This window comes from Eleutherodactylus coqui, chromosome 11 (genome assembly GCF_035609145.1).
Source record: "Eleutherodactylus coqui strain aEleCoq1 chromosome 11, aEleCoq1.hap1, whole genome shotgun sequence".
In the NCBI taxonomy this organism is placed as follows: domain Eukaryota; kingdom Metazoa; phylum Chordata; class Amphibia; order Anura; family Eleutherodactylidae; genus Eleutherodactylus; species Eleutherodactylus coqui.
In genome coordinates, this window is record NC_089847.1 from 89,667,884 (window position 1) to 89,739,972 (window position 72,089).

At 44.1% G+C, this 72,089-nt stretch overlaps 1 protein-coding gene across 5 annotated transcripts; it reads right to left on the reverse strand.

Annotated features, from left to right (window-relative positions):
- Positions 1-7,310: 7,310 nt before the first annotated feature.
- On the reverse strand, positions 7,311-48,227 carry CDHR5 (cadherin related family member 5). 5 transcript variants are annotated; one of them, XM_066584056.1, is made up of 12 exons: positions 48,082-48,227; positions 44,813-44,905; positions 39,942-40,052; positions 39,078-39,248; positions 36,419-36,509; positions 34,594-34,691; positions 32,368-32,574; positions 31,600-31,716; positions 28,612-28,678; positions 21,550-21,906; positions 8,665-8,834; positions 7,311-8,108 (listed from the first exon to the last, which is right to left on the reverse strand). In XM_066584056.1, the coding sequence occupies exons 2-12, from the start codon at positions 44,813-44,815 to the stop codon at positions 7,629-7,631; spliced, it is 1,872 nt and encodes a 623-aa protein (XP_066440153.1). In that variant the 5' UTR covers positions 44,816-44,905; positions 48,082-48,227; the 3' UTR covers positions 7,311-7,628. The 5 variants fall into 5 exon arrangements, with proteins under 5 accessions (XP_066440153.1, XP_066440152.1, XP_066440150.1 ...); XM_066584055.1 differs by having other exon boundaries at positions 21,490-21,906; XM_066584053.1 differs by having other exon boundaries at positions 21,130-21,906.
- Between the last annotated feature and the right edge of the window lie 23,862 nt (positions 48,228-72,089).

A 72,089-nucleotide genomic window follows, 5' to 3' on the forward strand; every position in this document is an offset into this window, starting at 1 on the left:
AAAACAAAAAAAATGGGGAAAAAAGTCAGTGAAAAAGATATTTAAAAATCGCCCTATATGTCATGGAAAAAAAACTGCAGCAAAAATAATTTTGGTGGCTGAAGGAAAAAAAATAGGGCAGTTAAACCTCCACATGGGTAAAATCCCTAAAAAGTGTCTGGTCCTCAAGGTGCAAAACAGCTTGGTCCTTAAAAAAACAAAACCAAAAAAAAAAACAGATCTAACTGACGACTGGAGGGCTACTCCCTCTAGCCTTTCCATATAAGCCACGAAAGTCTAATTGCAAGTTTTGTACTGATACAGGTTTGTACTGCATGTTACCTCCCACAGCTTTGCGTGTTTGAATCCCCAGGCAGAGAGAGAGAGAGAGAGAGGCTGCTTATTTCCTCTGGCCTTTCAGCACACCCACTAGAGTTGGCCATTGATCAACTGGTAGGTGAGTTTGCTCCCTGCTGCTTCACAGAATGATAGGTGTCTGGGTGAATTATACCTCTCATCCACTACAACTCCTAACAACCTGTCACTCCCCCCCCCCCCCCCCATATTTCTGCTCAGGAAAATCGGCTTGAGCACTTACCAAGTCACCAAGAAATTGCAAGGTTGGAGTTCCAGGAACCACCTCAAGACACGTCTGTTCTTTTTTTTTATTTTGGAACATCCATTTTAAAGGGGCACATGGTCCTTTACCAGCTTCCTCAAGAACCCATTTAATAGCCAAACACTATTTTACAACAATTGTGTAATTTTCCTTTTTGCCAGCTCACTCAAAGGGACTTCTATAGCTGAGAACTTGGAAAAAATGCTAGTAATAACCTGTAATTCCCAAGAAGGTTTTTACTTGGCTCTTGGTAGCAGGACAGGGCCATTTTTGGATTGCTTGAATTTTCTAATCTTGAGGCTGCACAACATAGTAACATAGTATGCAAGGCTGAAAAAGACAAATGGCCACCCAGTTCAGCCTGTTTCAACCTCCCCCCGCCCTCAACGCCCCGCCTTGTTGATCCAGAGGAAGGCAAAAAAAAAAAGCCCAATGAGGCAGAAGCCAATTTACCCCATTTGGGGGGAAAAATTCTTTCCCGATTCCATAATGGCAGTCAGAATAATCCCTGAATCAATATTTGAAAGTTTCTATCTGACTCCAAGACCTGGATTAACGACCCCTCTGATAATTTAATTCTATAAGTCTATATTCTGCAATGTCGTAGTGCTCCACAAAGATGTCTAGTCCCCTCTTAAGCTCCTCCATTGATCCAGCCATCACCATGTCTTCAGGCAGAAAGTTCCACAGTCTCACTGCTCTTACAGTAAAGAACCCCCTTCTCTGTTGGTGATGAAGCCTACTTTCTTCTAGACATATCAGATGTTGTCTTGTTACCGTCACAGTCCTTGGTATAAACAGATCATGGGAGAGATCCTTGTATTGTGCCCTAATGTATTTATACATAGTTATTTGGTCGCCCCTTAACCATCTTTTTTCCAGAGTAAATAATCCTAATTTTGATAGCCTCTCTGGGTATTCCAGTCCTCCCATTCTGTTTATTAATTTAGTCGCCCTTCTGTTTTACCAACTCAAAAGGCAACAAGATCAGATAAGGATTTAAAGAAGGACAGATCGGTTGATTCCTCCCTGCTGTAAATCCCACTGAAGGCCACTTCAGACATTCTTATCTGGTGCTGCTTATACCATAGAACAATAGCTTGGATCCAGCATACACAGAAACTGACACTTTTGCAACACCCCAGAGGGGTGACCCTGGGCACCTGGCTAACGTGCAGAGCTGGGAGGGATAAGTGCTGTCTCGTCACGGTGGCACTTACCAGGCTCTGGTCCCGTAGGGATGATACACTGCCAAGGCCAGAGCAGGATCGCAGGCCAGCTTCGACACTCCTTTGGCAGGGAGTGTCAATAAAAGGGAGGAGGGGTGTTGTAGTATAGATCACTCGTGACGCCACTGTTCCCACACACCGTTATTCTATATGGCGGAGTAATAAACACAGAGACTCGTGTGCAGTATCTCGGGTCCCTAGGAACGGTTAGGGCCTGGTATAACTTTAATTTGCAATAAACTTTGTATAGCAGGTAATACAGGTACAATTCACCTTCAGTAAAAACAGGCTAAAGCTCACAGGCGGGGAGGATACACAGGATAAATACAGCCCTACAGTCCCTTTATTTATATGTTACCAGTCCTGGATTGGGAGCAGTCCGGAGGAGGCTCAATAAAGTGCCTGTGTGCGGTGAGCCTAATGCTGGATGGCCGCACAGGAAAAGCCTGTGGTGCGAACGGGTACCTGTTTTCAGAAAACTGGGGGTTGCTTGCTCTCTCTGATGCTGGGACTCCTTCACATCCACACTCCAAACGCTATGGGATATAGTTCCTCCTCTTCCATCTTCACCTACATGGAAGCTGAAGGTGCTTCCATGTGGCTCTCTGTTAGCACTCTTTTGGGTCCCTGAACAAGATAGCACTCACAGATTGAAGATAGAACTCCTTTTCCCGCTCTCAGACACTCCTATTTATACCTTCACTTATACCACATGACACAATAGAATAGATACATTCAGCAGACAGAGCTGACAGGCAATGATTTTAGTATAGTTAACCCTTCAGACGCTGCAGCTGTGCAACACACATACAGAAAATGACATGACCGCTTTGTGCAGTGCATCCACATGAGACAATACATGTATGACATTTATGGAGAAGACCAGGATGGTCTTCTGGGCCACTACACTTTCAGCACACTGAAGTAAACACAGTTGTCGGACAATGTTGGAGTGCATTGACAGGTTCTATCAAGAAATAGAAACTCGCTACAAAGACATGGAAAGTATATCAGCTCTGTCTGCAGTTCTCGAGCCCAAGAATCTGATTACAACTTCAGAGGACGAACTTCCACAGTTGATACAAAACTTACTTGTGAACTTTCTGAAGATGGTATTGTTAGAGAGATTCCACGAATAGGAAGACATCTTAAATCTGCCAAAGTTTCAAAAGAAGATTCTTTGGAATGCTCTTTTTTAAGATTATGGCCTCAGGCCGACAGCCATGTTGGACTCCGCCAGCGGAATATCGCAGTGTAGTCCGACACGGCGCCCCCCACAGACTCCATACTCACCTTTCCGGATCGGCTGTGCGAGTCCTGTCCGTCGAGCCGGCGCGCATGTGCAGTTCAGCACATGACGCGACGGCAGTGGGCAGTGATGTGTAATCATGCGATACTTCTGCTGTGCTCACAATGGAAGCAGGCCACGCATTTTTCCACGGCAATTAGAACATGCCGCAATTTCTTTCACGCTGTGGAATTCTGTGGTAGAGTTCAAGAGCTATCTTAAGTCAAGTTCGACTCTCTGGCTTAGCCATCTTGTCAAGTGAAAACAAGGTTATGCCACTGTATGTGTTACAGACAGAAAGCAGAATCTGCAGATCTCTGTGCACAGTGTTTAGAACACAGCATAACAGCTGATACTCCTCCAAAGAGCTCTGAGAGATGGGTGAATAAGATATACACCCTGCATAGGGGGAAAATGGGGAATATGCAGGATACAAGTCATATAATGGTCTGGAATAAGGCTATTCCTAATATACACTGTGCTACAGAGACTGGTAGGCCTGTTTTAGCATCCATTTTATATCAGCCCATTCAGGCCTGGCACCGACAGTCAAATTAAAGAAAAATCTGTTAATAAAGGTTCTTGGACGTATGAAGGTCCCAGCCCAATATGAATTATATTTTCAGAATCGGACGGGCCAGCTAAACAAAACGCACGTAAAAACATTGAGGTCTGCAGCTAAAAACACCCTGAATGGAGTATATGCGTACCCGGGGATAATTTACACGCAATGCTTAGTATCACTGAATAGATAAAATTATACCGGAAATATGCCAGGCACAAATTCCCGATTAGAGTATCTTCTGCGAAGATATGGGAAAAATAGGGAATTATGATTTTTCTACAAGAGATGTATTGCCCCACCCCTCCTGAATGACATCAGAGGGAGCAGGGAAATGTGTGCTCTGAGGAATCCTTTATAATTCGGGGCTCCACAGACCCATGTTCTCAGACTTCAGAGATACGCCCCAGCATAAGGCTGTTCCCATTGCTTCATTGACTGTGCACGAATCAGAATCTTGGGCCGAACATCCCAAATCTGGTATCTTTCGTTTATCTTTCTCCTTGTTTTATTTTAAAATACTGTCTTGTTGTGTGTACCTGTATACCCTTAGCCTGGGTTCACACAGGGTGGATTTACTGCGGTTTTGCCACGGATTGCCGTTGCATATCCGCACTGTGGCAAAACCGCTGCGTTTGCAGTACAATGCAGCACAAAAGCTGTTCTCACAGGGCGGATTTTTTCCGCACAGCCGCAGTGCGGAAATGCAACTGCGGCGCGGTTTTAAAAGAAGCAGCATGTCCATTCTTCTGTCTTTTCGGCAGCGCTTTTCTTGTCCATAGACCTCTATGGACGCAGCTAAATCCGCACCAAAATACGCTGCAAAATGTAAAAAAGCGCTGCGGAAAAAAACGCTTGCGGATTTTTCCGCATGAAAATCCGCAAGCCAAAATTAACCTTTGAAGCGGTTTTGCCGCAGAACCAGTTCTTCTGCAGCAAAACCACAACGGAAAAAACGCAGGAAAAACCGCAGCAAATCCGCCCTGTGTGAACCCAGCCTTATACTCACGTGTAACAACCTTTTTGTATATTCTTTGTTTATATATGTATATATTGGCACTGCTAATCTTTTTCTAGAATAAATCTGCAACTTATTAGTTAAGCCTTGTCCGGTTTAATACAAATTATAACTCTGAAGATTGTGTTCATAATTCATAGTCTGGGTCCCAGCTTACCTCTAAAAGCTAGTGGTCGTAGCAGCCAGTATGTGCGTGGCATTGTAAAGCGCTGGAGTGTGTCAGGCCGGATGAGGTGGTCATTTGAGCTTTCGCTTCGCATACGTTCAGAAGCCTGGGAAAGCTGGGTACAAATCAGCCTGTATTCTATAGACTCCAATCTTGCCATCCCGCTAGAGGGATCGATCAAGGCTCTGCCGTGATCAGTGTTTGCAGCGGCGAGAGCTCTCGGAATAGTCTATTCGTGGATGAGAACGGGATGTCGGGTCTCCCCTCTCTCCCATCCATGATCTACACATTAGGCAACTTATTCTGAAATGTTAGATTCACTTTAACTAATTTCTACGTCAAAGCCTGACATATCACTAATGGCTTTGTGTTGTACAGGAAGCAGAGAGCAAGTTTTGAAAAGTCTCTGCATTTTATAGATTTTAATGGACACAATTTATTGTGAGGAAATTCAGGAAAATGTGTAATTCATCCTAGAGCATCCAGATATATCTCAGATAATAACTTTAGTCCTGAGATCTCCTGGCTTTTCTTGCACTGCTTCAAAATTATGACTGACAGGTCATCAATAGATGATCGGCGGGGACCCATCACTCAGATCTCTGCCAATCAGCTGGTTCCCGATGCCGCTGTTGCTATGGTCAGCAGAAGAAGCAGAAAATGCTGGCCATAGCACTAAGGCCCAGGTTGGTATTGCAGAAACAACTCCTGTAGAATTCAACGGGAAGAGCGCTGCAATACCAACCCAGCCCACTGCGCTATGGTCAGTGCTTTCTGCTACACAAATGGCTAGGGAAAGACTCTGCAAAAATACTGCACATGAGGACCTAAGAGCACTGTGAAAGTTGTATTTTTCACTTTAAGTTACAAAAGTTGAATCCAAAATTCTGATTAAGCTAATGTATTGGCCCATCTAGCAGCACCCATTGGGTTAAATATTCATGGGTGTGTTATAGTTGTCTCTGTTTAAAGTATACCTAGAATATGACAGAATGATTAGTATATAAAACTTCTATCTTACTAAAAGTTTTTAGAGTATGCACTGTAACGTTTGAACATTTGCTTGAGAAGATCATCCAAGAAACAAATAATTTGGGAAGACTTGGAAAGAATACTCAATAAACTAAAAAATGCAGGGATTATCCAGTGACCCTTTTTTCAAAACCTGTAAAGCCGGAAACATAAGAGAAGGCATACTGACTTCTCCCCACCTACTCTTATACCTCCTGTGCCTGGATTCCCACCGGTCATCATGTCTGGGTGCAGAGTGATGACATCCTAGAACCAAGACCTCTCACCATTGCAGCTAATCACTGGCTGAACTGAGACAGTTGATTGGCTGCAGCAATTACATGGCCCTGATGTTGGTGACGTCATTGTCGGCTCACTGTATCCGAAAGTAAAGACCAGTTGGGGATCAAGCATTGGAGGAACAGGAGGATTGGGGAAGTGGGGAAGGTAAGAATGTCTTCTTTTATGTTGGTACTGCAGACTGAGCAGGTTTTGAAAAAAATGGTCCTCAAGTAACCCCCTTAAGAACCATGGCCGACTGTTTTGGGGGCAGAATTCTGTGCTCTATATCCAAAAGGAATACTGCATGAATTTTCCCTTTGGTGATCCCTAAATCCCTGTATCACTTACTGCTCTGCACTAGATATAAAACATAGTAGTAATTATTAAGAAATTATAGTACTAGTGTTTCTGGTGATACGTCACACTCACAGCAGCTTGATTACCACACAAGACAAACACAACTTGGCTCCTTCCACAGCCATTACATTACCACAGGTCCTTCAGGCCACTGGATCTCTGTGGTGGAGGTAGGTCAGTGTGTTCTGTCCGGACTGCTGAGTTGTGTAGGAAATTATAGTACCAGTGTTTCTAGTGGTGCAATGTGCCACACAGCTCTGCTACAGAGTACATGCACACACACAGCTTTACTACACCCCACCCATCACACGCACAGCTTGGCTCCTCCCACAGCAGTGACATGACCAGAGGTCCTTCAGCCCACCAGATCTCGGTGGTGGAGGTAGTTCAGTGTGTTCTGTCAGGACTGCTGAGTTGTGTCTGACATAATAGCAGTTAGTGTTATTTTTGTCCTCCCCTTTTCAAGAACCCTTACTGTGTTGTTCTTCTGTGGGTCAGACACTGTGTTTTATATATGCTGTAGGACCTTCAATGATGTCACTAAGGGGAGGAGCAATGACATCACCAGGGGTGGAGCATAAGAATCACACACACACATACATACATACTCACAGACAAGTGGTCTTTAGTAGTTTGATAGTTTTGCCTGAAGTATTCCTTAATGACACATCATTTCACTCTTCATTTCTGATACATCAGCACATTAAATAGAAAAAGGTAGCAAATTCATATTTGGGTATCGATAAAGCAGGATTTGGAGTAGATTGCTAAAATAAAGCTATTGAAAAGCCTGAAAATGTTGAAGATTTATTTTAAAAAATATATAGAAATGATTTAACTGAATATTTTGATTCTATTTCTTGTTGTTCATGGTGATCTAGACTAATTAAGGTACCTCTGCCAACTCTAGTAGTACAGTGGAAATGTATATTCTCATAATCCTATCCTATGTAGGTCAGTATGACAATAGAAAGGTATGGATGCTTGCGAGTAAAACTTGTAATTATCACCACTACTAGTCAGAATTGTTAGTCTTTGCAATACACAACATGTAGTTTGACAACACTATTATATTTCCATGTTTGTCACATTAATGTACAATGGTTGAATTCTACTTTTAGAGTATGCTGAAATTATTTGGGTTATTATTCGTAATGTTGAATGTTGGATCAAGTTCATAATCATTATCATCATCGTCTTCATCATCCTCATCGTCTCCTTCTTGATTACCGATTTCTTCTTCAGTATCATCATCATTCGCTTCCTCCATTTGTGCTCCTTCGATCACCATTACTTCTGGGGCAGCATCCTGCCTAAACCATACTGACTTGTAACCTCCATCTTCCTTCAAGTCTTTAGTTAATATGGACTTCACCTTCTTGTCTTCGGAATCAAGTTCCTTATCTGCTTCCTCCGATGGGGCATTAGTTGAAAGGCCTGTTGTTACTGCTGCAGCTTTAAGTAGGTTATTTTCAGAGGACACTTGGATAATGTCACCATAGGGGTCAGATTCCAGATTTGAAGACAATTCTCTATTGACATTATCATCATCATATATGAGTTGTTCAGATCCCGATCCATCAGATCCTCCAAAATTCTACAATAGAAGAAAGAATATGTTAAACAGAGCATGTAATTTTTAATATAAAAGGCCCAATAATTTATTTGTCTTGGATAAAATGGACTTTATTATTTTTTGCCATTGACCGTCTCAAATCAATTTAGAGTCAATGTCCACATTTTAACGCTAGAGCTCTAAATCCTCTGCATAGACATGGAGTTAAATGATAAAATTCCGCTTGCTTGCAGCCATCACTAGTCGTAGATTAAGGTCTTAAAAGATACTGTTTAAAAAAATTGAATTCAGCAATACAATGCTATGAAGTAAGCACTTACCCAACCACCACCATCCTTCCTCGGTTGGGATGGCTCCAATTAGCCTAAATTTAAAGGGAACTTAACACGTTCTATGTACATTCCTATCTATGGACAGCATGTTAGAGAGCAGCTGAATATATTACTACATAGTTATATATAGATCACCTACTACATAATGGATCAAAGTAGAAAAAGCATAAAAACTGTATAAAGTTGGTATCACTTTAGGAAAAAATTGTCATGCGATTTATACTATATAAAAAATAGTTACTTACATTTCCTGGCCCTTTTTTCAGTATGCTCTGTATTGTGGTTCCATATTGCTTATAAATCAGGAAAGCCAAGCCAACCAAAGTTAGAACAAGAATAGCTCCCAGGGTGGCACCAACTGCGGCCATATCAGTTGCAGTAAAATACTGATTTTGTCGTTCTTCTTCAGGACCTGCTTTAAAAAAACATAGGAACATAAGCATGGCAAACCTTATGTAGGTTGATGGCACAATTTCAGAATACATACTTATATGCGGGGGCAAGAGCAAATTTACCATTGCTCTTTTTCGTCTTGTCCTCACTGCCTTCAATATGTGATATAAATGTCTTCATGACTTTATTGGTATGTCAATCTGACTACAGTGATACAAATTTATAGTGTTGTTATGCTTTTTCTCCACAATAGAAACACTTTTTGTTTTTAGAAAACAATTTGTTTCTGTATAACTGCATTCAAAGATCCGTAACATTTATATGCTTCAGTCAAGTAGTATGAAGGCTCGCTTTTTGCAAGATGACTTGTAGTTTTCGTTGGTACCATTTTGGGGTGCATACGCTTCTTGAACATTTCTCTGCTCCATTTGTTTGTGACCCAAGATGAACAATTCTAGTATATACATATATATATATATATATATATATATATATATATATACACACACTATTGTGTTCAGTGTGCAATATCATATGGCTCATTGTACCAATGATGTGTACGTCTAGAAAAAATTGTTTTCCATAAATAAAGGACTTTCAAGGAAAAAAAGTGATTCTGTCTGTTTTTAACAATATTTTTTCCATTTTTCTAAAACTGTTCTTGTACTTTTTTTTGCTTTTTAGTTTAGCCCCACTAAGAAACTTAAATGTCCAATCTCCTGATCATTGTTAATACACTTCAGACCTGGAAGCAATTGTTAGGCCTCTGATTGCCATAGCAATTCATTGGCATCCCATGATCAAGGGAGCCCTGTGCTTTGGTCTGACTACTTAGATGCCGCTGTCAGGATTGATCAGGATAAGGCCTGGCTCACACGGGCGGATTTGATTTGCGGAACCTACGCAGGGGCACCTGCGTGAGAGATCCGCAAATCAAGCCACCCATAGGAATACATGGGCACCCGCATAGCAGCTTTTTAGCATGCAGATGTGATTTCTTTTCCTGGAGTGTGGGTCGCACACGCGCGGGAAAAAATCACAGCATGCTCTATTAAAAAAAAAGTTTATTTTATGAGAAATTGACCATTATTACGATGACTACCCAGGAAGTGTTCTGTCTTCTTCTGTTTTTATAGGTCTTGTTTAAAAAAGTAGAGCTATAAGACATACACTTGTGTTTGGAAATCTGCATGTTAATTACATTATCTCTTGGCCTGATGAGTTGTAAGGCACCACATGGTTGCAGCTGACTTCACATGGTTGTGTGCCTCTAAACCAATCAGGACAGGGAGTGCAATCATTTATGCCATGTATAGTACAGGTATCTTCCTATGTAGCCAATGGGTCCCATTAGGCACTAGAACCCAGGTTTTACTGCTATATCTGCAGACCCTACAGCTACTCCCCTGCTATGAGTACCTTGTACATGGTCATTAGGAAACAGTGACATATTTCCTTTAACTGCAGTCAAGCAGAACTTTTCAACTCTCAAACTATAAGTAAGCAAAATCTAAACTTCTGCTTTCAGGGGAAGAAAAATAATCTTTAGAATACTTCGACCTATAGAGTGATACCTTTGTTAGCCAACAGATGGATTCCACTGGTGACTATAGTATTCCCACAATACCAGTACTGCAGAAACAGCTAATGTAGATCAGGCTTTAAGTGAAATTACTATGCAAACATGAGCAGAGATCTGAGCTTACTGGACCTCTGTCACCTACTATCAATCGGACTTCTGAATTCACATGTATAAATCGGCTAAGCAGCCATGCTTACTGGGATAGGGAGAGGGAATAAGCTCCAAACTGGGTATGTTGCAATCCAATATGCCCATTCAAGAACAGGAAATGTCAAGGACAGATGGCCATCCCCAGTACACACTGGTAGGAACCACCAACATGTATCTAGTACATATGATAAAGTTTAGGAGAAGGAGTAAAATTGTGAAGAATTGTACTAAGCGTTATTTGAGGCTCGAACAGTATGCCATCTACTGTATGGTATGACTCTTGAAAGGGGTGTTTGAGATTAGAAAAAAGGGTCTGCGATGGTGCCACTCTCTTCCTTGGGCTGTTGAAAGTATTGCAACTCACTTTCCCATTCAAGTAGGTTGCAATACCAGACAAAGTTCATAGACGAAAGTGGTGCTGTCTGTGCAAGAAAAGCCAACCCTTTTTTCTAATCTCAGAAAAGCTTGTTGAGTATTTTAGTATCCATATACAAATAAATCCTTAAATAGCACTTTAAAGGCAAATGGACACAGAGGAAATGCTGCACCAGCCATGTGGATGATATATGAAAAGAACTCCGCTACATGCAGTAGAATATTGCCTCATTCGTATTTTTGCTCTGGATATGCTGTAGATCTTTCTGATGCACCTACCCTATAACTAAAGGGACATACACGATTAATATATAGAGAGATATGAAAGCAAAACACATAAAGACACATTAGGACAACAATTAAGCACCACTACTGGGACTGCCACCATTCCATTAGTGTAGATCCTATACAGTATTTGGTGTGTTTGAGTCGAAGTCCTCCTGTAGAATGCTGGTACCGTTAGCATTTAGTATCTTGGAAATCCCTTTTTAGAGAGATTGATACTTCATCATTCATATTGCTGAACATGGAAGATGAGTTCCAAAATGGTTCATCATGGATGAAGCAATTTAATGCCTTGTGTATATGAAAGTAGTGCAAATAAAACATTACTTCTACCGCCAGGTAGATGACCGCTTTCATTCCTATTGTAATTTAGAATGAATTAGGTAAAAAAGTTAACAACAATTCATTTGTTATAAATTTGTATATGGTATTTGATTTTTACTTATTGCATTTATTTAAATATATACATTAATTATTTTATATGTCATCTGTGGTTTTGCAAACTCTGTTTCAAGCTGTTTTCATTATGTCTATTTAGGCTTCTTCTTATGTATTATTCTCAGTTAACAAAGTCTGAGAGGGGGCGCATTATTGGAATGTGAGAAGCTGGATGGTTATATTGATGAATTGCCCTCCACTTGGCCCATTCTGATCAGACTGTTAGGAGGTGCTGGAACCAGTGGATGGCTGTGGGCACACAAGGCGATCGGGCTCAGGATGCCCTCGACACACCACCAGTAGAGAGGATTGTCTGATTGTACAACATGCATGTTCAGCTCCATTTTTTTTGTAGTCCGTCATCCAGAGACAGGCGGCACCATCGTTACACCCCTGTGTCTGTCAGAACAATTTCCCGGCTCTTGACTGAAGGAGATTTTGTCTCACGGCACCCATTACATGTACTGCCCTTGACACCGACCATTGCCTCCGTTTGCAGTGGTGTCGTGAACGACAAAACTGGACTGCTAAGGATTGTAACCGTCTTCTTGTCTAATTGTCTTCAGTGAGAAATCCAGGTTTAGTTTGGGCGCTGACGATGGCTATATTCATATCTGGAGACCTAGAGGTGAGCGCCTCAATCCTGCCTTTGCTGTGGAGAGGCACACTGCCCCCTACTGCTGCTGGGATACTCTGGAGGGACATCATAGATGACAATCAGATAGCCCTAGTGGTGGTAGGAGGGAAAATGACACTCAGCAATATGTTCAGGACATCCTGCAGCCACATGTCTTGACTCTCATGGTGGATTTCAAGATGGTGTTACAGGAATGCCTCCACAATATTACCACACCTCTTTGGTCTGTCCAGGCACCAGATTTATCATCAATAGAACATGTATGGGACCACCTGGGACGTCAACTTAGACAGCCTATGAATTTGCATGATCTAGAGGCTCAGTGACAGCAAATGTGGACCAATATATTGCAGGATAGCATGCAGAACCTGTATGTCTCTATGCCTTCCCATATCACATCTTGTATCCAAGCAAGAGGTGGTACAACAGGATACTAGAGCCTCCATTCCCACCCATATCACATCTTGTATCCCAGCTAGAGGCAGTATAACAGGATACTAGAGCCTCCATGCCCACCTGTATCACATCTTATATCCAAGCTAGAGGTGGTACAAAAGGATACTAGAGCCTCCATATCCGCCTGTATCACATCTTTTATACAAGCTAGAGGTGGTAAAACAGGATACTACAGCCTCCATGCCCACCCATATCACATCTTGTATCCAAGCTAGACGCAGTACAACAGGAAACTAGAGCCTCCATGCCCGACCATATCACATCTTGTATCCAACCTAGAGGCAACCCAACAAGGTACTAGATCCTCCATGCCCGCCTGTATCACATCTTATATCCAAGCTAGAGGTGGTACAAAAGGATACTAGAGCCTCCATGCCCGCCCATATCACATCTTTTATACAAGCTAGAGGTGGTACAACAGGATACTACAGTCTCCATGCCCACCCATATCACATCTTGTATCTAAGTTAGAGGTAATGCATCAGGATACTAGAGTTTCCATGCCTGTCCATATCACATCTTGTATCCAACCTAGAGGCAACCCAACAGGGTACTAGAGCCCCCATGCACGCCCGTATCACATCTTATATCCAAACTAGAGGGGGTACAAAAGGATACTACAGCCTCCATGCCCACCCATATCACATCTTGTATCCAAGCTAGAGGTGGTACAACAGGATACTACAGCCTCCATGCCCACCCATATCACATTTTGTATCCAAGCTAGAGTCAGTACAACAGGATACTAGAGCTTCCATGCCCGCCCATATCACATCTTGTATCCAAGCTAGAGGCAACTCAACAGGATCCTAGAGCCTCCATGCCCGCTTGTATGACATCTTGTAACCAAGCTAGAAGTGGTACAACAGGATACTACAGCCTCCATGCCCACCCATATCACATCTTGTATCCAAGCCAGAAGAGGTACAACAGGATACTACAGCCTCCATGCCCACCCATATCACATCTTGTATTCAAGCTAGGGGTAGTACAACAGGATACTACAACCTCCATGCCCGCCCATATCACATCTCGTATCCAAGCTAGAGGCAGTACAACAAGGTAATAAAGCCTCCATGCTCGCCCATATCACATCTTGTATCCAAGCTAGAGGTGGTACAAAAGGATACTTGAGCCTCCATGTCTGCCTGTATCACATCTTTTATACAAGCTAGAGGAGGTACAAAAGGATACTAGAGCCTCCATGCCCGCCTGTATCACATCTTTTTTACAAGCTAGAGGCGGCCCAACAGGGTACTAGAGCCTCCATGCCTGCCTGTATCACCTCTTGTATCCAAGCTAGAGGTGGTACAACAGGATACTACAGCCTCTATGCTCACCCATATCACATCTTGTATCCAAGCTAGAGTCAGTACAACAGGATACTAGAGCTTCCATGCCCGCCCATATCACATCTTGTATCCAACCTAGAGGCAAACCAACAGGATCCTAGAGCCTCCATGCCCGCCTGTATGACATCTTGTATCCAAGCTAGAAGTGGTACAACAGGATACTACAGCCTCCATGCCCACCCATATCACATCTTGTATCCAAGCTAGAGGTGGTACAACAGGATACTACAGCCTCCATGCCCACCCACATCACATCTTGTATCCCAGCTAGCGGCAGTACAACAGGATACTACAAGCTCCATGCCCACCCGTATCACATCTTGTATCCAAGCTAGAGGTGGTACAACAGGATACTACAACCTCCATGCCCACCCATATTACATCTTGTATCCAACCTAGAGGTCGTACAATAGGATACTACAGCCTCCATGCCCACCCATACCACATCTTGTATCCCAGCTAGAGGCAGTACAACAGGATAATAGAGCCTCCATGCCCGCCCATATTACATCTTATATCCAAGCTAGAGGTGGTGCAAAAGGATAGTTGAGCCTCCATGTCTGCCTGTATCACATCTTTTTTACAAGCTAGAGGTGGCCCAACAGGGTCCTAGAGCCTCCATGCCTGCCTGTATCACATCTTGTATCCAAGCTAGAGGTGGAACTACAGAATACTACAGCCTCCATGCCCACCCATATCACATCTTGTATCCAAGCTAGAGGCAGTACAACAGGATACTAGAGCTTCTATGCCCACCCATATCACATCTTCTATCCAACCTAGAGGCAACCTGACAGGGTACTAGAGCCTCCATGGCCACCCGTATCACATCTTACATCCAAGCTAGAGGTGGTACAAAAGGATACTTGAGCCTCCATGTCTGCCTGTATCACATCTTTTATACAAGCTAGAGGAGGTACAAAAGGATACTAGAGCCTCCATGCCCGCCTGTATCACATCTTTTTTACAAGCTAGAGGCGGCCCAACAGGGTACTAGAGCCTCCATGCCTGCCTGTATCACCTCTTGTATCCAAGCTAGAGGTGGTACAACAGGATACTACAGCCTCTATGCTCACCCATATCACATCTTGTATCCAAGCTAGAGTCAGTACAACAGGATACTAGAGCTTCCATGCCCGCCCATATCACATCTTGTATCCAACCTAGAGGCAAACCAACAGGATCCTAGAGCCTCCATGCCCGCCTGTATGACATCTTGTATCCAAGCTAGAAGTGGTACAACAGGATACTACAGCCTCCATGCCCACCCATATCACATCTTGTATCCAAGCTAGAGGTGGTACAACAGGATACTACAGCCTCCATGCCCACCCACATCACATCTTGTATCCCAGCTAGCGGCAGTACAACAGGATACTACAAGCTCCATGCCCACCCGTATCACATCTTGTATCCAAGCTAGAGGTGGTACAACAGGATACTACAACCTCCATGCCCACCCATATTACATCTTGTATCCAACCTAGAGGTCGTACAATAGGATACTACAGCCTCCATGCCCACCCATACCACATCTTGTATCCCAGCTAGAGGCAGTACAACAGGATAATAGAGCCTCCATGCCCGCCCATATTACATCTTATATCCAAGCTAGAGGTGGTGCAAAAGGATAGTTGAGCCTCCATGTCTGCCTGTATCACATCTTTTTTACAAGCTAGAGGTGGCCCAACAGGGTCCTAGAGCCTCCATGCCTGCCTGTATCACATCTTGTATCCAAGCTAGAGGTGGAACTACAGAATACTACAGCCTCCATGCCCACCCATATCACATCTTGTATCCAAGCTAGAGGCAGTACAACAGGATACTAGAGCTTCTATGCCCACCCATATCACATCTTCTATCCAACCTAGAGGCAACCTGACAGGGTACTAGAGCCTCCATGGCCACCCGTATCACATCTTACATCCAAGCTAGAGGTGGTATAGACGGATACTAGAGTTTCCATGCCCACCTGTATTAAATCTTTTGTACAAGCTAGAGGCGGAAGAACATGGTACTAGAGCCTCCATGCCTGCCAATATCACATCTTGTATCCAAGCTAGAGGCGGTACAACAGAGTACTAGACCCTCCATGCCACTGTATCACATCTTGTATATAAGCTAGAGACAGTACAACAGGGTACTACAGCCTTCATGCCCACCTGCATCACATCTTGTATCCAAGCTAGAAGCAATACATCAGCCTCTATGCCCACCCGTATCACATCTTGTATCCAAGCTAGAGGTGGTACAACAGGATACTACAGCCTCCATACTCACCCATATCACATCTTGTATCTAAGCTAGAGGCAGTACAACAGGATACTAGAGATTCCATGCTCGACCATATCACATCTTGTATCCAACCTAGAGGCAACCCAAGAGGGTACTAGAGCCTCCATGCCTGCTTTAATCACATGTTATATCCAAGCTAGAGGCGGCCCAACAGGGTACTAGAGCCTCAATGCTTGCCTGTATCACATCTTGTATCCAACCTAGAGGTCGTACAATAGGATACTACAGCCTCCATGCCCACCCATACCACATCTTGTATCCCAGCTAGAGGCAGTACAACAGGATAATAGAGCCTCCATGCCCGCCCATATTACATCTTATATCCAAGCTAGAGGTGGTGCAAAAGGATAGTTGAGCCTCCATGTCTGCCTGTATCACATCTTTTTTACAAGCTAGAGGTGGCCCAACAGGGTACTAGAGCCTCCATGCCTGCCTGTATCACCTCTTGTATCCAAGCTAGAGGTGGTACAACAGGATACTACAGCCTCCATGCTCACCCATATCACATCTTCTATCAAAGCTATAGGCGGTACAGCAAGATACTAGATCTTCCATGCCCGCCCATATCACATCTTCTATCCCACCTAGAGGCAACCCAACAGGGTACTAGAGCCTCCATGCCCAGCCGTATCACATCGTATATCCAAGCTGGAGGTGGTACAAAAGGATACTAGAGCCTCCATGCCCGCTTGTATCACATCTTTTATACAAGCTAGAGGTGGTACAACATGGTACTAGAGCCCCCATACCTGCCAGTATCACATCTTGTATCCAAGCTAGAGGCGGTACAACAGAGTACTAGAACCTCCATGCCTGCCTGTATCACATCTTGTATCCAAGCTAGAGGCGGTACAACAGAGTACTAGAGCCTCCATGCCACTGTATCACGTTTTGTACATAAGCTAGAGGCAGTACAACAGCCTTCATGCCCGCCCATGTCACATCTTGTATCCAAGCTAGAAGCGGTACAACAGCCTCTATGCCCGCCCGTATCACATCTTGTATACAAGGTAGAGGTGGTACAACAGGGTACTAGAGCCTCCATGCACGCGTGTGTCACATCTTGTATCCAAGCTAGAGGCGGTACAACAGGGTACTACAGCCTCCATGCCCATCCGTATCACATCTTGTATCCAAGCTAGAGGCAGTACAACAAAGTATTAGAGCCTCCATGCCTGCCCATATCATATGATTTAAGGGAAGAAAATCCTTCCCAACTCCAAGTTTGGCCATCAGATATTGATTTATACATGTTAATTCAGAGGTCTGGGGAGATAGCTGTCAGATTGACAGTAGCACAGAGGTCCAGCCAATACACATCTTTACTCATGTCTGCATAGTAATTCCACTCAATGGCTGATCTACATTACCTGTGCCTGCAGTACTGGTTTGGTGGGAATACTGTAGTCACCAGTGGGATTCTTCTCTTGGCTAAAAAAAATTATATATTCGGAGGAGGGGGTAAAACATATCAAAGCTCATCCGTCCGTGTATGCAGAGCTGATTTACGTTATAGCAAAGTTAGAATTTAAAATTACAGATTACTAAACTAAACGTGAGAAAATTTTAATGGTAGCCTCCGCACATACACTGAGGTAAAAAAGCGCTGGAGCGTTGGTGAGGGTCACTGTGAAGCACATTGATTAAATTTAAACAGTGCAATATATAAAAAGAGTATCTATATATACATAAAAACGAAAGCCCTCACTGACTCACTCACTGACTGACTTGCCACTAATTCTCTCACTTCCCGATGTTGTAGAAACATAAAATTTGGCACAATCATAGATTATCTCCAAAATAGGAAAAGTAAAGGAGTCCCAACTCTATTATTTAATTCTAGCGCAAAAGAACTAGCGTCCAAATTTTACGTACGTAATCTAATTCTCTCACTTCCCGATGTCATAGAAACTTGAAATTTGGCACGAGCATTGATTGTGTCCAAAATAGGAAAAGTAAAGAGGTCCCAACTCGATTATTCAATTTGAAGTGCAAAAGAATTAGCGTCCAAATTGTACGTACGGAATCTAATTCTCTCACTTCCTGATGTCATTTTATATAAAGGAAACGTCGCATGGTTACCTCCCGTGGTGTTTCCTGGGTAACACAAACAACCATGCAAAATGGTGAACATATTTTTTTCCTCGGTATCTCTAAAGTAACCATGACTTCATAAGATTTTCCGTGTGAACACCAGATAAACACCAGTACCAAATTAACTCGGGCAAAGCCGGGTATATCAGCTAGTCAGTATATAACAACATATCTATATAACAAGGTTTATAACACAACAAGCTTAGTTGCAGCAGCTCAGCTCAAGTTTTGTGACTCAGGCAAAGGGTCGGTGATCTAGGCTTGTGATTGCCAGACTTGGAGTCAGGGAGGATTTTTTCCCTTGAATGAGGAAAATTGGCTTCTACACATATAAGTTCTTCTTTCTCTGCTTGTCAGCTGCTCTTTTTCTCTATACTTAGTTATTGCACTGCCTACAATTGTTCAGAATCTTTGCATTTCCCATTCATACTTTACAACCTTCCATGCACTCCCCATCTTAACCCAATTTGGGATTCTGGTGAGCTGCCCTGAAGAGATTTTTCATTTTTACTTTATAACTTTCATAGAATGTCAAGGAGGCTTTTAGAATAAAGGGAGACCTGCCAGAGGGGTGTCAAGTCTCCTGGGTGTCGCATCCTAATATTCCTAATTCCTACAGTCTTCTTTACCTCTGAGTACCGCTATAGACTGTGTTCGGATGCTGAAGCCTAGGAGTGAAGAGGACTGCAGAAACAAGAAAAGTTCAATATCTGCAAAGTATGGTCTGTACCGCGTTTCCCCCAAAATAAGACACTGTCTTATATTAATTTTTGCCTCAAAACAGGCACAGTGTCTTTTTTTTTAGGGGGTGTGGTATTCAGTATTCTTGAATTTTTGTCACCATCAGAAGCGAGGGGTTGTGACATTATGCAGGAGTTTGACATGTAGTCACGCCCCCTGTTTCTGATTGGTTGGGGGGGGGTGTGGCCTTAGGAGGAGAAGCGTCGGCGGCATCACGAGAGGCTGGGGCCGGAGCAGAAGGAATAGTGGCAGCAGCAGGAGGAGACGCAGCGTCAGCGGGCCGAGAACAGGCTGCGGCCTCGGCACGAGAACAGGGAGTAGAGGCGTTGGCACCAGGAGACGGAGCGCTGGCGGCAGGAGCAGAGCCGCTGGCAGCGGACGCTACAGGAAACAGCAGCAGCGTAGAACAGGGAGTGGCTGCAGCAGCACGAGAGCAGGACACGGAGCGCCGGGGACAGGAACAGAGGCGCTGGCAGCGAACTCTGGAGGGAGAGGTCAGCATCTGCAATTAATTTAGCATTTCAATTTACAGAGGCTGGTTAGGGTGAGGGCTTATTTTCCTGTGGGGCTGACATATAATGTAAGTCTTACAGGACAATGAACCCTCACCCTAACCCTCCAGGCCAGGTAAACATCCATGCTGACGCTGCTGCTAACAGCCTTCAGAAATCTGCCAATTGGGAGCTAGGGGTGTGACAGGGACGTTCCTCCTGTCAAACCCCTAGCTTCCAGTGGCGTCAACATACAAGAATACTGTGATATTCATTGAATGGCTGTGATTGGTTAATCCAGCACCAGCTTTCATTGGCGGAAGCGGCGCTCAAATAACCAAACAGAGCATTAGCTTGCTGGAAGTGGAGTATTCAAGGCCCGCTACCAGGAAGAACTGCTCTGTAGGCGTGAAGGAGGACATGGCAGCCTGCAGCAGCACCGCAGGCAATCGCGAGGGACCCGAACGCTGGTTACTAGGTGAGTATTATTATTTTTTTTCTACATGGAGCCTATCGGGGTAGGTCTTATTATCGAGGAAACACGATATTGGTTTAGAGGCTTTGTCTGTGGTCTATATTTGTTTAATCTGATGCTGTTTATTTAGAAAGTCTTGGCTGCGGTCTTTATTTTAGAGGGTTTGGTTTGGGATCTTTGTTAGTTTAGGTGGCCTGTATTTATTTTTAGGGAGTTTGGTCAGGTGTCTGTATTTATTTTAGGATTCTGGTTTGGGGTCCTCATTCATTTTGTCTGGTCTACCTGTGTGTTTAAGAGATTTGGTGCCTATATTTGTTTAGGGATCTACTTTAGAGTCTTTAGGGGGTCTATCTTGCCTTCTGTCACTTCTCAAAAGTTGGAAAATATACTTTCATGTCTCATAGAGACATGGTGATTGGCTACAACGTTAAGGCTTGAAGAACATGGGAAGCTTACTGAGGACCCTCTGCTAGTCCATTAGAAGTAGTGCACACTCAATAGCTAATTCTGAATATTGAACAGGAACAATAGATACTTTTAATGTGGTGTGTGACGTATTTTTTGCAGTGCTTGTGCTAATAGACTAATGTGTAATGGTGTTTGTGTGAAGGCAAGGTGTTGTGGTCGTTATTTTGGATCTAGATTTTCAATTGCATTGCCTGTTCCAGGCATTGTACTTGTAATGGTGCCTGTGCCACTTGTTGTATGGTACATAGAAATGGTTGTAGTAATTCCAGTAGTCTGAGTCGAAGGAGTTTAGTTGTGGTGGTACCTGTGCCAATAGTGGTACTTCTTGTTGTCTGAGTAGAAGGAGTTGTAATGGTACCTGTCACAGTTGTGGTGCTTGTTGTTGTCTGAGTAGAAGGAGTTGTAGTTGTTGTGGTACCTGTCCCAGGTTTGGTGCTTGTTGTTGTCCGAGTTGAGGGGGCTGTCGTTGTTGTGGTACCTGTCCCAGCAGTGGTGCTTGTTGTCGTCCTAGTAGAAGGAGTTGTAGTTGTCGTGGTACCTGTCCCAGCAGTGGTGCTTGTTGTCGTCCTAGTAGAAGGAGTTGTAGTTGTCGTGGTACCAGTCCCAGCAGTGGTGCTTGTTGTCGTCCTAGTAGAAGGAGTTGTAGTTGTTGTGGTACCTGTCCCAGCAGTGGTGCTTCTTGTCGTCCTAGTAGAAGGAGTTGTAGTTGTCGTGGTACCTGTCCCAGCAGTGGTGCTTGTTGTCGTCCTAGTAGAAGGAGTTGTAGTTGTCGTGGTACCTGTCCCAGCAGTGGTGCTTGTTGTCGTCCTAGTAGAAGGAGTTGTAGTTGTAGTGGTACCTGTCCCAGCAGTGGTGCTTGTTGTTGTCCCAGTAGAAGGAGTTGTAGTTGTCGTGGTACCTGTCCCAGGAGTTGTAGTTGTTGTGGTGCCTGTCCCAGGAGTTGTAGTTGTTGTGGTACCTGTCCCAGCAGTGGTGCTTGTTGTTGTCCGAGTTGAGGGAGTTGTAGTTGTAGTAGTACCTGTCCCAGCAGTGGTGCTTGTTGTTGTCCGAGTTGAGGGAGTTGTAGTTGTTGTAGTACCTGTCCCAGCAGTGGTGCTTGTTGTTGTTCGAGTTGAGGGAGTTGTAGTTGTTGTGGTACCTGTCCCAGCAGTGGTACTCGTTGTTGTCCCAGTAGAAGGAGTTGTAGTTGTTGTGGTACCGGTTGAAGGTGTATTTCTTGTTGTTGTCGTTCTTGTGGTGGTAGTAATGATGAGTGCTGTACAAAACAGATATTCCATAATTATCATCAGATTGTCATCATAATCATTGTACGTTACTGTGGTGCAATTCCCACTTAAAGGTAAACTGTCACCTCAGAACAGCACCATATATTAAGTTATGGTGCTGTTCCAGGAGATGATGGGGAGCCGAATGATATCATTTTTATATTCACCCTCTCCCATACAAATCCCATACAAGTGCGCGCACATCACTCAGAGAAGAGTCATATCATTGTGCGATACTCGATCCTCACCAGCGGACATCACGGGAACTGAGGAGCGGGTAAGTATAAAAATTACATCAATCTGCTCCCTGTCACCTCCAGTAACAGCATCAAAAATTGGTTAATGGCGCTGTTCCAAGGGGACAGATTCTATTTAAATAGTAGTATCCCATCCCCATACCGACAAGACAAAGCACTTGGAAAAACTGTTTTTGGATGCTTAAAAAACATGAAATTCTTTTATTATCTTTATTGTATTGTGATGAAATTAGGTGATAAATAACTGTCTTGCCATATCCCACAACTCTGTTATTACAGGAATAGTGGTTATAGTTATTCATAGCAAAGGTCTTACAGGTTTAATCAATTGGGTATTAGAACATTTCATGATCACATGCTATAAGATTTTTTTTAAACAGATAAGTTTTATTGAACTTTTTATAGTGTAAAAAATACAATCACAGAACATAAACCCCTCCATGAGACAACCCCCCTCCCCCTAGAAATATACAAAAATATATCTTCATATGTTTGATCTCTACGAAAGAGAAATATAATATATTGATAGAGATGCTGGTGATAGGACTACCCACTAATTAAAACAAATATCAAATAAAATCCCTTTGCTTGTCAGGGCTCCCCTCTGTTCCCTCCCCACCCCCTACCTTTGTTAGTTCTATCTCACTTTTTGCAATTTGATTTACAAAAATTTGATTTACAAGTGCAATTTACAACTATGATGATGTGAAAATTTTGGAGTGCTGTTACACCCGTACCCCCTTCCCCCTTTTCCCTCTGTACCCACCTCAAATTTTAAAAATAAAGAATTTCTATTTAAAAAAAATACCTTTGCTTGGAAAAACAATCTACTTGCTCGTTCTTTTGATCGTAGTATTGTTAAAGGTGGTCTACTTTTCTGAGGTCCACCATGTACAGTATATTCTGGTGTCAACAGGACCTGACTGGGAAGATTAGTGATATCTATCCATCACCCCTATATTGCCTTGAAATTACCCTGGCATTTTATTTTTAAGTACACACCCCTTCCCAAATAATGATACAATTCATTTTGGCTATACATTCTTAGATGGTAGGAGGGTAGAATTAATCCATCGAGCAGCAATTATTTTGTAGACTAGATACAGTGATCATTGAATGCCTATCTAACCCTAGCTCCCCTAGAATAACCAAAATACAGGTGTAGTGTACAGACGTTGTACACTCCATAAGTGAACTGTGAACTCTAAAGGTGTTTAATATGTGAAATAATGTCTATTTGTAACTTTAGTGTTGTGTTGGTCAACCACACTATGTCTAGACAAGTCCAACCTAAACTAGAAGGGCATGAGTCAGGTAGCCAGGAAATAAGCAACCTGTGATAGGTAGAAAGGTTCTATGCATGGGTTGGTTGATAGCAGTTAATGTAAAGAAAAGAGGAGTTAGTCTAGTAGGTTTGGTATGGTCTAGGGGGGTTGTAGAAGTGCACTCTGCAGAGACGACCAAAGGAGTCAAGACAGAGTTCCAGAGAAAGAAGGAAACCACTAACAAGTGCGGTGGGAAGGAGGACAGTAAGTGTGAGTACTTAAAGTTGTATATTGCCGACAAGGAAAGCAATAAATACATTTCGGCAAGGTCCTAAAGTAACAGTAATGCACTTAAAGAGAGTCTTGATACTTGAAAGAATAGAAGATACTCAGCAAAGGCCTAAAACTAACTGTAATGCACTAGAAATGAAGTCTTATGCTTCAAAGAACAAATTAAATTTCATACTAAAGAGAACAGAGGAAGCTAAAGACAGAAAACCAGGATGGCAAAGCATAGAGGACAGAAAGGAATCCTGTGCTTAATTACTGTCAGAGGGTCTATATGTGTCCAGATAGAGAGTCTATACTTTACGTCTGCATGTGTTCTAATTGTACTGAGAATTGTTCAAAGAAAATGCACCTTAAAGTAACGTAACTCTGAATTGCACTAAGAACGTAAAGTAACTGCATTGAAAAAACTGAAGTCTGTTGTTCTAAAGCAATAAACTATGTTTTCACTGTAAATTCTGCCTCCTGGAGTCCCTTCCCACCATCTAGCATTTGCACTGAGGTACCGCACTATACTTCAGGGGAAAGAAATGTTTTTGGTTTTTTTTATATATTATTATTGTGTCTAGCATGGCCCTTGGCCTATATACAGACTGGCATCACGAACTTGACAACTGCCCTTTTTTCCTGTAAAAAAACTGAACCCGGAACCACATCTTTGCCCAACAAAGGAGCTGCAGCGCCACCGTGACAACCAACTTCTTTTCCACTGCTCCCCTCCTAGGTCTGGTCTGCACAGCTTTTAGGATCTGCAGGGATATCCACCATATATACATTCTTTATAATCTCTAGAACTACTTTCCAGAAGGCACCCAAATCTGCACATTCTCACATCATATGAAGTAAATCAGCATCCTCCACACTACATCTAGGACAACTGGGGTCTACCCACACCCCAATCCTATGCAGGAGAAGAGGAATCTTATATATTCTAAGGATTAAAAATAATTGTGGGAGGAGTTGGGCTTCACAAACCGATAACAAAGGAGTCAGTTCAAGAACATCATTCCATCCCTCAGAATTAATCGGACCAGGATCTCTCCCCTCATTACTCCCTGAACATGCTAAAACATTTTGCATTGAGGTTCAACATTCAGGCTAAAGCTTGGCCCACACTGTCTTATTTAGAAAATATATTAAAGTCATGCTAAGACTGCTTTCACATCGTTGGGGGTTCCATTTTAGTGCTCCATTCAGGGAACAGGAATGTGGAATCCCATGGCCGAATGGATCTGCCTTATGACAAAACTGAACAGAGCCGATTAGACCCCATTGACTATAATGGGGTCCATTTAATTTCTGCTCAACTGTCCAGAATTATACAGAATGAAAAAGCGCTGCATGCAGCGCTTTTTATTCTGGTATTTTGTGCCGAATCTGCAACGGAACCTCCGAACGTAGGTTCTAGTGCAGATGTGAAAGCGGCCTAACAATATTAACCCTTTGCAATCCAATTTTAGATTCAGGGTTTCCTAGGGGGCTTTCTCTTTCTGCCATTATACAATGGCAGCATCTGCTGGCTAGAGCCAGTACTGTGGTATGTGACATGCTGGAGAGGCCCCCAACAAGAGAGTGTCCAGTAATCTACAGTAAGAATACCCTGCCGGACGTCTTCCAACATCGGAACTGTAAAGCCTTCAATCAGAATGTCTTTAGATATCAGACAGTGGATTGGAAAGGGTTGATATGAAACTAAACTACTGCAATTGCTACGCTCAGTGGAAACTTTATCAGGTTCCCCTATCTAGTTCTGGGCTCGCATGCATTTTGTGGCATGCATTTTTTGTGGCATGCATGAAGATGCTGGAAACATCCCACATAGGTTTTGAATCACGTTGACATGATTTACATATTTCCCATTGCTTATACATTAAAGAATAGAGAACTACATTTTTGAGACTAAGCAGCATTTTTTAAATCTTTGCCTGCTTAGTTTTTGTGAACGTGTGCCCACAGAAGTCTGTGTATTCCATTACTAAGAAAAGGTGGAACCCAGTGTGTTCTTCTGCTGCTGTAGACCACCAACGTCTACGTACAATGCATATGAATCCTATTATTTTAGATAGAGCCATCTGCAGTAATAGCCACTTTAGCCATTCTTCTCTTGACTTCTCATTGAAAGATTGCTTTGCCCTTAGATATGGTGCTTACTAGAACTTTTCTGTTGTGCAAGAGAAGATACTGTGTTGGGTGGTGAACATTATCCTCATGGCCACCATCAGCTTTAGGCCTTAGTCAGACGGGCGTTTTTTGCCGCGATTTGCGGATCGCATGACGGATGCGCATCCGCAAATCGCGTGACCGGTGCGCGCAAGTCGCCCGCAAATCGCCCGAAAATCTGCTCCTAGCCGCGTTTCATTAGAAACGGGCCGGAGCTGTCCAGCGCATTGCATTCAATGGAGACGGCAATACAGCCGTCTCCATTGAAAGCAATGCTCTGCGGGCGAGCCCGGGATGAATTGTCGGTAAGGGCTTAAATATATAAGCCCTTACCTGCAATCCATCCTAAAATGTGTTAAAATAAAAAAAAATTGCATTCTCACCTTCTGCCTGCAGCTCCGGGCAGCCGTCCTGCAGTGGGTGTGAAGGGGGTGTGAGTCAGACCTGCCCCCTGATTGGCTCAGCGCTGAGCCAATCAGAGGCATGCCTCACTCACACCCATTCATGAATTCATGAATGGATGTGAGTCAGACCTGCCCCTGATTGGCTCAGCGCTGAGAGGCAGCAGTCACTCACCCATTCATGAATTCATGAATGGGTGTGTGAGTGAAACCGGCCTCTGATTGGTCAGGCTGTGACCAATCAGAGCAGATCATTCAGCAGGCGGGGATTTTAAAGCCCCGCCGGCTGAATAGTGCCGAGAAGCAGTTCAGGAGAACTGACAGCGGCCGCGGCTGGACTCCGGCTGCAGCGGAAAGGTGAGTATACAATTTTTTTTTATTTTAACACATTTTAGCATGAATTGCAGGGAAGGGTTTATATATTTAACCCCTTCCCGACAATTAACCCCGCGCACGCCGGCAGCCCATTGCTTTCAATGGAGCGGCTGTATTGCCGCTCCATTGAATTCAATGGGCAAACATCGTTCTTCTCTGCCACAGCTGTTACAGCTGTGGCAGAGAAGAATGATTTGTCTTCTATATGTTCTCAATGGGGTCGGCGCTGCTGCCGCCGGCCCCATTGAGCGCATATACAGAAGCGAACAGGAATCGCAGATCGCAGATAGGTGCGATCTGCGATTTTTTGTTCTATAATTTTTCGGACGAGCGCATAAAAAGCGCTCATGTGTCCGATACCATTGCGAAGCAATGGTTTTAAAAAATCGCCGGACGCATGCGCATGCGCAAATCGCGGCAAAAAACGCCCGTCTGACTAAGCCCTTAATGGAACAGTTGCATTTAACTGTATCTTAAACTATATTGTGCACACAGGTCGTATCATTAATCATTTCTAATATTATCATTATTTGTGAATTGGCTCCATAAGAAATGTCTCTAATAGTGAGCGATTGCCTTAAAATCAGCTGCATCAGAATTTGGATCCAGCCTGACTCTGATTATACCTTCTTGTCTTACAGTTATGCTCATTTTGTGGAAAGTTACTTAGATGATGTTTTTTCCCGATTCTGCTGTTTGCATTGAACAACTGAAAGTTTTGCTCATTAAGACCCAATGTCCACTTACACGCACAGATTCCATCTGCTGAATCCTGCAGCGGAATCCAGCCGTGCCCGCGTACATGGACAAAAAAAAGCCATTTTCTTACCTGCCCAGCTCCAGCGCTGGTGTGCTCCATGCCGGTTGGATCTTCTTTCTTCAGCGCAGCGGATGCGTCCGGACGCGCCGGCCGATGTGCCGGACGCATGCGCAGTGCAATTTATTTATTTAAATCTCCTGCTTTCCCGCTGATCCGTGGCACGTCCAGGGCGGTGGCTGTGCGGCGGATCAGACGGCTTCCATTTACTTCAAAGACATGAAAATAACATCTGCATGCTTTTAACTGTTTTGTAATGCATCCCTATGGACGGCTTGATTTGCGGATCTCCTGCGCGGGTGCCATATATCATATCCGCCTGTGGACATCGGGCCTAATACAATATGCTTTTGCCACATAATTTGCTGATTAGATATTTGAATTAACACACTCTGTGCAGAACTGAAACACTGTGTCCTTGTGCAGGGCCTGTGAGGACAGTGTTTAGTGTTTTTTGCACATGAGTGATCAATTGCGGTTTTCTGCTTGCGGAGGAAAAATTGCAGCATGTTCTATTTTTGTGTGGTGTCTGCACAGACAGCTTCCATTGCAGTAATGGATACCATCCGACTCACAGCCACAATTAACATCGTGTTAAGGTTGTGGGGCCTGCGTCATCGCCTAGCAATGGCGAAGAAAAATCTGTACTGCGCATGTCTGACAGATCGCCATGCGGACCATCCGCAGTTCAGATAAAGACGACTGACAGGTACGCGGGGCATTCAGAATCCGACCCGGCCATGTACAGGCGATCTTACAGTGATATATTTGCTGTATGTATCTTTGCAGTAGTTTGGGAGAAACTTGCATTTTATTAGCAGCAGCCAGACACAGAACTAGTCCTCTATATTCATAAGCTGCAGGCTGGTCTCGCCCATCCCAATGATCAGCTCTTTCTTCATGCAAAATAATAGGCAGACAGCAGTTAATCTTTGGCTGGGAAGGGGGGAGATGAGCTAGCTGCAGCTCATGAATATCCAGGACTACTTCTTGTAGTCCTCTGTGTGGCTGCTACTGATAAAATGTAAGTTTCTCCCAAACTGCTGAACAGATACATACTGTCACTATGTTACGCTGCTCTCAAAAGATGGTGACAGAGTCTCTTTAACAAAGTGGCTATTGAGGCACTTACCTGGGGTAATCTGAACTGTAACTACCGCTGTGGTGCTGTCAGATGATGTGCCGTCTGTTGCATTTACCTTTTTGAAAGAAAAAAAAAATTGTTTTTACACAATTAGGACTTTGTTGCAACAAAATACATCCCATACACTTCTATGTCAGACTAACGGTATGTTCATACCGCACGCTGTCCGTTCGGCATATGCATCCTATTCATCCCATAGATTGCAACAAAAAACAGTGCGCTTTTGGAATCTGTCTCATTGGTTTACAGCAGTATACATTTTTTCTCAAGTGCATAGAAAAGCTTAGTCTGTCACTAAAATACCGTATTACACTGCACAGTATACACTGGAGCCTATGGGTAAAGTATGCTACTATATGCCTATACAGCAGCATGGTATATGTTGGAGCCCTCTGTTGGAGGCATACGTCAGGAAATATTACCAATGTACACCTCCGATGGAAGGCTGATATGTAGATGACCAGAGCTTGGATAACTAGTAGTCATTGTTTTGCCATTAGAATTACTGAATTGGTGAAAATTGTGCCTGTATATAATAATTCAAGTACTGAAATGACTTTTTTCCTCTTTAGAAATTAGCGATGAACCTTATCAGTGCTGCACACTGATTTTCTCAGTGGGCGGTCCTGATAGCGTTCTTTCAGCTGGTATCCTGCTGGGACTTCTCAGCAGGATACCAGCTAAAAGCTACAAGCTCAAAGGATCTGTATACAGAAGACAGCGCTCCAGCTGTCTTCTGCATACTCCCTCGGAGCGCTCAGCTATATACTAGCTTAGCACTCCGAGAACACAGCAGCTGTATACAGAAGACAGCGCTCCAGCTGTCTTCTGCATACCCAGCTCGGAGCGCTCAACTGTATACCAGCTTAGTGCTCCGAGAACATAGCCGCTGTATACAGAAGACAGTGCTCCAGTGGGAGCCTTCAGTTACACACTAATAGGCTCTTAAGTGGCTAATTAGCTACTATAAAGTATGCAAAGTGAACGCTCAAAACTGCCACTCAAACTGCCATTTGAGCGATCATCTTGCTGTGTAAATGCACACAACGATTATCGCTCAAAAGATTGCTTTGAAGCAAATTTTGCACGATAATTGTTGTGTCTAAATGGGCCTTCATTTACAGCAGCCGTTCTTAGCACTACAGACTCATTCACTTCCACAGGACACTGAGTCGTGCTCAGGGGCCAGGGTTGTCGGTGGATCAGTCGAACATTTTTAACCTTCCTTCCGCATTAAATCCCATTACATACATGTTCTGATATATTTTATTGCTAAGGGCGGAGTCACACGAATGGTCGCCGCAGCGCAGCATATTTACGCATGAACATTGTTTGAAGATGACCATAATGTTGCGCAGGGGTCTTTGCATATGAATGTCATTTTTGCACACATAAGGCGTGACACGCTCATTCCATGGAATTTTATGGCTATTTAAGACTAATGAGGTCCAGCTGTCTTATTTTCCTGCTTTTGCGCAGTGTTTCACTCTTCCCCTTGTGCATTGGCGAACCTAACATAGACTTCTATGGTAGTTTCACTACACAAAATGCAGAAAAATAGAGCAGGTCCTAGAGCATGCAAAACGTGCTAATGAGAATGAACATATTAAAAATCGATGGGTTCTATACTCTGTGTATAGTGTACGTAGATTTTGCGTGTGTACAAATGTGCGCAAACACGCTCGTGTTTCTCCGCCCTAACAAACAGATCTTGGTTTTCAGTCTCCATCATTTTCTACACCTTAGGCCACTCTCACACCAGCCGCTTTTTACCACGATAAGTGCCACGCCCTGAATACCACACTAATCGTGGTACAACGCTCCCATTTCAATGGGGTCTCGCAGACTTGTGCTCAAAAACCGCTGTACCATGCATACAAAAACACAGCTTGAATTGAAGGTAAAAATGTCGCATTTTCAAACTGCGTTTTCTGAACGCATGTGTGAGAGTGGCCTAAGGGTTCCTTCACATGGGTATATACATAATTGTGCACACCTCCGCACAACATATTTGCGCTGTGAACAAGTCCTTTTTGCGCCAGGATCGGCAGTCTTTGCGCCCGCAGGGCTTATAAATTAATAATCTTTATTTGTATATCGCCAACCTATTCTGCAGCGCGAACGACAAAAAACTCACCTCGATTTAAATGGCTAGTTAGCCTAGTGCGTTTCCGGATGTGTTCTTTCTCCTGCAGAATTGCACAGCGTATTGCACATCTGCTTTTGTATAGCATGTGCAATTGCACACCCCCATAGACTTCTATGGGGACTTTTGGTGCACAAATGTGCACAAAAGTAGAGCGTGCTGCAGTTTTTTTTGCTCGTAAAAAAGGTAGTGCATACGAACCTATTGAAATCGGTGAGTTCTATTCACTGCGTATTGCACGTGCAAATTACGCATGTGCAAAAACACGTACAAATACTCCCGTGTGAAGGAGCCCTAATAGAGCAAGCCCCTTTTTTTCATATAGCAGTACAAGTGCTGTGTATATAAGAGCACATCACATACAGGTATGGAAATCTTGAAAGGATAATATTATTGCACATATATTACAGTTCTGGTCACTGGACTCATTATTTACTGTTATGCTCATCCCTCCCTGATATTTATCTAAGTGCTATTTATCACACAGTGTCTGTGCCCTCTTCTGTCTCTGGTATTTATCTAGTGCAAATTAAGTTCACCATGTTCCTGTCCTCCCATGTGATCATGTGTATATATTAAATATGTCTTTAGATTTGTTCCATTATGCCTGAGGAAGGACCCTGAGAAGTTCGAAAGCTAGCAATAACATCATGTATTTTTGTTAGCCATTAAAAGGTATCATATCTACAAGATTACTCGGTTTCTCTTACTAAGAACAATCACATTTATTACAGACCCGTAACACAGGGATTGGCACATGATGATATGCATGAGGTCTTAAGTGGGAGTCTTTCTGCTAAATAAACCAAGATATACCTTGCACAACTTACAAGTAACACAATGGTGCCAGGAGAGCCGATTACAGAATTGGTTAATATGTAGCCATCACGAAGAACAATAAAATCTGTGCTGTTTTCTATCTTATAGGTGATCGCTGCATTAAATTCCTGAAAGACAAAGTAGAGAGAATTTACATTAAGCTTTACAAAGTGTTTACTGAATGATGCATAAGACCCCATTTACACTGTCAGATGATCACTCAAAAGTCACTCAAACAATAGTTTGAGTGACAGTTTTGAGCGATTATCTCTGCATAGTCTATAATAGCTAAGTAGCTACTTAAGGCTCTGCAGGTGGAGTGGGACACCGCTGTTATCGCTCGGCGAACAATACAGCTGTTCTGCATAAGCAAACAGCTGTATTGTTTTCCGTGATTACAGCTCACATCCGGCTGTGAAGTAGCAGTGGGACACAGGCTGTAAGAATCTTATCAGCGCTGCCGACTGTGATAACAGCCTGCATTGCTGATAAGAGTTCGTTGCTTAATTCAAGAAAACTGGAATTGAGCGAGGAACAACTCGTGTACAAAAACTGTACTATGTCTGTGCATTTAGACGCAATGGCTATCGCTCAAAATACGGCTTTGAGTGAATTGTGAGAATCATTGGGTCTAAATGAGCCTTAATAGATTAGGAGAATGTAAGAAAACATAATTGTATTTTCTGGTACAGCGATGTTTTGTAGATATGTAATTATACATGTTTTTGGAATGCAGCAGGCTGGTTCTTTTATCGTATGAGCTACTGGGAAATACGTACATCCGTAAAATCTGCGTCAGCGGCAAACACTTGGAGTTGTTTAGTCGGGTCACTAGAATCCAGGACAAAGCTTCTAATTTCTGTATTTGCAGGGATTGTTCCATAGTAATTGGTCTTTTGAAATACTGGATGGAAATTATTCTTTTCCTTTACTTCAATCTGGACTGTGGTGGTGGAATACCTTGCCGCATTATTAGTTTGGAAAGCCTGTAAAAAATGTAATATCCTATTATACCACAAGGAAACATATGGGAAACCTGATCATTCTAGTCAATGATCAACTATAAAAAAGGTACAATGTGTCACCATACATGTCCATATTGTGACTGGATGATAGGAGTTGTAGCGGAGGATGATAGGAGTTGTAGTAGATGGGAGGTAGATTTCTCCCAGACTCCTATCATTTTGTGAGGCAGTAGAGACCAGGCCCACCTGTTAGTTAATTAATGGGCAGCTCTAGTGGATGCGTTAAATGGCAGTGGAATTGCGCAGTCTCTCTCTCTCTGCCCTGGAGACGCAGACACCTAAACTGGTGGGAGCTGTTGTCTTCTGAAACTTGAGTGAGTACTGGACTGACAACTGAATGCGTGTTGCTTATGTCACTAGGCTGGGTGGGAAAGCCTTCAGTCAGCAGTTTGGACCAAGTTATGTGGAATCAAGGCCCTGTTGTACGGAAGGATTATCGTTAAAAAAAATAGAGTAAACGAGCAAAATTGAATGATAATTGTTCATTATAAATCATTCACTTTTTATTTGTCATTGATTGCACGCAGGCATAAAAACCATTGTTGGCTCGTTCACTAATCGTTTGGTTTAAATACGAATCGTTCAGACCCTGTCAGCAAGGGCAATCTCACATGGCCGTAGGTGTTTTTAAGTGTGCCTGCCAGCGCCGTAAAAACCTGTGAACGGGTCCACAAATCTAATGTTTGGGCGCCCGTTCAGACGGCACAAGTCCGACGCATATACGCTTAGACAGCAATGCCGTCAGGTGGGGGAAGACAGTTTAGCATTGCTAAGCTGTCTCCCCCTTCCATCCCCCTCACTGGCTCTCAGTAATGGGAGGGGGCGGGATTTAGTATACTAAGCTCCTGCCCCCTCCCCGCCCCCTGTCGGCAGCCAGCAATGGGAGATAGTGGGAGGGGCGGAGCTTAGCAAATAACTCCACCCCATCCTGCCCCTCCCATTGCAAACAGCTGCAAGAGGCAGAGCGGAGGGTACAAGGGGGAGGGAGTTTAGCAGTTACGCTACTAAACTCTCTCCCACCTCCCTTCTCCAGCAGCTGTCATTGGCTCCCATAGGAGTCTATGCAGCAGCGGCCGTAATCTGGTCAGAAAGATAGTTCCAGGACTATCTTTCCAATGCATTAGATGGTAGTGTATATTGGCCGACTGTGAAAACGGCAGCCGATATACGCTCATGTGAATAAGCCCTAATTTATACAGCAAATGGGAAGCAAGCTGAAAGAGAACGATAAGCCTTATCAGTGCCGTGTGCTGAGTTCTCAGCCAGATACTGCTGAAACTATTGTTTCAGCTGGTATCCCGCTCGGAAAACACAGCCGGAGTATGAAGAAAACAGTGCTCCAGCTGTGTTCTGCATACCCCGCTCGGAGAACTCAGCTGTATACCAGCTGAGTGCTTCGTAAACACAGCAGGAGTATGCAGAAGACAAAGGTCCAGCTGTCTTCTGTATAACCCGCTCGGAGCGCTCAGCTGTATACCAGCTGTGCACTCAGAGAAGAAAACAGCTGTATACAGAAAACAAGCGGCCCCGCTTGTCTTCTCCATACCCCGCTCGGAGCGCTCAGCTGGTATCCAGCTGAGCGCTCCGTTAAGACAACAGCCGTATGCAGAAGATAGCAGTCCCGCTTGTCTTCTGTATACAGCATGAGCCTTCACTTACACACTTATGCAAAATAACCGCTCAAAACTGTCACTCAAACTACTGTTTAAGTGAATTTTGTGCGATCATCTTGCCGTGTAAATGCACACAACGATTTGCTCAAAAGATGACTTTTGAGCGATCGTTTTATCTAAATGGGCCTTAAGTGTATGCACAAGTTTGATAGAGACTTGAGCAGAATATTCCAAGTTTTCCAGGACCAGTTCTAATACATCTCACGCGCTTTTACATTGTTGTCCTGTGTTACAATTTTTTTCTGAGATGACTTATTATGTCCAGTGTTCTACAACTTGCTCGCTTAAGAGGCTTACCAGTACTTACCATGACTTGCAGCAGGATTGTTCCTAATCTGTCTACTGACTTGTTCATTGTTATGTTTCCTGTGTCCTTGCTTATAGCAAATATATTATTATCATTCCCTAAACAAACAAAAAAAGATCAGGTTTTGGAATATAATAAACTATGATCAGTCAGTAAAGCAATAGTGAGAGGACACCTACCATAAGTGTTCACTAAGAGATCCTTAAAGCGGTTGTCTGGTTGTAAATTACTGATAGCCTGTCCTCAGGATATGTCATCACTAGTACATTGATGTGGGGTCTGTTGCCTGGACCCCCTGCTGATGATCTATTTGCCAGGCTGACGTGCTTGTGCATTGAGATGATTTCTACAGGAAACAGACAGCTCCGTTCCGGTTGTAGTGGCTAGGCTTGGTATTGCAGACAAAGTTCCCATTCATTTCAATGCCTACAATAGCTGTCTGCTTCCTGCAGAATTCAGTTCAGTAACAAGTGCACCGGCCTGACAAACAGCTGATCAGCAAAGAGCCCCACCAATCTACTAGCGCTGAGTTATCCTGATGATAGGCTATCAATAGTTTATAACTGGACAACCCCTTTAAATATATCAAGCAGCATAAACCTGGTGACAGTTTTAATTTACGTTGCTTAAAGGGGTTGTCCCACGCCGAAACGGGTTTTTTTTTTTTTTAAACCCCCCCCCCCGTTCGGCGCGAGACAACCCCGATGCAGGGGTTAAAAAAACCACCCGCACAGCGCTTACCTGAATCCCGGCGGTCCGGCGTCTTCATACTCACCTGCTGAAGATGGCGGCCGGGATCCTCTGTCTTCATGGACCGCAGGGCTTCTGTGCGGTCCATTGCCGATTCCAGCCTCCTGATTGGCTGGAATCGGCACGTGACGGGGCGGAGCTACACGGAGCCCCATAGAGAAGAGGAGAAGACCCGGACTGCGCAAGCGCGGCTAATTTGGCCATCGGAGGGCGAAAATTAGTCGGCACCATGGAGACGAGGACGCCAGCAACGGAGCAGGTAAGTATAAAACTTTTTATAACTTCTGCATGGCTCATAATTAATGCACAATGTACATTACAAAGTGCATTATTATGGCCATGCAGAAGTGTATAGACCCACTTGCTGCCTCGGGACAACCCCTTTAACTGGCTCTTAAAGTCTTCAACAATTTGTTTTTGCACTTGTTCTAAAGGGTATTTTAAATGCTACTTCTGGTAGTTCTCCTTTAAAGGGGTTTTCCAGGACCTAGATATTGACGCATTATCTTTAGGATAAGTCACCAATATCAGATTGTGGGGGAGGCTGACTGTTCTTTAGTGACTTGACCTTTGTGCAGCTCTGATCCATCCCACTGAATGGGAGAGAGCAGCAATAACAGGCACTGCCACTATGAAGTGAATGGTGCTGTGCTTGATATACAATGAAGAGGCCACAATGCTTGCTTGGTGCTAGGAGTCAACCTCCATCTGATCTGATATAGATGACCTGTCCTCAGGATTGGTCATCAATATCTAAGCCCAGGACAACCCATTTAAGTCATTATCCTGTAGCACAAAAAATGCAATAATTACATATCCGAGGAGAATAAACACAATATTAAAGAACTATCATTGCAAGTACCGCAATTCAAGATTTTAGTCATCTGGATACGTAGGTGTCACATTGGATCCCATAAGCAGAATCATCCCATCCCAAACTATAGAGAACCAGTAAGAAGTTAATGTTTTAGGTCCACACAGCATTTAAATGTCAAGTATCTTCAAACATTTAGTTGCTTTCTATTCTGTTATTTGGGAGACCCTGCAGTCCTCACAATTACTGTTTCATACATACCACTGATAATACTGTAGGAAATAGGATCATTAATGCCATAATCTCCATCTACGGCATATAGAGGGCCAGGCAACAACTGTAGCGGCTGAGTCTAAAATAAACATATTAGTGTATAGTCATTCCCATTTCAGCACACCATAACATTGTTCTGATTAAACCTACTGACTTCTTTCTCGTCTTATGCTTGCTGAAATTGTGGAGAGGCTGTCTTTAGGAAGTGGTTGTCTTCATGAAAGGGGTTTTCCATTTAAAGAAGACCTGTCATGTTGTCATGTTCTGTGATCAGTAGAGCCAGCTACATAGCTTTGCAACTATGGCCCTGCTAACTCTTTTTTTTTTCCTTGTACACCCCTGTTCCCCCACCCTGACCTCCATTGGTTAGGGCCCCTAATGCTTGAACTCAGTCAAATGGGCGGTCTCCTCCTCTCACTGTCAATGGACGTTGTCAGTGTCTACCTGACATCATCTATAGAACATGAGTGGAGGAGACTGCCAACTTGATTGATTATAAGCACCAGGAGCCATGACTATTGTAAGTCAGTTGGGGAAGATGAGGTACAAAAGAGACTATGCAGCAGGCCTAGCTGATCAGAGGACTTAACCGGTCCTCTTTAAGTGACTGGGCAGAGCTGCTATATAAAAGGGATATGATCTACCATGGACCTTTCACATTGGGTTGAACGATCACCCACCACCAATGCTGTATCTATGCCCTAAATGCTAGAGGTCCCTCCATCAAACTATTAGACGATGGTAAGATCTTGTTACTTTGGAAACTTCAAGTGTAAACTTCTAGGCTCGATCCGTAGCACAACATGATATCAAACTATGTAATTTAGTTTATTGCCTCGCAGCTGACGCACATGCACATATTACTTGAATTGTGAATCTGTTGTGAGTCTAAAGTGCATCATGTGATTCAACCTAGGAGCAAAGTCACATAATAGACCAACATAGCAACCAGTTGATATCCTTTCGCTCAACGGACATGTAAATGCCGTCATTGTTACACTGTAAGGGGTAGGCATTTCATTACTGACGCCTCTATTTTACAAGGTACATAGATAATTATTTTGAAAAAACATGTAAAGAAGTCCGCAATGAAATGCCTACTGTGAAACATCAACTACGGATACATAGTAACATAGTATGTTAGGCTGAAGGGAGACAATATCCATCCAGTTCAGCTGTGTCTTTCCTTAGCTCCTATTACTGTTCTGTTATAAGAATACAAGGCCGTCTTCAAGACTATTTTACAGAGAGTCTCATGAGAAATAATTGTAATCGGTCTAAAATAAGTCCGTCCTCTAACTAAGGGCTAATGCTCAATGCTATAAACGGTTAGCTCAATGGGATAGCTACAAAGGGATAGCTCAATGTTCACGTTGCAGAATTCCACCACAGAATTCCGCAGCATGAAATAACCCATGGCATGTCCTATTTGCTGAGGGAATACGCATGGCCAGCTTCCATTGTTGTCAATGGAAGCCGGCCATCACGCTATACTTCTGCTGTAGCACAGCGGAAGTCTTGCATGAATATGCGGCCCCGCACACCGCCGGCCATGTCATCTGCCACTGCCAGCGTGTCATACGCTGTACTGCTCATGCGCACTTGTCCTCCATGCAGGATGCGTATGGAGGATCCGGAGTGGTAAGTATGAGGGTTTTGGGGGAGCGCAGTGGCGGACTCCACTGCGATAGTCCACTGGCAGAGTCCGTCACAGCCATGGACATGAGCCCTAAGACATCACTGTTTTGTTTAACTTTAATATCCAATGATAATAAATGAATTCTAATCTATCTATAAAGGTGAAAGCCCTCATTGACTGATTGACTGGCCACTAATTCTCTAACTTCTACAAATGTGAAATATGGCACGACCATTCTTTAGGTCATAAATAGGAAAAATAAAGGGGTCACAACCCGGTTATTGCACCCCTATGTTAAGTAACTTCCTGGTCTCGTACGAACGTGAAATTTTCCACGACCATTCTTTTCATCATGATAGGAAAAGTAAAGGGGTTGCAACTTCAATATTCAATTCTAAGCATGAAAATTTAAATAAAAAGGGGCGTTACCTTTAAGGGTAAAGAGTGAAGAAAGTGGGAGGGGTGGCACATTCTGCAGAGGGACATCGGTACATGCAGTCTGAGTATACATAATTTATTCCTAGGTTCCTCTGAAGTAACCATGACTCCACAAAATGATCTCCCATCTGCTAATGATCCTTGAATACCCCTCTAATCTGAACCTGCCACCCCTGCCTCCATGTTTTTTCATGAGCCACACCAGTTTTCTCTAAGTTAATTCCGAGTACCGACAGCTTTAAGCGTATCCTAAAAACACATCTTTTTTAGGGGGCCTACCATATTCCCTAATCTAAACTCTTCTCCATCTAACCTGCCTCTACACTCCCCCTTAGAAGCCCGAGCCTGTTCTTGCCCATGCATCCCTATCACACCTCTTATTTGTTTTTGCACAAATATGGCTGCTCATTGACTCACACAAATTTATATATTTCTATATTTTTTTTAGTTTTTTCCCCCTAGATTGTATGGAACAAGCTTTTGTACGTATTATGTCACCCCTATTTAAGTTCTTGCAAGCAGATCCATAACTCCTATTGTTCAAACTCCATATGCCATCCCCTCACTTACTGCTGTTTCATAGAGGGTAACATTACTTCTGTAGCCGTTGTTAATGCAGATCTTACTTCCAGCTGGTGTGCAAGGCTGGAAGAAAGGTGGTTTATCATCTGTGTCAATGATATCAATAATTATTGATGTTGTAGCTGTGAAACTGGGTACATCGTCAGGCTTTTCAGTATCCTAAAATAATCAGATGATAGGTTAAACCGAAATATCCAAAACGAGATAAAAATGAAGACGTGTGTTCGAAAAAGTGAAGTATTTTATCTTGGACAAATTGTCTAATGTCCACAAAGTTTAGACTACAATTTATATTAAGAATTGTAAGACTTCGACTGCATGTACCTATCAGAGTTGTATAAGTTTTGTTACTAAAGACTATTATAGAGATGATGAAAACATTTACTAACTTTTACATTAAAAATTAGGACTAGAGATGAGCGAGCCTACTCGGTAAGGCATTTACTCGAGTGAGCATTGCTCTACTCGAGTAACTGAGTAATCTGAGCAGGCTCGGGTGGGCTGCGGGGGGGGGGGGGCGGAGACGGAGCGGGAGGAAGATAAGAGAGATCTCTCTCTTCCCCCCCCCCGCAGCCCACCCAAGCCTGCTCGGATCACTAAGCAGTTACTCGATAAGAGCGACGCTCGCTCGAGTAACTGCCTTACCGAGTAGGCTCGCTCATCTCTAATTAGGACCTTTGTTGTCACCACATGTAGTGTCAGAGTAAGATACTCTACTGAACCAAGCATAGTGTATATGGTGAGAAGTAAAGCATACTTTTCTCCATCTGATAGGGTACCAGCGTATCTTGCCTGGCCTCTTTTCAAAGACTATACATCCCTTTACTCATCAATATCAACACAACAACTTACCCGTGCAGTGAGGTTGAACCATATGTGGGGGTATAGGTCATAATCCAGAGTTTTATTCACTAATAAACGTGGATATGTTTCAGAGATCAGTCTAAAATAAGTAGCCGCCTCCTAAAATGAAGAAAAAAAACACAATCGATCAGGGTAAGATTAAGCCTTTTGAAGAACTTACACAACAATATGATATCCTGATTTCGAGTTTGCACACCTACCTATGTATCAGAAGATACCTGTTTTCGCATCCACAACTCAATCACGAGCTGCCTAAACAAGTATATGATTTCCTCTCTTGGTCATCTAAACTAGAACTTAGGACCACTACATCCATCTATGCTTACCTTAATGGAGAAGTGGTGTTCTCCAAAAAAGTACACTTAAATTGAGAAAAGCATCTAGGTAAAACCTTCTCAACTGAACAATGGTCCAAGGCCATAAAAGTGCCCTTATGAGCATCCTCATGTGCCAATCTCCAAGAAAGTTTCCACAAATTAATCTTGAGATGGTACTATTACCCCTCTAAATTAGCACAATTTATTCTTAGGCACTTCAAATTTATTCTGGCACAACTGTGCTACATATTGTTTCGGATTGCCCTTAAATAAAAAATTTAAAAATTTGGTGTTCTTCTATATTCAAATTGTTATCGGAGGTAACAGGCAGCCCTGTTGTAATGGAGCCGGCCTTGGCCTTACTAGCCTTTGATATTGACAATTATCCACCTAACATCAGGAGACTAATTTGGCATAATTTACAGTCAGCAGCCCTCCTGATTGAAAGAACCTGGAGATCCACCACCTCTCCATCTTCAGACTTGAAAGCTTGTTTCACTCTAGACAAGGTTGGTCATTTGCCTTTCATTTATAGCGGGACCCATGGCTCCACAAATTCCATAGATGAGGGAGACCTTAATAAACTCCCAATAAACCTAAGAATTCAAGAGCAGTAGTGCTAGTTAAGCCAACAGTTCCTTCACTGATTGCCCCTATTGCTCGCTAAATACCGTATAGGGAGCAACAGCACAACCGCATTCGCTTCAATGTATCTGTGCATTCAATGCAGTGCTGTGCAGAATTACTAAATGGGGATCTAAATCTGTAAGGAACACAATGTTCTGGCATGTCCTAGCGAATTATGGGAATACCTTTAGCTTTAATAATCATTTAGCTGGCAAACAATATATACTATAGTAACAGCTATTACTAACACTAGAGAAGAGAGCGAGAGGATTCAAAAAGATCTAGGCATAGCTTGAACAGTGGACAGTAATTAACAGAATGGTATTTAACAGGGAGAAATGCAAAGTCTCACATTTGGGCAAGAAATATAAAGAAAGCATACATAATGGGAAGAATTGATCTAAACAACAGCACATGGGAAAAAGACTTCGGTGTACTAATAGATCACAGACTGAACATGAGTCAACAGCGTGATGCAGCAGCAAAAAAGGCAACACACAATTCGCCACTGATTCGCCACTGATTCGCCTTTTGATGGCCTGTATCAGGGGTCTATGTATAAAGAGAGATCGTGTAGCAATCTCCCTCCATACATCACGGCTGCCAGTCGTTTCGTACAGACGGGAACTGTACGGCCCCTGCAATGAGATCGCAGGGAGCCGTGTGGGTATCATGGCAGCCGGGGCCTTCTGAAAGGCCCCAGGGCTGTCATGGTAGAATGCCTATCAAGTCATCCCAGTGGAGTGGCTTGATACACTGCCTGCCCGATAGCAGTATGATCTAATGCTATGGCATTACATCATACTGCAGGAATGATCAAAGCACCGCAAGTTTCTGTCCCCTCTGGGGACTAAAAAAAGTAAAAATAAAGCAATAAAGTTTTACTAATTGTTAAAAAAAAATAAAAAGTAATAACATTTTTAAAAAGACCCCTTTTGTCATATTTATAATAATAAAATCTATGAAATCTATCAAAGTAACGCATTATTTACCCCGTGCGATGAACGTCATCAGGAAAAAAAAAGAATGCCAGAAATGCGCTTTTTTGGTCACCTTGTCTCCAAGAAAAAATGCAATAGAAATTGATCAAAAAGTCGTATGCACTCCAGAATGGTACCAATGGAAATGTCTTGCAAAAAATGAGCCCTCGCACAACCATGTTGATGAAAAAAAAAGTTATTCCTCGCAGAAGATGGCAGCAGAAAATAATTTTTAAAAATTAAATATCTATTTAAAAAAATACTAGTAGTACAGCCAAAAAAAAAAATACAGAAGTTTGGTATCATAGTAATCGTACTGACCCATAGAATAAAGTTATCATGTCATGTTTGTTGCAGTTTGTGTGTCGTAGAAACAAGACGCACCGAAACATGGTAGAATTTTTTTCCATTTTTCTCCACTTAGAATTTTTTAAAATGTTTTTCAGTACATTATATGGTACATTAAATAGTACCATTAAAAAATGCAACTCGTCCCGCAAATAACAAGCCCTCATACAGCGACGTCGATGGATAAATAAAGGAGTTATGATTTTTCAAAAGGGGGAGAAAAAACGAGCATGGAAAAATGAAAAAAAGCTTGGTCACTAGAAGCAAAGAGTCTAGATCACATGAGGTAATTATCCCCCTCTACTCTTCCTAAGGCCGCCTGCAGATGGGTGGATATTCCGCGGCGGGAATCCCCGCAGATTTTCCGCCCCTGGACACCTGCATAGGATTGCATTACAGCACGCAATCCTATGCAGATGGCCGCGGTTTGTCTGCGCAAAATCACGTGCAGCAAACAAACCGCGGCATGCTGTAATTCTGTGCGGTGCTCGCAGAGCCCCGCACAGAAACGTCACTCACCGTCCGCCGCCTCCGCTCTGCGCATGCGCCGGCTGCCCGGCAGCTGGCACATGAAAGAGCTGGGGCTGCGGGAGCGGGTGAATCCGCGGTGCTCTCTGCAGGCGCTCGGGTCGGGTCCCGTTGCGAGAATTTTCGCAGCCGGATCCGATCCGGTCGTCTGCAGGCGGCCTTAGTCAGATCTCATCTGGAATACTGTGTCCAGTTCTGGGCACCCCACTTTAAAAAAAATCCACAAACTGAAGCAAGTTCAGGGAAGAGTTACCAAGATGGTGAGCGATCTGCAAATCATGTCCTATGAAGAACGGTTAAAGGATCTGGGAATGTTTAGCTTGTAGAAAAGAAGGCTGAGAGGAGTCTTAATAGCTGTCTACAAATATCTGAAGGGCCGTCACAGTGCAGAGGGATCAGCCCTATTCTCATTTGTACAAGGAAAGAAGCAATGGGATTAAACTGAAAGGGAGCAGACACAGATTATATATTAGACAGTGAGGGTGATGAATTAGTGGAACAGGTTGCCACAAAGGCTGGACAAATATCTGACTGGGATGATTTAGTGGAAGTCCCTTCCAACTGTGAGATTTTATGATTCTATTGGTAGAGAGGCAAAGGAAATTAAAAATTTCCTCAGGGCCGTTGACAACTGTGGATCCAGCCAAGACAAATGGCTATTTCAGATTGTGAGAGGATGCCTTAATAAAAAACATTAGAATACTTTTGCAAAATGATCCCAGTATAGGACTGTCACTAAGGCATTAGGCACGAGACTGTATTACAAATTTTCATGGCACGAAACTGTAGTATGGCTCCCATATAAGTCTATGGGCCCATATTATTCTTACTGGATATCGTATTATAGAAGTTTCATATGGAGCACATAGAGTACCTATGGGTCTATAACACATAGGGAATCCTTATGCTGCCACATAGGATCTCTGCAAATGTCACTGTCATGAGTATTAACCGTTAGTGTACACTATCTTTCTTTTTTGAGTGCAATAATATTATATGGCTACTAGATTTCCGAAGTTGGGTTGTTACTCTCATTGTCATATTTGGAATTGGGAAGGTATTTTTCTTTAACCTGTTTAGGACCAGGCACTGTAAATTTAGGGTGCCTGGTCCCGGGCTTAACCCTTTCCGATCCACTGTCTGACGTCTAAAGACATTTTGATTGAAGCCTGTACAGCTTCAATATGGTAAGACATCCGGCTGGGTATTCTTACTGAATATTACTGGCCGCTCTGTTGTCGGGGGCCTCTCTAGCATGTCCCATACTGCAGTACTGGCTGTAGCCAGCAGATGGTGCCATTGTATAATGGCAGAAAGAGAAAGCCCCCTAGGAAACCCAAAATCCAAAATTGGATTTGAAAGGGTTAAAGTCCAGCTGTATGTAAAATTGCAGCGGGGATTTAAGCCTCCAGCCTCTGCAATCAATCAGAGGAAGGACGGTTTATCAACTGTTAGTGACTTTCCGATTGATGTGGGAAAGCACATGCACGGTAATCTGAAAAGAATCAGATTTTCATGTGACCTTCCCTTCATGACAACACGGAATCAGAAAAGTGGGTGTATATAAAAAGTACATTTAACAATAGCTTAGTTCATGGTGCTGTTTGCAGGTGACAGGTTCCCTTTAAAAAGGGTTTCCCATGAGAAGAACTTATCCCCTATTCATTAATATGGCCCCAGCATCCAGACCCCCAGTGATCAAATACTTATCCCCTATCCTGAGGATCGTTCTTTTCATGGGACAATCCCTTTAAGATGAGAAAAATGGTTTTTTGTTCTCCTCTGGTTCAACATTGCTATATATTAGGGTAGAATGGATAGACTTGTGTCTTATTCCAGTCTTACAAACTATATTACTATAACTTGAAACCATCTGAGTGATATTTCTGACCTGTAAATGTCCCACACAGAACATCTAATTTTATGTGTCCTTTGTAAACTTGTATAACGAAAACACAACAGCCATCATTGGCATTAAAAATCTTGAAAATGGAATACGGCAAAACAAAAAAATATATATAAGGAAACAATCATAGGAAATATTTACTATTTCTCTTACCATATCGTTGCTAATCAGCTCATAGTAGAGGGTATTGTCATCGGCATCTTGAGCTTCTATTACAGTACCAATGGAGCTGCCCACTTGTGCATTCTAAGGAAGGGATTTGTATACATGTAAAATGATAGTGGTAGAGTATAGAAAGTATGGCAGAGTATATCATAAATTATACTGGATTACATAGGTAATTTTTCTAGAGCATGATGATTATCAACTTTCCTTCAGTTGATTTCCATGGCCCCCCCTAAACCAGTGACGATGAACCTTTTAGAGACCGAGTGCCAAAATTGCAACCCAAAACCAAGGTCAGGGTGGCGCTTATCACGACGTATGATTTTTATTTACCTCTGTCTTTCTTAAAAGGACAGGGCTGTTTCAAAATAGACCGGGTGCAGATTTTGACTGCTTTTGGATGCGGAAATGCTGTGGAATTTTCCACGGTAATAGTGACCCCCAAGTGTGGCCCCACTGGTAATAGTGACCCCCTAGAGCGGCCCCAGCAGTAATAGTGATCCCCACAGCGGCTTCAGGGGTAATAGTGATCCCCACAGTGGCTTCAGCGGTAATAGTGACCCTCCACAACGGCCCCCAGTAGTAATAGTGACACCCCACAGTGGCCCCAGTAATAATAGCCCCCCCCCCCCAGACCCATATACTTACCTGACCTCCTCTGCTCGGTGCTGCTAGCAGTGCTGGTCCCAGGTGCACACTGTGATGTCAATGTGTTGCTGGACACCTCCTCCCCCTGCTCTCGTGGAACCAAAGAGGAGACGTCAGGGGAGAGGGGAGGAGGATCCCGAGTGCACACTGATGTCACAGTGTGCACTGGAATTAGCACCGCTAGCAGCACAGCTGAGTGAATACCGGCAGAGGAGCCACAACCCCTGTCGGTATTCACTAACATGGTGAGCAGCCAAAGCGGGAGCATGAGAGCAGGGAGAGCTCTGCTTGCCACCTCTGGCACGCGTGCCATAGGTTCGGCACCACTGCTCTAAACCAATGTCTTACTCCATGAGGAGTCTTGGGACTTGATGGTCATTAGCTAACCATACAATGATCTATGGACAGATCTGTTTGGGACCTTTTGGATCTTATAATGCAGAGTGGAAGGTCTGCGTTTATGAGAATCAGGGTCCCGTATGCAAGGACTCTTCTATCTTCAGCAGTCCCATAGAGATGAATGGAATGGCAGTACATATGTAGACCATCGCTTCATTCATACAGGGGAACACAGGAGCCCAGTTCTCATAATTTGTGGGAATCCTGGCAGACATATCCTCACTGACCAGGCACTTATCCTCTGTCATGTGGATAAGATACAAGTCCACACCTTGTGATTGTTCTCAGTAAGGAAAACCAAGTAATCTTGTAGATATGATAGCTTTAAATGGCTAAAAAAAATACTTAATGCTATAGCGAGCTTTTGGACCTCTCAGGGCACTTCCTTAGGCTTATAATGGAACAAATCTACAGACGTATTTAATAAATACACATGATCACATGGGAAGGCAGGGACATCGTGAACTTTATTTGTACTAGATAAATACCAGAGAAAGAGGGTGAGAGACGCACAGACATATTAGGATCAATAGCATTTAGATAAATAACAGGAAGGGATGACCATAAAAGTCATTATTTACTGTTATGGTCATCCCTTCCTGTTATTTATCTAAATGCTATTGATCCCAACTAGAGATGAGCGAACGTGTTCTTAACGAACACTTACGCACCCGGACACCGGCTTTTCCGAGGACTTCCGTGTTCGCGCGTAAGTATTCGGGGGGCGCCGGGGGGCGGGGAGAGGCGCGGCGGCGCGGGCGGCAGCAGCGGGGAACAGGGGGGAGCCCTCTCTCTCTCCCTCTCCCCCCCACTCCCCGCCGCAACCCCCCGCGCTGCCACGGCGACCCCCGAACTTTTTTCGCCCGAACACGGAATTCCTCGCGAAGTTCGGTGTCCGGGTGAAAAGGGGCGGAGCCGAACACGTTCGCTCATCTCTAATCCCAACATGTCTGTGCCCTCTCACCACCTGTCTCTGGTATTTATCTTGTGCAAATTAGGTTCACGATGTCCCTGCCCTCCCATGTGATCATGTGTATTTATTAAATACACCTGTAGATTTGTTCCATTATAAGCCTGAGGAAGAGCCCTGAGAGGTCCGAAAGCTCGCTATAACATCATGTATTTTTGTTATCCATTAAAAGGTATCATATCCACAAGATTACTTGGTTTCTCTCACTTAGAACAGTCACATTTTGCTCTACTGGCTAACATTGTAGTAAAACCCCTTTTTTTCAGTTTACACCATGGGACAACCCCTTTGTCACAGTCTACGGTCCGCTACGGGGTTGTGGCATGGGGGTCTCAACACATAGACGGGCTGGCTGCACTATTCTAGCCTGTCCTGCAGGTTAATGTTTATGTTTTTGTGGTTTGTAATTTCATTGATTTTGATCATCCCCCACTTCTAGGTCCAGTTTAAGTATGGAGGTGTTATTTATGTAAGAGAGACATAAAACCTTTGGGTGGTTCACTGGCTAGTTGTTTAATAAATCTAATTGAACTAGTCCCTTGGTTTTAAAAGTTTGCTTGCGCTCTTTACTTTTCTAAAATGCCTCAATCCCCCTGAAGCCACAGTGAAACACAACTATTGCCTTCATAAATCCTCTACCCACCTGCTCACCCTCACTATCTTGCTGTTACTAGCAGCAGGGGACATTTCTCCCAATCGAGGCCCACCCTCTAGTGTCCCTAACTATTACTCCCCACCTGCCCCACTAAGACACCCCTCTAGTCTAACCACTAGTCCATGTATACCCTCCCCGGTTTCCTTTCATCTATGACTTTTTTACTGCTAATCCCTAAACCTTCTAGCTCTAACAGAAATGTGGATACAACAGTCTGACACGGCCTCCCCTGCTGCACTGTCTTCAATAGCCTGCAGTTCTTCCATACCCCAAGACCGGAAGACAGGCGAGAGGGATGAGTAGGTGCTCTTCTTTCCCCGTAATGCACCTTCTAGGTCATTCCCCAGTACTCTCAATCACTTTCTCATCGTTCAAGGTACATGTCCTATGAATTTTCCATCTACGGTCCATGCGAGTAGCAGTCATCTACCGCCCCCCAGCTGCTCCTTTCCTGTTTTTGGACCACTTTGCCGCCTGGCTCCCTCACTTCCTCTCCTGCAAAATCCAAACCCTCATCCTAGGAGACTTTAACATCCCCACTAATGACCCCATCTCTCCATCTGCCTCTCAGCTTCTATCACTCACCTCCTCCCTTGGTCTCTCACAACTCACAGCCTCTCCCACTCACAGGTATGGCAATACTCTTGATCTGGTCTTACTTTGCCTCTGCTCTGCTTTCAATTTCACTAACTCCCCTCTCCCGCTCTCGGGCCATAACTTTCTCTCTTTCTCTGTCAAGCTTCCTAGTATCTCCCCAGCCCCTCCTACCTCCTCTACGTACAGGAACCTTCAAGACGTTCACACCCAAAACTTTGCAGAGTCTCTACAGCCTTCTCTGTCCCCTATCTCTCTCCTCTCCTGCCCCAACCTGGCTGCCACACATTACAACACCACTCTCAAACATGCCCTGAATAAAGCAGTGCCCCCTGTTATGCCAAGCCATCCAATGAAGACGGCGGCAACCCTGGCTCACGCCTCAAACGCACTTCATCCGGCAGTGCTCTAGGTGTTCTGAACTGCTCTGGAGGAAGCCTCAAAAGTCTGCGAACTTTCTCCACTTTAAATTTATGCTCAGAACATACAACCTCGCCCTCCACCATGCCAAACAAGTTTACTTCACCTCTCTCATCTCCTCACTATCCCCAATCCTAAACGACTCTATGACACTTTCCACTCCCTTCCCGGCCCAAAATTGCAGCCCCCAGTGACGGATCTCAGTGCTGAAAAGCTGGCTGCTTACTTCAAAAAGAAAATTCAAACTACTGAACCATCTCCAACCTCCCCTTCATCTCCAAACTACTAGAACGCCTGGTTTACTCCCATCTTATAAGCTATCTCTCAGAAAACTCTATTTTGCCGCTCTACAGTCCGGCTTCCGCGCCCTACACTCGACAGAAACCGCCCTGTCTAAAGTGTCACACAATCTCCTGAAGGCAAAATTGAGGGGCGATTACTCCCTACTGATCCTACTCGATCTTTCAGCAGCATTTGCCACTGTTGACTACACTCTCCTCTTCAGTATGCTTCAGTCCATTGGACTAAAGGACACTGTCCTCTCCTGGTTCTCCTCCTACCTATCCGATCGCTTCTTCAATGTCTGCTTTGCTGGCTTTACCTCCCCTCCTCTTCCCCTTGCTGTTGGGGTCCCCCAGAGCTCGGTTCACGGCCCCCTCCTCTTCTCCATCTACACAGCCCCCATTGGACATACCATTAGGAGATTTGGCTTTCAGTACCATCTCTATGCTGACGATACCCAGTTATATACCTTCTCCTGTGACATCACAGCAGCATTCCTCCAGAACACCACCGACTGTCTGTCTGCTGTCCCTAACACTATGTCCTCTCTCTACCTAAAACTGAACCTCTCAAAAACTGAGCTTCTCCTGTTTCCGCCCTCTACTAATCGACCTCATCCTGACATCTCCGTCTTGGTGTGTGGCACTACCATAAGTCCCAGACAGCACACCCACTGCCATGTGATTATATTTAACTCCTATTTCTTCTTTATCCCCTATATCCATTCTCTCACCCAAACATGTCAGCTGCACCTCAAGAACATTGCAAGAATCCGCTCTTTTCTCTCCGTGGACATGCTAAAAATCCTCCCTTTTGCCCTCATCCACTGCACTGGCTGCCCGTCAAATACAAATACAATTTAAACTCACCATCCACATCCACAAGGCTCTCCAAAGCAATGCGCCGCCCTACATTGCTTCCCTCATTTCAATTTACCACCCAGCCCTCGCCCTCTGCTCCGCTTAAGAAATCAGATTAAGTGCCCCTTTAATTTGGACCTCTCATTCCCGCCTCCAAGACTTTTCCAGAGCAGCACCGGTCCTCTGGAACACACTACCCCAAACTATCCGGGCAATCCCTGACACACAAAACTGCAGGTGTGCTCTAAAAACACACCTCTTCAGGGAGGCATACCATATCCCCTAAACCAAACCCCTCTGTACTCCGCCTGATAACATGCTCCCTGTTCCACCGACTGCAATTCCTGCTAGTCGTAATCAACCACCCCCTGCAGTCATACCGATTCAGCCCCTATATGGCCTGACCTTTGTCTCTCACCTCACCTTACTGTGCACACCTCCAGCCCCTTTACCTTTTGTATCACCCCATTATTTGTAGTATATAAGCTCATTGGAGCAGGACCCTCACCCCTATTGTTTCCTTTATCTGATTATTACATGTAACTGTGGTTTTGTTTCTGTTCCCCCTGTCTTGTAAGCACTGCAGAATATGTTGGTGCTATATAAATAAAGATTATTATTGTTCTCTTGTGTCGTACGTTGATTTTACCCCATGTAGACTGGAGTCAATAGAAGGGGACCATAAACAGCTCCTCACTGCTCCTTCTTTTATGTTACTTCTGTGTTCCAATGATTATAACATGGAAGGTTATTGTATTATAACTCACCTCAGGAACCCTGAAAGAATAGTTATTTTGCTGGAAGACTGGTTGATTATCATTGACATTACCAACTTCTATTAAAAGGTTTTCTACGGAAACCTGAAAAAATGAATGTAATTTTCAGACTCGAAGCCAAATCAATATTACACTAGTTATCACTGTGTTCTTTGTGCTGTTACATAGGACTGCAGGTGACATCATGATCTGTCCTCAGCATTATCACTGTGTTCTCTGTGCTGTTACATAGGACTGCGGGTCACATCTACTACATCATCTTTCCTCAGCATAATCACTGTGTTCTCTGTGCTGTTACATAGAACTGCAGGTGACATAATTATCTGTCCTCAGCGTTATCACTGTGTTCTCTGTGGTGTCACATAGCACTGCAAGTGAAATCATTATCTGTCCTCAACATTATCACTGTGCTCTCTGTGTTGTTACATAGGACTGCACGTGACATCGCTTTACTAGAGTACATCATCTGCCCTCAGCATTATCACTATGTTCTCTGTGCTGTTACATAGGACTGCAGGTGACATCTGCTGTACTACAGTACATCATCTGTCCTCAGCGTTATCACTGTGTTCTCTGTGCTGTTACATAACCCAAGAAAATTTGCTGCCTGGTTTATCTTGGCACAAACTACGCACACATATACACCGAGATAGTACAGCGTGCAGCGAATTACAACCACCTGAGCCCAGCCTAACGTGGTACCAAACGGTTTTTCTTTGGCCAGCTTCTGAAACACAAGGACAGACATGCCAACTCAGGGCTTATTCACACAAACGATATTCTTGCGTGGGTTTTGTGCGATGCAATGCACACAAAACTTGCCCAAATATGAAATCCTTTCTTTTGAATGGATTCATTCACACAAATCACAGCACGTTCTATCTTTGGGTGTTCCTTCCCTCGGAACGCCTTGTCCATTGTTTTCAATAAGACCTTAAAAGCCATTGCATGCCAATCTCATGCCGTGTGATGTTTCCCATTGAAGTCAATGGGAAACACCTGCGATCCTATCACGTACGTGAAACATGCGCATGAAGATCGCAATTTCACAGAAGCAATGCAATTTTTAATTAAACGCTTCACATCATTGTGAAACTCGCACGTTGGCAAACGTCAAATGGTGCCGAATTTCTTGGCCGAATATCATGCTCGCCCATGTGAATGTAGCCTCATAGATGGAAATACCATAGGTTGGGTACCGATATAGGGCAACATAACATAAATACAGACAGGCAGGATTACTCACAGTCTGGCCGCCAGTTGTTTTGCAGATAAGAACGACCGTTATTACTTGTTCCACCTATTAATACAAAGGACGGTAAGCATAATGAGTGATAACAGACAAGCAGCCTCCTAACAAAGGCAACATGATTTTAGGATTGGTGATCTTAAACTGCATCTCTCGCCAATATCATGCTATATCAGGAATGCTACAGTATTCTACTACTGCATTTAATTTGAGGTCTGGGCTCTAATTCTGCTAGGGTTTTTGCAGATTTCAATGTGTGAAGAAGCTCTTAATTGGTAAAATTGCAGCATTAGAGCTTCTTCAGACGATCATATTTTAGTCCGCAATACAGAAGAAATCAGGTACGCAGGGTTGCCGGCCGCGATCAGAGACAGATTCCACTGCAGGCTCCTGTATGCAGAACCTGACCGGTCCGTGTGCCGGCGGCCTAACAGCTAATTTGCACACAGAGAGGAAGACCAAATGGACGTGTGACTCCTACAATGAAAGCCATTTAGTGGGTGCAAGTGTAGCAAGTGATTTTTACATTGGTAGACCAACCATAGCTTCCCAAACAATCATGACAGATGCCCTTTAAAAGTTTTTTTTTTTAATATGATTTTCTGCGTGGACATTGACTTACCTCATAGTCTAATGTTCCATTTAAAATTAAATTGTTTCCATCTGTAGCAAATTTTGGTGTATTAACTTCTACCATATAACCAGGAGCGATAGTTAATGATGTTACCACTGTATTTGGTTTGGCATCTTCCATGATAGTTGGGTTTGGATTATCAGCCTTGCAATAAGGTGAGGCTGAAAGGGAGGAAACACAGATTAGATATTAGACAGTGACGGGGATCAATGAGTGGAACAGGTTACCACGGGAGGTGGGGAGTTCTCCTTCAAAGGAAGTTTTAGAGCTGGACAGACATCTGCCTGGGATGATTTAGTGATCCTGCACTGAGCAGGGGGTTGGACCCGATGACCGAGAAGGTCCCTGCCAACTATACCATTCTATGAAGTAGTAAAAGAATAATGACATGGTTATAGGTATAAAACTGAGAAGCCACCATCCCCTGAAATGCCACTAAGGGTCCCTTCACACTAGCGGTAAAATCGTGTGATGCAAGAGTGAGTGAAAATGCAGAATTATGAAACCAATGATTTTCAGTAGTTTCCTTCACATTTGAGATGTTTTCATTCATCTCCTATGTTTCTGTGTTTTCTTTGCTTTTTTTTAATTGCTCATGTTTCCCTCCTTTTTATTGCATCGCAACACAGGAGCTTACAATTTTCATGCAATGCGTTTTTAACATTTGAAACTCCTACTGACTTTTGCGCTAAAAAAATCGCAAGCGGCAGTGATGTTTTTGCAAGAGAAAGCTTCACTGATGCTCAAAAATCACCACAACACAATGGCGATTTTACCGCGGTTTTCTCGCGGTGATATCACGATCGCCAGTGTGAAGGAGCCCTCAGGTATATGTCACTGTAACCTGGCTCCTGAGGGCTTAAACAGAAGAGCGGGATTGTGTTCCATTATGTGGCCATGAAAATCATAGCTGCATAACGGCATGAAACAAAATCATAGATTTCAATGGTTTTGTTTTCACTAATGGTATTCTTGTGCATTAATACTACCAGCGAGATAAGATAGGACTATCTTCCTATCTTCACGCTATTGTTGAAAAAATAGCGTGAAATTTGAATGGCCCGGAAAAAAAAAAACGGCTCATGTACAACTATGCTCCATAGTAGCGAGCCTAGATGCGTATAAGCCCATCTGCAGAAGCCCTAAGATTGCAAAACAGGCATACTGGATAAAAATCTACCTACAATACCGCAAAACCAGTTTTTTTGCAGAATGCTTAATTGCAGCAAAGACAACATATTAAGTCACATGCACAACATGGGGCGTCCTCGCTCAGACACCCTCCCTATTATTCACACAGTACAGACTGATTTGATTCTAGACCATGGCATATGGGCTGTCCCTTTGTTTACAGGAACTCTGCCAATCAGAACCTTGGGCTGGATATCCCAAATCTAGTATCTTTTGTTTATTCTTCTCCCTGCTTTATTGTGTATAGCTGTATACCCTTATACTCCTGTGTAACAACCTCTTTTTTATATCCTTTGTGTATATATATATATATATATATATATATATATATATATATATATATATATATATATATATACACTACCGTTCAAAAGTTTGGGGTCACATTGAAATGTCCTTATTTTTGAAGGAAAAGCACTGTACTTTTCAATGAAGATAACTTTAAACTAGTCCTAACTTTAACCCCTTAATGACGCGGCCATTTTTCGTTTTCCATTTTCGTTTTTTCCTCCCCCCTTTAAAAAAATCATAACTCCTTTATTTATCCATCCACGTCACTGTATGAGGGCTTGTTTTTTGCGGGATGAGTTGTATTTTTCAATGGTGCTATTTAAAGTACCATATAATGTACTGAAAAACTTTTAAAAAATTCTAAGTGGAGTAAAATGGAAAAAAAACGACATTTTGCCATCTTTTAGTACGTCTTGCTTCTACGGCGCACAAATGGCAACAAAAACGACATGATAACTTTATTCTATGGGTCGGTACGATTACTACGATGCCAAACTTGTTTAGGTTTTTTTTTACTATACTCCTCTTTTTTTTTTTTAAAGACATAAAATTTTTTTCAATTATTTTCTGCTGTCATTTTGTGCGCGCGATAACTTTTTTATTTTTCCGTCGACGTAGTTGAGCAAGGTCTCATTTTTTGCGGGATATCCTGTAGTTACTGATAGTACCATTTTGGAATACATATGACTTTTTGATCGCTTTTTATTGCGTTTTTTCTTGGAGACAGGGTAACTAAAAAAGTGCATTTCTGGCGTTCTTCATTTTTTGTTTCGGACGACGTTCACCGTGCGGGAAAAATTATGTGCTACTTTGATAGATCGGACTTTTATGGACGCGGCGATATCAAATACATATTTTTAATTTATTATTTAGATTTTTTAATAATAGATATGGCAAAAGGGGGGTGATTTAAACTTTTACAACTTTTTTTTTTTTCAATTAAAAAAAAACTTTATTGATTCTTTTTTTTACTTTACTTTGAAGTCCCCCTGGGGGACTTTAAAATGCGATGCTTTGATCGCTCCTGCAGTATGACGTAATGCTATAGCATTACGTCATACTGCTTTTTGACAGGCAGCCTATGAAGCCACCCCACGGGGACGGCTTGATAGGCAGTCTGCTAAGGCAGCCCTGGGGCCTTTCATTAGGCCCCCGGCTGCCATGATACGTGCAAGGCTCCCCCGATCTCACCGCGGGGGGGCCGCGCGGGACCCCCGAACATCGTTCGGGGGATTTAAATGCCGCTGTCAGAATTGACAGCGGCGTTTAAATGGTTAATAGCCGCGATCGGCCGCGCGGCCGCTCGCGGCTATTGCCCGCGGGTGTCAGCTGTTATAAACAGCTGATGCCCGCACTGTATGAAGAGAGGTTGCCACGCAACCTCTCTTCATACATACCCCGACGCTCCATGACGTACCAGGTACGTCATTGGTCGTTAAGGGGTTAAACAAATGCACTCTATACATTGCTAATGTGGTAAATGACTATTCTAGCTGCAAATACCTGGTTTTTTGTGCAAAATCTACAAAGGTGAATAGAGGCCCATTTCCAGCAACTATCACTCCAGTGTTCTAATGGTACAATGTGTTTGCTCATTGGCTCAGAAGGCTAATTGATGATTAGAAAACCCTTGTGCAATCATGTTCACACATCTGAAAACAGTCTAGCTCGTTACAGAAGCTACAAAACTGACCTTCCTGTGAGCAGATTGAGTTTCTGGAGCATCACATTTGTGGGGTCAATTAAACGCTCAAAATGGCCAGAAAAAGAGAACTTTCATCTGAAACTCGACCGTCTATTCTTGTTCTTAGAAATGAAGGCTATTCCATGCGAGAAATTGCTAAGAAATTGAAGATTTCCTACAACGGTGTGTAGTACTCCCTTCAGAGGACAGCACAAACCGGCTCCAGCCAGAGTAGAAAAAGAAGTGGGAGGCCGCGTTGCACAACTAAGCAAGAAGATAAGCACATTAGAGTCTCTAGTTTGAGAAACAGACGCCTCACAGGTACCCAACTGGCAGCTTCATTAAATAGTACCCGCAAAACACCAGTGTCAACATCTACAGTGAAGAGGCGGCTGCGGGATTTTGGGCTTCAGGGCAGAGTGGCAAAGAAAAAGCCATATCTGAGACTGGCCAATAAAAGAAAAAGATTAAGATGGGCAAAAGAACACAGACATTGGACAGAGGAAGACTGGAAAAAAGTGTTGTGGACGGATGAATCCAAGTTTGAGGTGTTTGGATCACAAAGAAGAACGTTTGTGAGACGCAGAACAAATGAAAAGATGCTGGAAGAATGCCTGACGCCATCTGTTAAGCATGGTGGAGGTAATGTGATGGTCTGGGGTTGCTTTGGTGCTGGTAAGGTGGGAGATTTGTACAGGGTAAAAGGGATTCTGAATAAGGAAGGCTATCACTCCATTTTGCAACGCCATGCCATACCCAGTGGACAGCGCTTGATTGGAACCAATTTCATCCTACAACAGGACAATGACCCTAAACACACCTCCAAATTGTGCAAGAACTATTTACAGCAGAAGCAGGCAGCTGGTATTCTATCGGTAATGGAGTGGCCAGCGCAGTCACCAGATCTGAACCCCATTGAGCTGTTGTGGGAGCAGCTTGACCGTATGGTACGCCAGAAGTGCCCATCCAACCAATCCAACTTGTGGGAGATGCTTCTAGAAGCGTGGGGTGCAATTTCTCAAGCTTACCTCAACAAATTAACAGCTAGAATGTCAAAGGTGTGCAATGCTGTAATTGCTGCAAAAGGAGGATTCTTTGACGAAAGCAAAGTTTGATGTAAAAACAATGTTATTTCAAATACAAATCATTATTTCTAACCTTGTCAATGTCTTGACTCTATTTTCTATTCATTTCACAACGCATGGTGGTGAATAAGTGTGACTTTTCATGGAAAACACAAAATTGTTTGGGTGACCCCAAACTTTTGAACGGTAGTGTATATATATATATACTGTATATCTGCACTGCTAGTTTTTTAGAATAAATCTGCAATTTATTAGTTAGCCTTGTCTGCTTTAAAATAAATCATAAACTTTGAAGATTGTGTTCATAATTCATTGTCTGGGTCCCAGTTTACCTAATGGTCATAGCAAGTATCGTGTGGGTATTGTACAGTGTGGGAGCCCTTAGGACGCATCAGGTGGTGATTTGAGCTTTCGTTTCGCATGTGTGCTGAAGCCTAGGTACAAATCAGCCAGTATTCTAATGACTCAAAGCTCACAATCCCACTAGAGTGACGATCAAGGCTCGGCTGTGATATGTGGTCATAGTGGGGAGGCGCTCGGAATAGTCGATTCGTGAGTAATCGGTAGATAGAGGCGGGATCGGTCTCCCCCTCTTCTATCCGTGACACATGTGTCTTTTTTTGGCCTTACATACTTTGTTGTTACTAGCTTACTGTCAATATAACCATACAATACTCAAGTAATACCAACATACGGTGACCAAATAAAGTCTCAAGAGCAAGGTCATTTGTGGTGCTCCCCTCAGCCTGGGGCAGCTGTTGGGTCATTGGCGTGTGCAATGTATATACTCTCAGCCCTAGAGCTCAATAACACATGATATGTGTATAAAATATTTTTGCACAGATTGTTAAAAATGTGCTTTAGCAAAACACAGAATGTGACCTGTAGTTTAACCCTTTCCAGTCCACTGTCGGACCTCTGAAGACATTATGATTTAAGGCTGTACAGCTACAATGTTGGAAGACGTCCGTCGGGGTTCTCTTACTGTATATTGCCAGCCTCTCTGCTGTCAGAGCCTATCCAACGTGTCACCTCATGCAGTACTGGCTTTAGCCAGCATATAGCGCCGTTGTATAACAGCAGAAAAAGAATACCACTAATGAAAACAAAACTATTGAAATCTATGATTACATATCATGTTAAATGTAATGAACAGAATGTTGAGTATTTTATATGCTTTTTCTATTTTTTAAGCACTGTTCTCAATGTGGCACTGAGGTGAAGAATATGCCTGGGGAATGATAAGTTTGCTTACTTCCTCTTTCTACAGCCAGACTGCAGTAATGCATTCATCTATGGACTTGTTATCTCCTCTGGACTTTGGCTGAAGTGTTTATTGAAGAGTGAACAGATAGGGAAGGGGGTTTGAAGTGTTTGTTGTGTTATTGTTAAAAAAGATAAAAAATGTCACTAAAAATCATTTTATTAAAAAAAAATAGTCCATTGTAATAAAAACCAGAACATACTGTGCATGTAAATAAAAAAAGCTGGCGAGGAAGATCATTTTTCTTCTGCCAGTCCTGTCCCAGCCTATTCTAGATGCTATTTACAGATCTAACAAAAACTAATTTGACACCCAACGTGATATATGCACAGGTACAGAAAACTTGAACTTGACCTTTTGACATTTACTGAAACTGAGCATTTAATATGTTAAAGGGTTGTACCAAGATTGAGTGGATCAAGTGAAGATTATGTTCCTCTAGCACATAAATTTTATTTAATGCAAATGTATATGTCCCCTGCCGATATTTTTAATTATAACAATTTGGTTATAAACATAATCATACTGCATATGTGGCAGCCCCGACAGGTCAGCGAGGAGCGGTGTGAGGGGGACGGCCAAGGCTCCACTCCCTTTTGTGAACAGAATATCCGCGGGGAAAAACCACCTGCAATATGAATGGTGTTTCCAGTTTGGCATTTAGTTGCTACGTATAGGGTCAGGTAGGGTAAGTTGGTGGTTGGAAAGTTCATGATGCCAGTCCATAAACGGGCCAAGAACCGTGCCGGACAAAATAATAATAAAAAAGGAAAAAAACAAGAATATAAAAACGGTCCTTTCCCCTAGAGCCGTGATGGCGAACCTATGACACGCGTGTCAGCACTGGCACATGTGGCCATAGTCACTGACACGCGGCCGCTGTCGGACGTTCACCCCGTTAGTGAATACTAGCAGGGGCCGTGGCTCCCCTGCTAGTATTCACTAACCAGCGATACTACTAGTAGAAGCGCTGATCCCGGCGCACACTGTGATATCAGCTGTGCGGGGCACTGTCGCTGCTGGGGGGGCCGCTGTGCGGGGTGCTGCTGGGGGCTCCGCTGTCGCTGCTGGGGGGGCCACTGTGTGGGGGCGCTGTCACTGCTGGGGGGTCGTTGTTGCTGCTGGGGGCCCACTGTTGAGGGGCCGCTGTCGCTGCTGGGGGGGGCGCTGTTGCTGCTGGAGGGCCGCTGTCACTGCTGGGGGGCGCTGTCACTGCTGGAGGCCGCTGTCACTGCTGGGGTCTCATCATTACTAAGATAAGTGAGGGGGAGGCTGGGAGAGGCGAGGGCCTGTGCTATGAGTGTTTTAGGTTAACTAAATACAGTTATATATCACAATTATACATTTTTGTTATTTAAACTATAAATATCGCGAATTTATGTTTTTTTTCTCAAAGTGACACACCACCCGAGTTATGCTCGTTTTTTTGGCGAATTTTGGCACACCGAGCTCAAAAGGTTTCCCATCACTGCCCTAGAGTGTAGTGTGGTACTCTTCAGTGCAGATGGTGAGGTGGTAAGGGAACCCCAGGAGTCAGGATTAACAGTAAAACATTGAAACGCTGTTTTCAGAGAGGAGCTTATATAAGTAGGTTTCATACATTTGGCATTACTTCTTTCATAAGTAGACCATTACAGACTTAAGTACAGGAACACACCTCTGTATGCTTTGCTTTCCTCTCCTGATTTGCTCCCTGGCTGATGGTGCACTTTAGTTCTCCTGTCCATTCTTTATCTCTTTATTCTCCTCCATACAATCCTCCTTGTTGGTACTCACACTTCTGCCTTCCCACCGCACTGTCTCTTCTTTCCAGACCTTGCTTCTTTTTTTCTCTCTCTGTCCCCAACTAACTCCTCTCTCCCCCTCTAGCCATGTCCCCCTCTCACTTTTATACCCTTACTTCTAACCAACACAGGGAGCTGACTAATCCTCCAATCCCAGGCTCTCTCTCTCTCTGGCTGTTACCCAGCTAAGCACTCCCTTAACGACTGTTACTAGGGGACAGAGAACGCAACGAGAATGGGGAACCTGACTAAAAATAGAGCACAGTGGTAAATAGAAGGCAAATGCAAAACATGCACTTTAACCTTTACAATAAATGAATACACTTAAACCAGAAGTGACCATAAAAAGTGCTGTAATGTCTCAAATCCAGGACACTACACATAGTACTTAATAGGAAACTGCTCTGCAATATACAGAAGCAGAGTTAGCCTGCTGTCACATCTGCATCGGGGGTTCTGTTTTCCTGCTCTGTTAAAGGAGCAGGAAAGGAGAATCCCTTTCCCCGGAATTGGGTCCGCCTTATGATTGACTATAATAGGGCTTGTTGAGTTTCTGCTCAGCTGCCTGGTATTTTAACCGAAGAAGAAGCGCTGTATTCAGCGTTAGTTCTATTGGTATTTTGTGCTAGATGAGTGACGGAACCTCCGAATGTTTCAGACCACATGTGAACCTGGCCTTAAATGCGTCTTTGCCGAACTGTTCTCTCCACATGACTTCTTCATTATCTCAATCCACCACCCAGCCCAGTCCCTCCGCTCCACTAACAAAATCGGACTGAGTGCCCCTTTAATTCGAAACCTCCCAGACTTCTCCAGAGCAGTACCTGTCCTCTGGAATGCACTACCCAAAGCTATCCGGGCAATCACTGACACACTAAACTTCAGGCGTGCTCTGAAAACGCACCACTTCAGGGAGTCATACCATATCCCCTAAACCCTCTGTACTCCGCCTGATAACATGCTCCCTGTCCTAGTGACTGCAATCCCTGCTAGTGGTAATCAATCGCCCCCCTGCAGTCATACAGATTCAGCCACTATACGACCTGACCATTGTCTATGTGTATAGCATCCCTCACTCTCCACCTCGCCATACCGTGCACATCTCCAGCCCTTTACCTTCTGTATCACCCCATTACTTGTAGTATGTAAGCTCGTTGGAGCAGGACCCTCACCCCTATTGTTTCCATCAACTGATTACTATGTAACCGTGGTTTTTGTATTTTTGTACGTTTGTCTTTCTGTATTAACCTGTGGCTCCACTGACTTCAATGAGGCCTTCTATGCGGATTACATGTCCTTTATAATAGAGCATGCTGCAATTTTTCTTCCACTTGGGGAATATGCAATTTGTGTCCACGAGTGTGATTGAAAAATTGAAAATACATGCCCTTCAATGCCCGCGTTTGCCTTGGAAAGTGAGCGTGGACAGCGTTCGTAGATTCTGCAATTAAAATCCATTTGTGTGAAACCCCCTTAAGACTCTATATGTTGCATGTGAGCACAAACTGGACAAACAAATCAAAAATGTGTATCACTGTGATTGACACGTTCATGTCTAAAATTCAGTGCTGGTTGAATATTTGTGTAGGCAGCGCAGGAATTACTGTGCACTGCTGAACCTGGGTGCACCATATGTCAAATAATGGGAAGGAGCGTTTCAGCACTTCTGTCAGGAACCTCCATATACCCATCAGCTGGCATTGTTGCCATGTTCATAATACCAACGATCCATATTTTGCAATCCAGGGCACAACCGCAATGGTACTTTATTTTATGACTCTCACAATGTCATTGAGAAAGCAAGGGAACATAATCTTCACCTGTTCAATCTGGAGGACATGAGTGTGTGGAAGCAGTAGGGGGACATATTCTTCATGTGTTCAATTGGGGGACATATTATTCACTCGATCTAATTGACTTTTATCAATAGGTGATAAAAGTCTGATTGGTGGGAGTCTCATCACTGAGACCCCATCAATCCTAAGTCCCCCTCTTCTTGCCTCTGCATGCTCTCTGCACCCACCCGCAGTGATGTGGAGATTGAATGGAGTCATGGTCACATATGTGTTACACCACTTCATTCGTTCAATGGGGCTGACGGATATAGCTAAGTACAAGCTACTTTATCAGGAACTTTGATAATAGTCACTTTTGGTACAACTCCTTTTAGTGTCAAGTTACAGTAGCTTTTGCTACATCTATAGATGCTAGGTCTGGAAGTGCAACAAGTATGATATGAAAATCCACATACAGCACATCCTGATATCCTAGAATATCATATCAATGACAAACATATCTCTGCTCATCTATAGTTGGGTATATTTCATACAGTTATGTAAGACAGAGCCGGGTACATAGTCGAAACCAACACGGCGTCATACAAGGAAGTAGACTGATACCTAGTAACTTGTAAATGTAGGCTGTAATGACAGTGGAAACTAGCTGATTGACCACAACTACAGACAACAATCTCAAAACAAGGCTGGACAGTCAACAATGGAGGTCGTATTTACTTGAGGATATCCTTTTGGCTTGGTATGCCAAGGCAACATATGCTGGTACATATTAGCTGGGGTGTTCTTCTCCCAGTACCCTTCATTCTCACACAGTCAGACACTCGTAGCAACATCTACCGCAATGTCTCTGATCGCTGTACCCATTAGGATCTTCAATGCCCACACAACCAGATAGGATGAGTGATACAACGTTTTACATCACCCGACCGGCCATCTTAGTGTCCCCCCACTGTACACCCAGCCGTGCCACTTCCCAAAAAGGCATTTAATAACGTGAGTATTTCAACATACATTTCTCTGCTCAACAGTTTTAATACATACAGTAAAGATATAAGACTTTTATCATTAGATGTCATAGAGCTTACCTTGTGAGAGACATCCCATTGGGATTAACAGGAGAATACACAAGGCCAATAGGGGCCTCATTTTAGAAAAGACAGTCCAGATCTTCCAAAGAGACGCGCCAGTTTCTGGGTGGGTAAGGAATTAGGCAGTTCCTTTAATCAAAACGTCTGTACATAGACTGAGCACTGAGAATATTACCCATCATTAACCTTTGATTCCTTCCCTGTTATTCGTTCACTTATTTATGGCTTCGGCGATAAGAATGTCATCTCATTGCTTATTCACAGAACAACCCTCAGCTGTATCTCTACGTACTGTATGTAAAAGGATGCAAATACTGTGTATTCTACAAATAAAAAGAATTTCTGCCTAAAGTCACTGGTAAATAAAGTCCTCAAGAGTAACAATTCACCCGACCAGCTTCGCTATGTCTATTTCTAAATAAGTTATCAGCCAATATGGTATCACTGTAGCACAGTTTTCCTAGACCCCTTAAACTCTTAATGACCAAGCCTGTTTGCAGCTTAATGACCAGGTCATAGTTTGCTGTGACTATGGAGAAGTAAAAGAAGCCAGAAATATTGATGAAGAGTTGTAATTGGTATTATTGTATCTTGTCACCACCAGCAGAATGGGTGGAGAGCTAGTGATGGACTGTATCCACCCAGTGCACGCCTACACACTGCTGATTGGCTGTCCTCAAAGTTCCTAGTAGCGTGGGGATGAAGTTCATGCTGGGATGGCAGCTTAGGGTAAGGGGTTGTTTCAGTGTTAAGGATTACATTAGTAGCTGTTAATGCTTCCATGTCAGAGCAGGCTTCATTAACATGGAATTATTTACAGCAACTAATATAACCCCAACAGTGCAACGACCCATAACCCTAACCCTCCATGCCAGGCACAATGTCACCCAGTGCTGTCCCCCTTCCACTCCAGCCTCCCCGTCTCTCCCTCACCCACTGTCACCCACCGCTGTGCTGCCGCCGATCTCCCGCTCATGCTGTGTCCCCCCTCTCCAGCAGCCTCCCCGTCTCTCTCCCTCCCTCACCCACTCTCACCCAGCGATGTGTTCCCGCCGATCCCCCGCTTCTGCTGTACCCCCGCTGCCCTGCAGCTTTCTGCAGAGCCTTCCCGTCCCCCTCCCTTACTCACTCAGTGACTGTCAGCCAGAGGTGTGCAGCTGCCAGCGCCACTCCCCCTATGTGCGCCGCTGCTGCCCAGTACAGGGAGGCCGGCGGGAAAGCCGCTCTGCTGCCACCGCTGCCAAGTCCAAGGGGAAAAAAAGGCGCTGTGCCGCCGGGGAAGCCGCTGGAGCACCGGGAAAGCCGATCTTACTGACTGCCCGGACCTGAGAGGGGGGCGTGGCACACTTCCGGTGGTGACAATATACAAGAATACCGTTGTAATTATTTGTTGCTTTTTTCTGTGCACCCCTTGTTCATGCAGGTCATTGACATTGTTTCCGAATCCACCTTTGCTGTTCCCCAGGACCCATTTTCCATATCTTACATCATTATCTTCCATGTTGTCAACCATCTCCAGCACAAATAATTTAGATTCCACCACTGGCCTCCCTCTTATTTTAAAGGGAACTTCCACTCAGGGATGGATGGATTGATTGATCGCTCTCTCATTGATTTTTTGTTTATCCAAAATCCAGTGATGGCCACAGTGTACACCTTACCAAAAATACATAAGGATTTGCAGTCGCCGCGGGGACGTCTGATTATTTCTGGGAGAGGCTCACTATATAATAACGTTTCCTCAACAGGGTACTTAATAAATTTGTGGTTGAATCCAGATCACATATCAGGGATACTACCAAGTCTTTGATGAAGATGCAAGAAGCCCAAGTTACTGAAGATACTATTTTGGATACATTAGACATTGTCTCTCTCTACACCACTCTACAACATTCAACATAGTAGAGGTTTGGAGGCAGTGTGCGAACAATTGGTAAGATCTACTTTTTCCTAAAGTTGTACACAATTTTTGTTATTTCTTCTGGAGATGGCCCTCACAAGTAACATCTTTTTGTAGGACGAAAAAAAATTTTCTTCAGCGCCAGGGGACGGCGATGGGCTCAAACATTGCACCAATATATGTATATGGCGCCTGTTCAGGATGGTTTCGTCTATACCTCCCCAGGCTGGACACATGTACATGTACATGTTGTGGCAATACGATTAAGGGTGATCTCCCACCTACGAACTGGCAAGACTTTTCACATCAGAGATAGGTACTCTTGTTTCTCCTCCTTTGTGGTTTACACAATTAGTTGCCGGTGTGGACTACTATATGTCGGCGAGACGACGATGGAGGTACACAATAGGGTAACGAACCACAAGAGCACCATCAGGACCAAGAAGGTAGACCTGCCTGTCGCCAGACACTTTATAGAGGGTGGTCACTCGGTGAGTCAACTCCGTTACCAGGTAATTGATCATGTGCCACTCAGTAAGACAGGAGGAGATAGGGAGAGACAATTAAAAATTAAAGAATTTAAATGGATATATGTTCTGGATGCAGTTCAACCACAAGCTTTAAACCTGAATTATAATCCATTGACTGTAATGTAAGCAGGCTGTTTACCACTTTGTAGTTTTACTCCAATTAGGCAGGTTATATGTTTTTAACCACTTTTTATATTTACATTATAGGATTCCGGGGAATTCTTCCGGTGGTGCCATGCGCTGTGCGGGGTCACTGGATTGGAAGATGTACCGATTATGGTCCATAATGTATTGAAAAGGTGTCTATTTGGAACTTATTCCACAGCGCTTTCAGGTAATTATTATTTATTACCCCCCACCAAGGGGGGGTTCTCATTTTACTGACCTCGGAACGATGGAAGGCTAAGTCAACCTTGATCAGGCTACCTGAATCATGTATACCACCTTACACACAGGTGGGTTTTACTGGTAATTGTCCCTGTGTGGTGATTGGTGGTCCAATTATATTTATATGTCTGTCAGTGTATTAGTATGTTACTTGAAAAAGGCAGGTTGCACCAGCCGAAATGTTGCGTTTTTATGTGGATTACAATAAAGAATCATCCTCTGGATAGGAGGATGTAATTATTGCTCCTAGGTGCTGCTCCTATACTTTTGATGGACTAACTTACTATATGGATCTGTGGTCGGGATCATGCATGGAGCGTGCAAAGTTATCATGCTTCCCATAATAAACAAGTGTGGTTTGTAAGTGTGCTGCTGTCTACAAATTCTGTTTTCTACAATCTTAAAGGGAACCTGTTATGTCCCCACAGTATCATAAACTAAGTTAGGGGGTGTGATAGGGACCTGGGTGATGTATGTTTTTATACTCACCCACTCCCGCGCTCTAATGATGTCCCCACTAAAGTCAGAGTATGGCACGAAAATCTGACTCTTTTCCAAGTCCCATGCGTGCACTCTCCTATACAGGACTATGGGAAAGCATGCACACAGGACTCTGAAAAGAGTCAGATTACCATTACCTTTCATCATATTCTCAAAGGCTATGTACACCGTTACACTTTGTTTAATCGATCTATTTTTGAAAATAAAGAGTTTTTCTAATTGGTTTTCATTAAAGCGTTTTAATTGGTTGATTTCTATGCTTGTATTGTTTTCCAAGGCACTGCAGACTGGAGGACTGCAATCTTAGCAAATGCTGTCAGAGTAAACTGACAGCTTCTTCCCCGCCTGCTCCCCTGTAAACCTGCATTCACTGCCTTTCCACTGAGCTACTACCGTATGACAGCGCCGATGGGGATGGTGTAGAAAAAGATAAATTAGGGACAGCATTTAGATATGGATATATATATAATTTGTATTATTGTGTACTGAGGTGTATTACCCAGATCCACCACAAGGGGGAGAGCACACACCAGATCAAAGAAACACCAGGAGGCATAAAAATTAGGCAATCCCGGAGAGAACAGTGAATCGGTAAGAAAAGTGATCGGGTGCTCTCAGGGTAAAAGTGCAAGTAGGCGTTTAATAGAAGAGCACTTACTCATATAGGAGGTCTCACTCCTGGAGACCTTGCAAAGAAACCATTTTCAAGAAGAGTATTTGTTTTAGTAGTTTAATATATGATTGTTTTTAATATTCCAAAGAAAACACAGGTACAGTAGTAGCAAGAAAAGAGGTCAGAATCTTAAGAGTATGGTTTGCAATGCATTTCGGGGCTATCTTCCACTCCTTTATCAAGAAAATCCTGGACGTTTTATTTTCTTGTAGAGGAGATAAGTAGGGCATAGAAAAGGGAAAGCTACTATTACAGATAGCTGAATGACAGTGACTACGCTACTCATCCACCTGTACTGCAACTGAGACTTCCTGATACTGACCCCTGGCGTCTCTTCTGTTTACTCTCCAGACCTGCAGCTACTACACCACTACAAAATAATCACGCCCAAACATAGAGCCCGTAGTGACCATCCTGTGGAAGCAAGTAACAGAGCTCCAGGAATCTCGTGCCGCCTATCAGGTGAAATTCGCTGGATTACAGGCACTGGTGCTAGATCAACTTCTGGATTTGTATCACTCAGGCTTGTCAGTAGAGGCTTCCTTAATCAATGCTGGATTTATTTCAAGATACAGCACACCTTGTTTACCAGCGACAGGAAGAAAGTATTTTTCCTCATTAACCTCCTCACTGCTGAGGCGCCTGCATGGGCCTTGTCGTACATAGAGTCCAACAGTAATCTCCTCGACAGTCTCTCGGCCTTCATGACCATTATTGACCAAATCTTTGACGATTCAAATCGTTGTACTACAGCTGAACAGTGGTTACACATCCTACGACAGGGGCGATGTTCCGTTGCAGAGTATATGACAGAATTTTGACGCTGGGTGAATGATACCACATTGAACCCAACCACATAACAGAGCCAAATCTGTTGGGGATTATCTGAGTAGGTAAAGAATTAACTTGCTAGAGTTAGATTTCATTCAGCTGTGCATGTGAATTGACCAGAGACTTTCCGAGCGGTGAAAGGAGTGACTTTGGGGTTTGGGCACCTACACTCCTTGCTACTTCAGTCAATCCACGTTGACTCCCCAGCCAAGGACTAAAACCACACCAGAACCAATGTCATCCATAAACCCCTCTCCACCACTGAAAAAGAAAGTTGCCATGCTGAAAATCTGTGCCTTTAGGCCATCTACACACAGGCATATTTGAATTGCAGAATCCGGACCTGGCATCCACCCCTGGATTCCATAGCAAATAGTGCCCATAGCATGCAATGGAAAATCATTTTTTCCTATACATGAGCGGAAATTAATTGCGATTTTCCGCTCGCAGAGGAAAAAATCACAGTATGCTCTGTGTTTGAGTGAATTCCTTTTGGACAGGTTCCATTGAAGTCAATGGAAGCCATCCAACCCCTGGTACTTCCACAATTAACATCGCCTAGCAATGGCGTGGGAAAATCTGTACTGCGCTTGTTCAACAGTGAGCCGTCCGTACCATCCACGGTACAGAAGAAAGAAGAAAACATTGCTCGGCAATGCTAGGTTCGGGAGCAGGAGGAAACTTCATGGACTTAAGATTTACTCTTGGCAAAAGCATTACAAGTAGACCAAACCGCATACCTGTCGATATGGAAACCATGGATGGGTCACTCTTGTCCTTGGGACCTGTTACACAAGAGACAATCGAACTGGAAGTCCGCATGAAACCTGACTACGAGGAAACGATCAATTTACAGCTGATCTCGTCCCCTAAATTTCCAGTGATCCTCGTGATTCCTTTGTTTTCTACCCATAATCGCTCTATCAACTGGGAATCAAGGGCCATTGCCTTCCCTTCAGAATACTTCAAGAAGAGATGCAAAATAGTACCATCCACCCTTAAACCACGGCAAGACCCAGAGGATGGCCAACAGGACTTTGAGAAGTTACTGGTTCAATACCAGATGCTCAGGGATGTTTGCAGCAAGATGAAAACTGACCAACTACCACCTCATCGGCTCTATGATTGCCCAGTGGATCTACAACCTTTCAGAACTGGATTTGAAGGAAGTCCAAGAATACCTGGGTGAAAATTTGAATAAGGGTTTCATTCAATCTGTTACGGCACTCTGACCCCCAAGCGCCAGGTGGGGTGCCCTGAACTTCCCGTACCCCACTGTCCCTGCCTACTTGCCCCGACCCGGCTAATCCCAGGCGGACAACTGGACGGCGGTCCCTACTCTGGCTAGGGACCTGGTGACTGCACAAAGGAATCTAACTAGCGGGGGACAGAGTGCCGACAGGAAAGGCAGATGGAGTAACCAAACAGAAAATACAAGCACAAGGTCAAACTGGAAGACAGGCAAACTAGAAGCTGACTGAGACAGGCTGCAGACAGGACTTACCGAAGGGACAACGGGTTTCAACAAGGACTTGTGGAAAACCCTATGCACTTTCCACGTGGCTGGCAGCTCAAGTTCGTAAGCGAGCGGGTTAATTACACGCGTAATAGTAAAAGGCCCTACAAAGGGTGGTGCAAGCTTTAAGGACGGGACCTTCAGTCTTAGGTTCCTGGAGGACAGATACACCTTCTGACCCACCTTGTAAGGTTCAGAAACTGAGAGGCTTCTCCCACTGCGCAGCTGCATGCAAGACCCCACTACTTTTAGATTCTTTTGCTCTTCCTTCCATCCCCCCTGCAGCACCTCGGTGGCGACATCAGCTGCAGGACAGGCAGACGGGGTAGGAAGAGGAGTCAGAACACAGGGATGCCCTTGTGATTCTGGCAAGTCGGTGACAAAATCCACCGAAAGGTGCGACCGGGGGTGCGACGGCACGGGCAACGGTCGCAGGGGACCCTCCGAATGCCGCCGGCAACTCTTGCCGCGAGCGCAAACAGAGCACCCCCTTACAAAACCACGTATCTGACGAGACATGCCAGGCCACCAGTAGAGCCTGGAGCAGAGATCCAGAGTCCCTTGCACTCCCGGATGACCCGCGAAAACTGACGAGTGGGACTCTTCAATAACCGTGAGACGTAACGATTCGGGCACAAACCATCTGTCCTCGGGAACCCCTGGTGGAGCGTCCTGCTGAGCACTCTGAAGGCGGGGACTGAGCGCGGTCTCTACTGAGCAGAGAGCAAGGGGAGCAAGATGGCTATGGCAGGATGGTCCCCAATGAGTCAGTTCCCAGGTGGTCCAATTGAATTGGGGGTTGTGCAACGCCAACCACGGCATCCCTAGTATCATGTCTACCGACATTTTCTCCATCACCAGGAATGATAGATCTTCCGAGTGGAGACCCCCCCACCGTGAACTGTAACACTGGGGTCCTCCATCGTACCAAGCCCGTAGCAAGAGGGGTAGCATCAATGCTAGTAAAACGAATTGGCGTCTTCAGCGCCACAAATTCAGCCATCAGGGGTCTAACAAAACGCATGCTTATCAGGTTAGCGGCTGCTCCGGAATCAGCAAATGCCTGCCCTGGGCGGGAAAAGTTCCGGAATCTAACCTGACAAGGTACCAGAAGTTTAGGAAGTACCTGTAGTCCTAGGCGATCCTCCCTGCAATCGCCTAGGACTTGGAGTTCTTCCGCCGATTCAGCCTGTGAACGCTGAGGCCTCAGGGGGTAGGTTATCACCTGATGTCCAGCTGTCCCGCAGTAGAGGCAGAGATGATACAATAAACGAATCCGGCGTCGCTCCTTGGGGTCCAGCGGGTCCACCTCCATGGGCTCAGGAACAGAGACTGGTAATGAAGAAGGGGGAACAGGACAAACTACCTCCCGCTCTCTATGGGCCTGTCTATCTACCTTCCCAGCCCTGAGCCTCCTATCCGCCTTCACCACTAGCTCCATAGCCTCCTTTAAGGACCCGGGAACGGGATGGGAAATTAACAGGTCTTTAACCGCAACCGAGAGGCCCTGCAGAAAAACGTCTTTCAGAGCGCTATCGTTCCATGCTATATCACCCGCATAGCGTCTGAAGTTAGAGCAATAATCCTCCACACAAAGCGACCCCTGATGCAACGCCAACAGCCGAGAAACCGCCAACCCCACTCGGTCCGGTTCATCAAAGATACCCCCGAGTTCCTGAAAAAAGGAATCCACCGACTGTAGGCAGGGGGAACTCTCAGGAATGGAAAAAGCCCAGGTCTGGGCAGAGCCCCGCAGCAGGGACATTATAAGCCCGACCCTCTGGGCCTCCGACCCGGAAGAGTAGTGACGCATACGAAAAAACAAGCAACAAGCTTGTTGGAAAACAAAAAATTTGTTCCTCTCCCCAGCAAACACCTCGGGAAGAGGGCACTTGGGTTCTGAACTGGTGGAGGCATCCGGACCCTGCGACACCCCCCCTCCCCCCCTGCTCCTGGGCTGCCATACGAGCGGATAAATCCTGGACTACCGGTACCAGGGCTTGCAGCTGGTTCGTGAGGGCGCTGATCGCCTCCATGGAAAAAACAGTTTAAAGGGCCAGTTATTATGTTACGGCACTCTGACCCCCCGAGCGCCAGGTGGGGTGCCCTGAACTTCCCGCACCCCACTGTCCCTGCCTACTTGCCTCGACCCGGCTAACCCCAGGCGGACAACTGGACGGCGGTCCCTACTCTGGCTAGGGACCTGGCGACTGCATGAAGGAATCTAACTAGCGGAGGACAGAGTGTCGACAGGAAAGGCAGATGGATTAACCAACAGAAAATACAAGCACAAGGCCAAACTGGAAGAGGCTGACAGGCAAACCAGAAGCTGACTGAGGCAGGCTGCAGACAGGACTTACTAGGAGCTGACAGAACCAATAACTGGCAGTGAGCTCAGGTCACTGCCAGCCTTATAACTGCAAAACCCCACCCATGGGCGGAGAGTGGGAGGAGCCAGCTCCCCACTCACAATACAAGAGAGAGGAAGGGGTGCGGGCGGCGCCCTACGGGCGGACCTGCCTACGCCGCCGCACACCGGCCGCCGCACGTCGCCGGGAGAGCCCTGACGTCACAGCTCCGGGACACCGGAGCCGAAGCTGGAGTGGCGCGCGCTGACCGCGGGACCCCGCGCCGCGCTGCATGGTAACACAAGCTTTTTCTTCCCCGGCTGAGGCGCCCATATTTTTCGTGGAAAACAGTGACTCCACCCTACGACCAGGTATCAATTGCAGGGAGTTAACTAAGGTTATGGTCAAGAATCACTACCCCCTTTCCTTGATTCCAGAACTATTAGAGAGACTCCACTCCACCAAGATCTTCACTAAACTAGATCTAAGAGGGGCCAATAACCTTGTATAGATTCGCTCAGGGGATGAGTGGAAGACTGTTTTTAGAATGTGATATGGACATTTTAAATACTAAGTAATCCTGTTCAGTCTTTACAATTCTCCTGTCACCTTCCTGCACTTTATCAATGACATGTTTCGAGACCTGTTAGAGCAATTCGTAGTGGCATATCTTGACGACATCCTCATCTTCTCTGATAATTTGGAGGAATATCGCAGGCACATCCGGGTGGTCTTGAAACAACTCCAAAAGAAAAATCTCTACATTAAACTAGAGAAGTGTGAATTTCAACAGACCCAAATGCAATTCCTGGAATACATTATCTCCTCAGATGACCTAAGCATGGACCCCCGCAAGATTAAAGCCATCCTGGATTGGCCCATTCCAAGAAATTTGAAAGAAGTACAGCA

Excerpts from the sequence above, each read along its gene's own strand:
- CDHR5 (XM_066584052.1), bottom strand. Across the intron at positions 36,510-39,077 it reads TTACCCTCTATGAAACAGCA|ACTCAGCCGCTACAGTTGTT; the intron begins GTAAGTGAGGGG and ends TGTTTATTTTAG. Across the intron at positions 32,575-34,593 it reads CAATCCTGCTGCAAGTCATG|GCTTTCCAAACTAATAATGC; the intron begins GTAAGTACTGGT and ends CATTTTTTACAG.